The sequence below is a fragment of the Solanum verrucosum genome, unplaced genomic scaffold, assembly GCF_900185275.1.
Source record: "Solanum verrucosum unplaced genomic scaffold, falcon-dt-bn FXZP01000183.1, whole genome shotgun sequence".
NCBI lineage: Eukaryota > Viridiplantae > Streptophyta > Magnoliopsida > Solanales > Solanaceae > Solanum > Solanum verrucosum.
Window position 1 is genome coordinate 5,449,469 of NW_026020430.1, and position 63,233 is coordinate 5,512,701.

At 32.3% G+C, this 63,233-nt stretch overlaps 8 protein-coding genes across 9 annotated transcripts; 5 read left to right on the forward strand and 3 right to left on the reverse strand.

Moving 5' to 3' along the window:
• Positions 1 to 790: 790 nt before the first annotated feature.
• Positions 791 to 1,621, reverse strand: LOC125807809 (FCS-Like Zinc finger 15-like). Its single transcript, XM_049487541.1, has 2 exons — positions 1,365 to 1,621; positions 791 to 896 (listed from the first exon to the last, which is right to left on the reverse strand). The coding sequence occupies exons 1-2, from the start codon at positions 1,619 to 1,621 to the stop codon at positions 791 to 793; spliced, it is 363 nt and encodes a 120-aa protein (XP_049343498.1).
• Positions 1,622 to 5,881: 4,260 nt separating this feature from the next.
• LOC125807881 (uncharacterized) lies at positions 5,882 to 6,973 on the forward strand. The gene is made up of 2 exons (XM_049487625.1): positions 5,882 to 6,033; positions 6,777 to 6,973. The coding sequence occupies exons 1-2, from the start codon at positions 5,985 to 5,987 to the stop codon at positions 6,971 to 6,973; spliced, it is 246 nt and encodes an 81-aa protein (XP_049343582.1). The 5' UTR covers positions 5,882 to 5,984.
• A 1,675-nt stretch (positions 6,974 to 8,648) lies between these two features.
• Positions 8,649 to 9,941, forward strand: LOC125807778 (non-specific lipid transfer protein GPI-anchored 5-like). The gene is made up of 3 exons (XM_049487516.1): positions 8,649 to 9,028; positions 9,426 to 9,524; positions 9,656 to 9,941. Exons 1-3 carry the CDS (start codon positions 8,707 to 8,709, stop codon positions 9,787 to 9,789), a joined length of 555 nt encoding a protein of 184 aa, XP_049343473.1. The 5' UTR covers positions 8,649 to 8,706; the 3' UTR covers positions 9,790 to 9,941.
• A 1,562-nt stretch (positions 9,942 to 11,503) lies between these two features.
• LOC125807779 (non-specific lipid transfer protein GPI-anchored 5-like) lies at positions 11,504 to 12,376 on the forward strand. The gene is made up of 3 exons (XM_049487517.1): positions 11,504 to 11,845; positions 11,932 to 11,967; positions 12,093 to 12,376. The coding sequence occupies exons 1-3, from the start codon at positions 11,530 to 11,532 to the stop codon at positions 12,194 to 12,196; spliced, it is 456 nt and encodes a 151-aa protein (XP_049343474.1). The 5' UTR covers positions 11,504 to 11,529; the 3' UTR covers positions 12,197 to 12,376.
• Positions 12,377 to 13,350: 974 nt separating this feature from the next.
• On the reverse strand, positions 13,351 to 16,170 carry LOC125807969 (uncharacterized). Its single transcript, XM_049487730.1, has 3 exons — positions 15,975 to 16,170; positions 13,728 to 15,714; positions 13,351 to 13,612 (listed from the first exon to the last, which is right to left on the reverse strand). Exon 2 carries the CDS (start codon positions 15,445 to 15,447, stop codon positions 14,797 to 14,799), a length of 651 nt encoding a protein of 216 aa, XP_049343687.1. The 5' UTR covers positions 15,448 to 15,714; positions 15,975 to 16,170; the 3' UTR covers positions 13,351 to 13,612; positions 13,728 to 14,796.
• A 5,198-nt stretch (positions 16,171 to 21,368) lies between these two features.
• LOC125807303 (protein transport protein Sec24-like CEF) lies at positions 21,369 to 39,343 on the forward strand. 2 transcript variants are annotated; one of them, XM_049486997.1, is made up of 26 exons: positions 21,369 to 21,518; positions 21,674 to 21,840; positions 24,647 to 25,471; positions 27,173 to 27,388; positions 27,571 to 27,645; positions 27,813 to 27,911; positions 29,201 to 29,312; positions 29,647 to 29,774; positions 30,089 to 30,208; positions 31,001 to 31,081; positions 31,897 to 31,974; positions 32,086 to 32,178; positions 32,801 to 32,855; positions 33,377 to 33,453; positions 34,332 to 34,403; positions 34,531 to 34,614; positions 34,804 to 34,923; positions 35,022 to 35,090; positions 35,795 to 35,872; positions 36,038 to 36,176; positions 36,941 to 37,105; positions 37,552 to 37,697; positions 37,842 to 38,021; positions 38,503 to 38,591; positions 38,744 to 38,775; positions 38,934 to 39,343. In XM_049486997.1, exons 3-26 carry the CDS (start codon positions 24,674 to 24,676, stop codon positions 39,038 to 39,040), a joined length of 3,213 nt encoding a protein of 1,070 aa, XP_049342954.1. In that variant the 5' UTR covers positions 21,369 to 21,518; positions 21,674 to 21,840; positions 24,647 to 24,673; the 3' UTR covers positions 39,041 to 39,343. The 2 variants fall into 2 exon arrangements, with proteins under 2 accessions (XP_049342954.1, XP_049342955.1); XM_049486998.1 differs by having other exon boundaries at positions 21,674 to 21,730.
• Positions 39,344 to 41,273: 1,930 nt separating this feature from the next.
• Positions 41,274 to 41,991, forward strand: LOC125807838 (uncharacterized). Its single transcript, XM_049487569.1, has one exon. The coding sequence runs from the start codon at positions 41,364 to 41,366 to the stop codon at positions 41,805 to 41,807; it is 444 nt and encodes a 147-aa protein (XP_049343526.1). The 5' UTR covers positions 41,274 to 41,363; the 3' UTR covers positions 41,808 to 41,991.
• Positions 41,992 to 43,934: 1,943 nt separating this feature from the next.
• LOC125807529 (40S ribosomal protein S24-1) lies at positions 43,935 to 46,951 on the reverse strand. The gene is made up of 6 exons (XM_049487253.1): positions 46,828 to 46,951; positions 46,613 to 46,687; positions 46,452 to 46,493; positions 45,433 to 45,603; positions 44,301 to 44,387; positions 43,935 to 44,189 (listed from the first exon to the last, which is right to left on the reverse strand). Exons 2-6 carry the CDS (start codon positions 46,682 to 46,684, stop codon positions 44,160 to 44,162), a joined length of 402 nt encoding a protein of 133 aa, XP_049343210.1. The 5' UTR covers positions 46,685 to 46,687; positions 46,828 to 46,951; the 3' UTR covers positions 43,935 to 44,159.
• Positions 46,952 to 63,233: the final 16,282 nt, after the last annotated feature.

The window sequence follows — 63,233 nt, forward strand, 5'->3', positions numbered from 1 at the left end:
GCATAATATAATAAGTTACAAATATTTTAAATCTACGCATAATATAATAAGTTACAAATATTTTAAATATTTCAAGGTAAGAAATCGATCGTTTCAATAAACAATGCTTAAGACATAGAAATATAATGTTCAAGCAAAATACGGTAAGTAGTACTACTTATTTTCTCTACCGCTAACCATCTTTATGTTAAGGTAAGTAACTATAGAGAAAAAAATTTCAATGAATCTAGACATATTGTGAACCTAAACAAGTTTAATCATATCTTTTCAATTTTCACACTTGGTGTTTGAAATCTACTAATCTAGATCCGCAAGAAAACTTAGACCCTATCATATCAAGTTATCAACTAACCCTTCGACCATAACAGATTGATTATTACTTTCAGTTTATTTTTTAAATTTTTGTATACTTACAACTTAAAAGGAACATGTAAATTTTACCTACTCAATCGATCTTACAATATAGGAGTACGTACTAGTAGTAGTAAAAAAATTAAAAAGCATTGACCAGAAAATTTTCTCAAACAATAAAATAACATAAATTTTCATACCCGATGTTCAAATGTTACAGAGTACAATTGATGACCTACAGTATGATTTTGTAAACAAACGCAACTACTAATTATATTTATAATACTAGACGGACCCATTCATTTCAACTTGCTAGAAAATATAAAATTTTAGATATGATATGATATATAGCCTATCTATAAGCCAATGGTACAAAAGTACAATTAACTTATCACAAAAACCAACAGCCAATATTGCTTCAGCATGAGCTAGTAATTAATTATTTCTCCACCTTTTTCCCTGATTCTTTCAATTGCTTCTCCTCCAATTCTTCATCTAAATCCATCTGAACTTGACGACATTCCTCTGTGCAGTATGGATTTGAACTGTGTTCAATCAAAACATAAAATTTAACAAATATATTAAAATAAAACAAAATAAGAAATAATGACAAGTGAGATATGTAGGAGTTTGACAAAATCTTAGGCTTCGAATGTATTTTTACGTCCATTTCAATTTTTGTGATAATATTTGATGTTATGTTGAACTACTTAAGTTTTTGTGTGTATTCCAAAAGAGTTTTTAAATTATATCTATACAAAATTTATATAACTCATAATCGTTAATGATTTAAAATAGTAGTACCACATAGGGGATAAATGGAACTATGGGTGTACACCACTTAGGGGATAAATGGAACTATGGGTGTACATAGTACTATATGTATGTATATATGTTTGATTAAAATTCTGAATTCACCGCTCTCCATAAAGTATATAGATCCAAGCAAAACGAGTGATGAATCAATCCAATCAAATGTATATAAATGAATTGACAAAAAAAAAAAAACGTACTTATACATGTAGGTGTCATTTTTCAGCTTGAGGATGGACTTGCAAACGAAGCACTCCTTGAGAAACTCACTGATATACTCCGTTGCTCCAACAGAAGAAGAGTCTGTTGCCGCAGCTGCAGCTGCGACAACATTATTAGCAAGACTAGAAGAAGGTGGCTTGGAAAACTTGGTTGGATTATTTGTAGAGGAATTTTTGTTAGGGTGATTGGGTTGGTCGAAACTATCAGCACGGCTAACTCGAGAACGTTTAGACATTATAGTTTTTAAGATTTTACAACTAGTACTGTTGGAAGTGAAGAACAAAGGTTGTACAAATGCCAATATTTATAAGGTAAGTTTGGTCTTCTCATTTTGTTTTTAGTCCACAAAATCTGTTGACTAACTTCAATTTTGGTCAATTGTGAAGTATGTATATCTGATTATATACCCATTCATTATATTTCTAAATTGAAAGAATTATGTAGATTTGATTACTTATTAATTATTCTATAGAAAGAATGTGGGTAAAAACTTAGCATGTGAAGTATAAGATATTTACACCAAACTAGTAGATGTTTTATATGTACTTATTATACATACATTACTTATATTAATTATCTACTCGAAGTTAATTAATACATATTTTCACTACATCAAATTAGTAGCTAGGAATAAAATATAGAAACACAGTTAAACTATATATGGTAAAATTATCAGTTACATACCTAAATTATGTGGGATAGAGTTTCATTTACTTAACATATAGTAAGTTGAATTAATTTGATGTGAATATCTTATGCTAATAAATAAATATTTATCTATAAATGTATGTGTGTTATGGTAAGTTCATTTATATGTTGACTCCATGAATTATTGACTGATTTCAGTTCTAGTCAATTGTATGATGTAAATATCTTATGCCAATAAATATTTATCCATATATGTATGCATGGAAAGTTTTTATATATATTTACTTTATGAATTATTGACTTATTTCAGTTCTGGTCAATTGTAGTATCTGATTACACACAATAACTTTGAATGAATTTTTTCTCCAATTGAAACATTTTCGTAAATTTAATGAATCATTAGTTATTCTACGTATATATTTTATAGTAAATTTATATTTTTAAATTAATTTATTTATTTTTCTTTTTAAAGTGGGTTAGCCCTGGCATAATACACAACTAATTACATAGCGATATCAAAATAATGGACAAATCCAGCGTGAGCCTCAAATTCTAGATCCATATGGGCTGGATGATCCATATTGATAACTCTACCTCACCTTCAAGTATTTCACATGTAAAATTTATCGCCTAACATAATCTAGATCTGCAATGTAGGAAATATGACCCTTCACCGTATCACTTTGTAAACCCTTCGTACTCAACAGATCATATTGTATGATTATCAAGTAATAGTTTTTCCTTAATTTTTGTGTGTTTGAACCTAAACGAAAGATGTTAAATTTACCTACTCAATTGATCTTACAAAAATTATACTGGTAATAAGAATTTAAATGACATTAATAGGAAGAAAAAAAAAAGAAATTTTGCCAAACTGTAAATAACATAGATTTCTCACACCACGATATTCAAATATTGCGATACAATTGATGACTTCTAGTATATATCATCTTGTAAACAGACACAACACTACTAATAATTTTGGACAAACCCATTAATTTAACTATAAAAGATAATTATTTTTTAGATACTATGATATAAAGCCTATAAACCATGGTACATAAAGTACAATTAACTTATAAATATATATTAGTCCTTGTTCATCATAAGCTTCTTATCAATTAATTATCCATCTTTTTCTTTGATGCCTCCAAACGCGTCTTCATTACATTTTCATCAAAAGCAATCTGAACTGCACGACATTCCTCCTGACAGAATGCAAGAGACCTGTGTTCAATCAAACCATGAATACAGAATAGTATTAGATTTCAATTATATTTAACTTCGTTTCAATTTATGTGATAGTGTTCGATAGCGGTGTACAAAATCAATCAAAAATCGAATCAAATTGAAAAAAAAAGCTGACTAATTGTATGGTTTGACTTGGTTTGATATTGAAAAAAAAAAAACCCGACTTATATACTTAGGTTGGTTTGGTTTTAACTAAAAAAAAAGTCAACCCGACATTATATATATATTTTATAAAATTTATTTTATACATAAAACTATTTACTTTGATTAATTTCTAATTATCACTTATACGTTTTCATAATCTTTATACGGCAGGGGCTCCAGTGTCCCAAAAGTATGACGGAGGGTATCTGCATACCATTTACGATAGTTCAGGGGTATATTTATCATTTTCCCTAATTTAAAATATTTGATTCTCTAATTACTAATCATTTATTAGAGGTCACAAAATTAACCCATGAAATCATAACTAGTCAACTCGCCCAAGTTTGATTGATTATTGACTCGTCCATTTCATCTTATTAAAATTATGTGATTGATTAATCAAATATTTTTTAAAAAGACGTTTTTTTAATTTGACGTTATATAAGTAAAATAACAAAACATATTAATTTTACTAATTCACCCTTTAAAAACATTTTGAAAATTTTCAAATAAATATGAACATTTTCAAAAATAATATATTTATTTATTTTTGCACATGTATTTTACATATAGTTATTAATGTATATTTTTCACTATATCAAATTATTGGAATATGACATAAAAATATATCTAAACAATGAAGAAATTATCAATTACAAACATAAGAAATTGAGTGGGTTTAATTTCGTGTAAATATCTTATGGGAACAAATATTTAGTTACGTATGTGTGCGGGTTATGCTAAAAAATATTTTTAAAAGATTTTTTAAATTGAATTGAGATTTTGAAAATAATTATTTAAATATTCTATAAAGTTCATGTTATTCGGAATTGAATTTCTCAATTATTAATAAGCCTGCAATTTTACTTTAATTTTATAATATATAGTTATAACAGTATAACACGCTTCTACTTAAAATTGGCCATAGTGTTTATTTTTTCGTATTTATACATTTGGACAAATGAGATCTACTTCGTGAACAATTTATAGTTGCCCATGGTTTTTTTTTTATAGTGAATATCAGTTATTAATATAATTATTCTATATACAAATAAAAAGGAGTTTATATTTTTACTTTATTAATAAATTTTGATAGTATATTACTCTAAACGTCTATGTACGTATCATGACTCAATTGTGGATAACCCCTGTATATTTCAAAATCAAACACCTTTATATATTTAGATAATGTTAAATCCCAAGTAATTTATGGATCATAGTAACTTAGTAAGTACTAATTTATTTATTTAGAAGTTGGGCTTGTTGTATTTTGTATACAGCGTCAAGCAGTTCTGCTTTCCCCTACCGATGATGTGCCGAGAAGTGCATTGATTCGCAGGGGGCCTCAGGCCCTACTTAGTTGACTGATAATGACAAAGGCTTGCGAAACTAAGTAGGGCCTTTTCCTTTTTGTTTGAATAACCCATTCTCATTATCTTTAATAAGTAAAGTAGGCAAACATATAGGTCCTTAGTAGCGTTGACAAAGAAGAAGGAGCCGATTAAAAAAAAGCGAATCTTTCCATTTTTCTTATAGTTTCTATTATATAATAATAGAAAATTTTGAATGAATGAATTAAAATGCGTTTCTTCTTTTCTGAAAGTTTCATAAAATCAAAATGTAAGATTTTCATTTTGATCATAAATCTCCTTCTTCTTTTTCTCACTTCAATTTGTTTTAATTATAATTACTTAGTTACAAACATATCTCCATGTACTTCATTATTTAATACCTCAACTTATATTCATAAAAAAATGCAGATGAGTAAGTATATGATTTAAAAAAATTTAGCATAGGCAAACACACATATCATAGGGATAAGGCACAACCGCACAAGTACCCCTTGATTATGACTGAAATGTCAGAGACACACCTTAATTAAATTAAGATCTTATTATTCTCCCCCCTCCCCCGACTAAACCAACTTTTTTGGTAATTTTATACACCTTTTTAACCTACGTAGCCTTCAAACATCTCTCACGCGTCTTTTCACTAATAAGAAGAGAATTAGTCCATGTAAAATTATTTGAAATAATTACTTCTAGGAATTACGATAAATAATTTGAGATGGAAGAATACAAAAGAAAAGAATTAGTTTATGACCGACATCGATAAAATATAATAATAAAAAAGTTTGTAGCTGACCAAATAATTTGTGACTAGACTCAAATTTCTGTTGCCACGTTATTACGTGAATGGGGTCAATGTCGCGAAAAAAAAAAAAATCAAACTGCGGCCATTAGTGTTAACACAGCTGTTTATTTGCTAAATGATTAAATAAAATAGAATACGTCGGCATATCAATTAAATCACTGTCACTAGTGGTCAAACAGTTGTTTATTTGCATTATTCGACGAAAAAAACAGTTTGTTGTTGACAATTAATTAGAGGCCACTTTCATGGTAATTAATCGTCATAGCCAAAAAGAGTAATCATCTATTTTCACAACTTATAATAATAATAATGACAAAGAACTCATCCAAATTATATATTTGGTGTGACCAAAAAACATAAACAAGCTCTTAAAACTGTTTTTTGTTTTCAGAAAGAAATATATGGCAAATATTTCTACTTGCTCCCTTCTCGTTGCTGCTGTTTTTCTAGGTAATACTAATTAACTAGACACACATGTTTTTTCATTATATTGTATTGTTGATTTTAATTTGTACTGGCTAGCTACCGCCTACACATATATAAATAGATAATTTCTCGTACGTTTATAATCCATCTTTAATTGTACTAGACGATTAATTAAGTTAGATGAAAGGAGAAGGTCTTCTTCGATCGATCCCTTTTATTCATGTTTAGTCCTTTTGTGTGCAAAACCCTGTTTAATTTTTCTTTCTTTCTTCAGAACTAATTTTTTGGAAAGCTACATCAAAATCTAAGACTCGTAGCTTTCTATTGTTGTCTTGATAGATCCATAATTAATCTTACAGTTCACTCTTTTCTTTTTTTTTTTTTGTCTACTCGGTGTTCGGCCCCGACTAAATTTGTATCGCTAGAGCCCTATCGGGTGTGGCAAGATTTTTTCCATATTCGAGGCTTGAACTCGAAATCTGATCTAGTTAACGGTGAAACAGTCCCACCACTGTACCACAACCCATGTTGGTCTTTACATATGAACTATAGAAAAAGGAATTGATTGTGATTTTGAACTTGTTCTTTCCATGTTGAGCTAATTAATCGAGAGTTTGTTAACCTGATTAGGAAAAAAGATTTTTATTTTTTTTATTCTATTTCAAGTGATGCTTCTTAATTAATTGTTAAAACATTAAACTTAGAGAGAAAAATCAATCAATTAATTAAAAGTGCATGATATTGATTATATATGATTTTAAATGCAGTTGGAATGATGATCCCATCAGAAATATTAGGACAAACATGCTACCAAATACACCCAGAAATATTGTGTGATGAAGGCAAAGTTGAACCGGAATGTTTACCTTTCTGCAATAACAAATTTGGACCCTCTGCTGGTGGCCAATGCATTGAGCAAATTGGCTTTAATGGCCCTTTTTGTGCATGTGAATATCCTTGCTAATCGATCTCTTTACTTTCAAATTTATCAATAAAGTGCAGTTACAATATTACTTATGTAGTTTTTGTTATAAATTAGATGATGTTAAGTTTTTCTTATATAATCTTTCCTTATGTAAAAGTGAAACTCCATATGAAGTTACTATATATGTAGTGATCTTATAATATATATGTAGTGATCTTATGTATAATATAATACTTTTTCTGCACTCTGGTTGTTGGAATAACAGTCATTAATATTTTATAATATTTGCTTGCTTTTCAAAAAATAGATTAAGCAGGTGCAACTCAAATTAAGATTTTATTGAATTTTGTAAATTACAATGAGCAGTGGAAAAGAAATTGATGAAGAGAAATACATTAATTAATTAATCCCACTGCTTTATTCTTCTTATGCTTTTTCTGCTCTTGTAGTCGTCCTCATGCATTAAGCCTTGAATTTAGGGAATTGAGCTGCAATAAAAAACAGAAGATGGTTGTGTAATCAACATTTTATATAAGTATTAAAAATAAGACGTATAAATAAATAATTACCAACGAAATCCTTCTTGGAGCAGTCTGCATCACACTTCATCTCACAAAAGGTATAACCTTGTCCTTGTTTATCTGTGCATTCATCGTGACATGTGTGATAGCAATCCTTGTACTCTTCTTCTGTCGCTTCACACACAACTGTAAATACAACCATGCACATCAGAAACACTGCTACAAGCTTTTCACCTTCCATTTTTTTCTTTTTTTATTTCTTTAACTTGTTTATTTTACAGTGTTTCCTTAATTGTAATGTTCATTCCCTACCCTATTTATACAATAATGTATACCTTAAACTGTGGAATTGTTTTGTGGATTTCCTCTTTCCTAGCACATCCATCTGTTTTTTTTGCTTAAATTAAGGTTGATTCAATGCTTGCTTCTCATGAGACTCGATCGTTACACTCTCTTTGTTAAAATATTCTTCTTCACGACTCAAATAATATTAATATGTGTATTGGTTGGCCAGTCAATTATAATTTATATATATATACATCAATTAGTATTTGTGATTGATTACATGTCAAGATTTATTAGAAGACGTTATATATGGATTCATACTTATCGGTATTTGTTGCAAATTTTGATAATATTATTACACATAAAGTATTGAGTTCAGCGGCATACGTCTTATAAGTATAATTTGTTTCTCTACAAAATTTAAAATTACTTTTTGAAATTTGTAGTTTTAAATTAAGCTTCCACCAACATTTATTTTGACTATGAAAAAAAAAAAAATCATTTTAGAGGTCAAATGAAAGTAATTTTTAACGAGCTTAACTTATTGACGGTGCAATGCAAGAACGTGTTGCAGTAAGTCACCCTTAATGTGCTCGTACACGTAACAATAAACATTTGTTGACAAACTTGTCCGTACAAAGACAGATTTTATTAGAAGAAAATTAAAATCTTTTCAAACAAATAATACTACAAATGGAAGATCACCTAATTAGGTAAACAGTTGTCAATTAGAATAATAGAATATAAGTCCTCATCATAAAGTAGATCTATTACTATTAGCTAACCATTCATTAGTTTAAAAGTTGGCCAACAAAAATACCTATATTTTCTTGTTCTTTTGTGCTAAAAACTTTGGTATATAAACCTCAATACCCTGTTCTTCCTCTTCATTCAAAACAACAACAACAACAACAACATACAATCAACCAATAATTTTCTTTTTCTTTTAGCCTCAAATTAAGAAAAATGGCATCCAAAATCAATGTAATGGCTCTAGTCATGGTTCTAATTGTGGCCATTAATTGGAATGGAGCTTTAGCTCAATCAAGTTGTATGACTACACTTGTAGGATTATCACCTTGTTTGAATTATGTTAGTGGAAATTCATCAACACCATCTTCATCTTGTTGCACATCACTATCTAGTGTTGTCCAATCCAATCCCCAATGCCTTTGTGTGTTGGTTAATGGTGGTGGTTCTAATCTTGGTATTGCTATTAATCAAACTCTTGCTCTAGGATTACCTAGTGCATGCAATTTACAAACTCCTCCTGCCAGCCGGTGCAATGGTAACATAATTTTTCATTCTATTGTCAAACCTCTCTACAACGTTTTTGTTTATCCATATATTTTTTGGCTGATATAATGAAATATTGCAATAATAAACATATAACACGACTCACAATGTAGAAGAAATTTTAATATTATTAGGTCATGTAAAAGATAATTACAAGTAACGTAAGAAATAATAGCTTTAAATATACTAACACTTGACGTTACTATCCTAGAATTTAGAACTCAGATAGTTCAAATCTTAGCTTCGCCTCCACATTGGCATAGTTATAGAAATTCTTTACATCATGAATACTTATAAGTTATAATGATTAAATAAATAACCTCTTACAACATATATTTGCATGTTTAATGAACTAGCTAACTGACTGTTTTGTGCATAAAAAAATATAGCTGCAAATGGACCAACAGGTTCAGCTGAAGTACCAGCAAGTTCTCCTGCAGGTTCAACTACCCCATCTGATTCCTCTAATGAAATCCCAGCAACTCCAGGTACTTCAAATAAAATATTTTATCATCTCTTGTACTATGATCATCTTTTACTTGACCTGATAGTATAAAAATTATTTTAATATTGTCAGTATACATAAGTCAAATTTGCGCAAATGTTTTCATTGATGTAGGTGCTACAGGTTCAAAAACAGTTCCTTCAACACCTGGATCATCATCATCATCTGCAGGAAGCAACTCAAAATTTTCTATCAGTACTTTAGCTGGGTTCCTACTGTTTGTTGCTTTGACCACCAGGGGATTCTGAAGTTTTTTGGAGAAAAAAAGTCATTTTTTATGTCAATGTTGTATTAAAATTACTGTTGTTATTATTCTTTTGGTTCCTCTGTTTTAGTGGGAGTGTCATACTGGTTGTAATTTACCTATATTATTTATTGTGACTTATTTAATTTTGAGTAATTCTCATGAGGGTTCTTTAATTTCTTTATCTTTTATCTTCTTGGCGAAATGTGGCTTCATAAACTATTTAACTGAATATGTTACATAACTACTTTAAAAAATATAGAATTTAGCGACGGACAAATTATATACTTTTGTTTAAGTCTAACGATGAATTTTATTAGCTATGAAGTAAAGTAACAAAAGTTGGTAACTAATTCTAATTTATTTTTTGCAAGTAACAAAATTAAATTTCTTAATAAAGAGTTCAATTTATCTATACCTATAAATAAATACCTAACACATAAAAGTTCAACATTTATACACTGATTAGGTTAGAACTGTTAAGGAGTAGCCTAAACCCTCACCTACAACTTAACTCTCTGAAACTATAAGTTTTGAGCATGTGCATGATATACATAATGTTTTGAGATGATGTAATGAAAGTTCTTGGCCAAATGAGTACTTTACACATATAGAGTAGACAAGAAATTCCATTAATTAATAATTGGCTCATATTCTGATCATATTAATTTAATGGATCATTTTAAGATATCCCAATAACTATAGTCAAATAACCAAGAGTTATGAAGTCTGAATTTTTTTCGAATCCATAGCTCAATCTAGTTATTGAATTTGCATTAATAAATTTTCTACTACAAACAATAAATGGGAAAAAAACTACTAAATTGTCTGAACCCATATGTAATACTATAATTTCGCATCTGAATTTCTAACTATAGATTGAATCTATCCAACTTTTAGGAGAGAAAAAAAACTCGTACTATATTTTATGTTAAGATACAAAATTAAATAGCAACACAAAACAAATCAAAACAAAATTGTTTAGATTTGTGAAAATAGACCTTTGGGTTGATAAAAAGGGGCGGCCACAAGTCATTATTGGTTGGTTCTCCCAGCTACTACTGAAGTTGCCGACCAATCGAGTTTGACTAAACCGGTAGCCTCCTTAATTTTGCTGTAACAATTTATAATATCCTTTATTTATACTTTTCTCCATATGCTTTAAAGAGTTCAATTATATCGATAGTAATTAAAAACCCATTTTTTAAAATTTCTAGTGTTTGAGAACAATTATTTCCTAAATAAATTTAAAAAGAGAGCATCACCAATAATGGTATATATAGGTTAGTTAAATCCTAGGAATACAAAATACAGTAGTCGTATCTTTGCTGGAAGAAAAGATAACCTTTTCATAAATATGACAGCTAACTACTTTTTGAAGCGTGGAGACTATAGAGTGGTGTTTGTCTATGTTAATTTTGAACTATCCAACAAATAAAATATTAAATTAAATACAATACTGAAAAGTAAAATTCAACCGACTAAAAGGGAGTGGGAGTATATAATAAAGTAGAATGTAGGGAGGAAAAACTGATAAATGCTTACACATGGATTTGTTATGAAGGTAGGCAAGGTTGGGTCACCCACACATAATTCCATCTCTCTTTTTTCAACTTATTGCACTATTTTCCCCTTTATAAACACTTGTCTTGTTATTTCCATCCTACTACTGAATACGTCAAATACTCATCGATCACCACCCAAAAGTAAGATATTGAGAAGAAATTAATTAAGTTCCAAGAAAATGAAGATGTTTGCTTGTGCAATTTTTGTGGCTATGGCTATTTTTTCAATACAAGTTAGTGGTCAATCAAATAATTGTCAACAAGTGATTGTTGGATTAGCACCTTGTTTGGATTATATACAAGGGAATGCTACAAAACCATCATCAGGATGTTGCACTCAACTAGCCACTATATTGAAAAATGAGCCACAATGTTTGTGTCAAGTGATTAATGGTGGTGCTTCTTCTTCTTTAGGAATTAATGTCAATCAAACACAGGCTGTGGCTCTTCCCAAAGCTTGTAATGTTCAGACACCCTCTGTTAGTCTCTGTAAAGGTAAGTTAAGTTCATCATCATGCCTATTTAGTACCACGAAAGCCATTTTTTGACTTGTTTTCTCTGTCAATATGTAAATATTTCAGCTACTACTCCATCTGGTTCTCCAGGATCTTCTTCAGGTACGAATCCAAATAAATTATATTTTAAAAAATCGTATAATAATAAGAACAAAACCTCTTCTTTATAATAATTCAAAAAAAATAATAAAACTCTTATTGTACTCTCTTTTTTTTTGTTTGTGCAGTTGGATCTAAGGGTGAACCAAGTGGAAATACAGGATACACCATAAAGCTGCCATACTTTCTCTTGTTTACCCTTGTAGTTGCAGCATCATTCACCACCATCTGAGATCCACTTTTGTTTGCAGTGTGTTTTGGAGTTTGGCACAATTTGGTTACGTTACTGTTTTTTTTTGTTTGTTTGTTTACTTTGTTAATTTGATGTAAACTTTGTAATTCACTACGCTAAGGCAGAGGCTTTGATGTACTTTGTTCAATTTTGAGATGTACTGTATTAAAGAGACTTAATCAAGATTATATTAATTTATAGTCGTGTTGGATGATCAATCCTTTTTTTAAGTACGCCAGGTACATTACAACTACTTATGAGTTACAGATTCGTATAGTCGATCAACTTGAACAATTTATTTTCAGCTCGAGATGTGGAATCTCCAAAACTTGCCAATACTATTATATGCTCAAGCAAATATGTGGTTCAACAGTTATGTGCTTAGAGCCTCTTATATATTACTAATTTAAAAGAAAGATATAGTTGCTCTATTCCAATTGTTACATGATTATGTGCTTAGCGATCACCTGCTTTGATCACAATACAGACTCGACAACCAGGTTGTTGTATTAATCAATTATGCAAGCACATGTGATATATAGTTGTCCTTTCTAAATTACGTGCACAATTAAACAAACTAGTTGGTAGAAAATGCTCCATGCATGACAAAATCAGTTCTATAATGCGTATTGCATGATGGGGTGTGGACCACATTTTGGACTCGAGAAGACTCCGTAACTTTAAATCTTGTAATTTTAAATTAAAGACATTTATAATGCACCAAATGTTTTTTTTAATCTTGTAGTCTTTAGTATGTAATGTGGTCTAAAAAGATTACTAAAAAGTGATAGAAACATTTTTAAAAAAAAATATGAATTAAAACAAATAGTAAGACAAACAAATAAGAAATATTAGCTTTCGTTGTCAGCATCCAGTATATAATAATGTGCTAACATCGAACAAGTGCATACATTCATTATTAGTTAAAGACAGATGAACTGCTCTCATCTTGTGTAAATGTATCATGACTAAAGATTTGAGATAAAAACTAGCAAGGATATCAGTAGATATGACCTACATTTTGTTCCAATATCGAAAATGCTTTCGCATTTACCAAGTACACATAAGCAGGCAGCATATGATACATCCAAAAAATCTGATACCAAAATAGGTACTCCATTAGTAACACCAGACTTTGAGACAAACAACAGAAGCAGAGAAACACAATTGATGTCTTAATCAAAATGCTACCTTAAAAACAACAAGTTCAACAACAAAAGTAAAACTCCAAAACCTAAAACATGACATAACTAGATAATTACTGCAGTAGTAACTACCAGTTTGGTCGAAGGACCTACAGACAACATATATCTTATAAAGACACTGAAATGACACATAACGAGTAGTGCTACCATGGCGAGAGTAGGGAGAACAATTAGCTCAACGATCTTCTTCCAACAGCTCCAACTAAAAGTACTACACAGAAAAGAAAAAAAAAATCAAATATAAGCATAAACTGTAGCACTTGTAGCTAGATACCAAGTTATAGACAACATCAAAATAGATAATTAAAAAAAAACTGAAGTCTTACCTTATCAATAGCTAGGGATCAACAATCTCCATAGGAAAGATGATTTTTTTTTGGCGAAGGATAAACCTCTTAACAAACATAATTGGACTAGCAAGAGGAAAGCTAAAAGGGAAGATACCGAAGACAAGGAACAGAAAAGGATACAAGTAACTATTAATTCCCCTACCCAATTTTCATTCCCAAAAAACAGAAAATTGGTTAAGGGGAAACAACTTCAAGAGGAAGTAGGAGATATATCCTATTCAGAGTTAAGAAGAAAAAATGACAAGAATACATACAAAGGTATGATGATGACCAGCCCATTCAGGCATTCAAGGAATAGCAAGGACTTATATATACCAAATATCCTATTTTCTAGTCATGAATTTGAATCTACCAAGAGATAGAGGAGGTAAGGATGCAAGATTGGATGAAAAGGCTAAGGTCTAGTAACTGAATAAAACAGAAGTCTAAAGGGATGCTATTCTGGTAGGGTCTAAGATATATACAATATCTCCGACTAACAGAATATCTAGAGGAACATGAAGAGGCAATAAGAACGAACGATCCTATGACACTGGAATCAAGAATGAGAATTGATGGTTATAACAAATTGATCTCCAGGGCATTAAAGATAGTTGAGTAACAAGTTATGCAACCTCTACAAAGAACTACAAGCTATCTATTTATTACTGTAATGTAATAGGAGCATCTCACTCATCACCCAGATTCTTCTTCCACTGATCAATGCACAAGCATACTCCATTAATTGAACTCCACTCATCACCCAGATTCTTCTTCCATAGTCTAACCATGTCTGCACATAAATGCACGAACTTTGAGTATACCCAGAGAGAGTTGATCAACCAGCCATTGTTCATATAAAATTCCCCTTAAAATAACCACTCTTGACAGGTGTTGTTGACAGGTGTTGAAACTTCACTACTGATCTACCATGACAAACACTAAGCGAGACGATAACTTCCTAACTAAAAAGTGATTTATTCACCAAATGAACTATCTACTATTACCCAATACGAAAACTACATAATCCCCTATTTAGCTGCTATTCAGACCTCCCACCACACATTCATCCATCATTAATTTCAAGGTTGAGCATGCGACGAAGAGTCTGTGTCACTGAGTCAGTACCATCATATACAATTCCCGGAGAAAGGCTGCGCTCCCTGGTTGGAGATGCTGGTGCAGACTTGGCAATGGGACGTAAATCAATATCAGATACAGAAGTAGGAAATTCAAGAGAGGCATTCCTTTTAGGCCTGAGAAAAAACTTGGGCATGGGCAAAGAACTAGGAGAAGGAGAATTCGAATATGCTGGCCCAGCCCATAGTTCAGAAAATGGTAACACATCATTCAAGAAATCCTCATTCCTAGAATCAACATCCACTTTGAGGTTAAATGGTATCGCAATCGTGCAATTTCTGGCTGTTTTTCCTGATTTCTTTTGATTTTCAGAATGAGACTTGACAGTATTAACAGGCAGTGATGTTAAAGGTGGTCGCGTTTTGGGAGACAAGGAACCCGAGAGGGCCCGTTTGATGACAGGTTTCTTGCAAGACTTGGATTGGGTTTGATATGAACCTGCTCTGGACTCAAAAGCCCGACAATTTACCTCCCTGAACCCACCAAAGGGAGGTGAACCAAATGACCCAAATCGAATAGGGCCTTGTGCCCTACTTCCCCCACAGTTTTGATTCCGATGCCGAGGAACAACAATCATTTTCAACTGAGCCAATAACCGATTCAATCAAATTTCACTATAACTCACTATCTTATCGACAAGCCTGAAAATCTAACCAGAAACAACAGAGTTCAAAGATTCATACTGGCGCTTTGAAATGCTGTAAAATGACTGTAGATCCTAAATTTTCACTCAACCAATAGGTTACCAGGTAATCACTATCACTGAATCCAAACTATTCTTCAACATACACGTTTATGTAAAATCTATCCACAATCACCACTTCACCCTTCAGTTTCTTCAGATCTATAATCCAGTAACAAAAAACAAGCAAAAAGAAAAAGACATCAGTCAAGTAACATGAGATCAAACAAATCAATAACACAAAATGGAAACACCCAAAACAAAAAAGAGCAAAAAAGTCTAGCATCATATAATACAACTACTACATCTCAATTTCAGGGATAAATTCATTCCACTTTATATGTAAAAATCAAAGAATTGTACTAACTTCATACAAATCAAAGTTCTAAATTTAATTTTCCAGTAAAGATTCAGAAAATTACCTGATGTCAGAAAGTATATAGTGAAGCAGAGTACTGAAAAGTGTGATTTATGATGAGATTTTTCTCCTTATCCTAATAAGCAAAGAAACATATATTGGATATGAACAGTAGATATTACTGTACTTGGTTTGTATGGTTGTCAGTTCTCTTTGTATAATCGAGCCACCATAGATTCAGTCCTTAAGCTTTTTCGAAACCTGAATCTCCGGATCTGAAATTAATCCTAAGTCGTATTCAAATTTAGTTTGAAGTCCAGTGACATTGGATAAATAGCCCTTCTTTTATGATGTAATTACGAAAATGACACGGTCTCCGTAGGATGTTTTGTGGATCCATTTGACTTGTGATTTTGGGCTTATTTACGTCGTTTCGGTTTTTACTATTTACAAAATGGTTGTTACTTGTTACCTATTTATCATTAATTTTAAAATTTGCAATAATATATAATAGGGAAAATTTTCAAAACAGCCATATTTTTGCATCTAATAGGACCCCTTGGTGTTACTCTTATTTTCTTTGATCATAGTATTATTTTATAGAGTCCGAAGTCGAAAAGGCAAAAAATTGAAATGTCACCATTTTGGCTTCAAACTTATTTTTGTTGCTCTTTTGGAAATTTCACTCAATTTTTTTTGTCTTTTCGGCTCCATTCTTCCGTGACATCATGAAATGATGAAAATTACATTAATACTAATACATTATGTATCAAGTTGTTACGTTGAAAAGAGAAAATATGGAAAATTCAAATAACAAAACCAACAAATTCAAATTTCTTCATCCTATTCATCGTTCTCCCTGTTCATCGAAGAACCATTCAGATTTGCTGAAAAGTTGATAAGATACATAATGAATAATTGTTGGACAAACAATTTCTTTTGTGAATCTCAAATCTACCATTGTAGGAGATCGATGAGATGAGGAAAAACTTGAAAATCCGATACATAGTGGAAGGAAATCACAGGAAAATGTTATTGACAATGGGCCCAGGCAAATTGTAACAGGCTAGCACAATTCAAAATTCAAAATTCTTCTTTTCATTCTTCCAAAAAACTCTCAATTTTTTAATCGAAATTATCGACAAAATTGTACTGATACAACATGAACCTGACGATTTTGTTAAGACATTCCGAATTTTGGGAAAGTGATGTGAGGTATGGACGATACAAAAGTGATGGAATTGTCGTTGGTCAAAATATTGATTTTGTGAATATCGAATCAGTCATTGCAGTTGAATTAGGGATCGATGAGTTAAGGAAAAATTTAGAGATCCGATACATTGTTGAGGTGAAGAAACAAGAGCTTGAATTTTCAATGTATTTGTTATGCATTAATACAACATACAAAAAGGCTGAAGAGATACATTCATCCCTTTTATAATGTTGAATAATTATTTTTTCGAGATGGATAGATTTACCAATACATTACTATTTTTGTATTTTGTGTAAATTGATAAGTGTTGTATTTTTACTAGATACATTAAATAAGTAATTGTTATTCATAAGATGTTAGGTTTGAGATCGATACATTACTGTGTGGTAATTGTTATGTATCATATACATTTAGTATAAATTCAAATGTACATATCATGCCTAAAAAATTAGTGCAGGATACATGACTATTTATGTATCTTATTTTATTTGAAAAATACTGTATTTTGTTTTTAAAATATATATTATACATGTAATTATTCCAAATAGCAATTTTTTGTGTGATACATAATAGTATTGATTAGTTGATATGTATATGATACATGTAATAAAATTTGAAAACTATTGAATTTGATATATATTATGTATCATTTACATATCAGTTAATTTGATACACAATGTTTTAGTTATAGAACATTAGGGTTTGTGTATCAAGTGTATTTATTGAGTAATGTATACAAACACACAGTCTTCTAGCTAAATAAGTTTGGGTGTATGTATCTGATAGTAAAAGATTGTCACTTATATGTATAATATACCTATTGTTGGATATGATACACAGTGCTCTAGTTATTAACATTATGATTTATGTATCAAGATTGAACATACATTATACAACTTGATACATTAGATAGTGTTTATGTATCAAGTACATTTATATTGATATGATAAACATTAATCGAAGATTCAACAATATTAAAGTTATATATCAATACCTTAAATATGAGCATGATACATTGCATAAAACAAAGGCTATTATAGCAGTGATGTATCGGATCGATGATAACACTAACAAAGACTAATTTAATAATCAAAATAAATGAGATACATTGAAAATCTGTATATTTGGCAGTGATGACCGCGTAATGATAGATCCAAATGTTATTGTTGCGAGAGAAAAAATGGAGACTATGACTCATTTATTTCTAACGACTCTGATAACCCAAAAGCTATGGAAGCATTTTGCTTATTGTGCAGGGATAAACATTGAAGGATTACACCTTCAACAACTCGTAGTAAAGTGGTAGGAACACAAGGCAGCCAACAAATTAAAGCAAGTGATAAAGGTTGTCCCAACGGGATACACTTTCAACAGGATGAGCTATCAATGTCACATGACAATATTCCAGTTGATAAGAGTTAGTCACCGTGGCTTAAGGAAGTTCCACATCAGTGGAAGGACATGGTGGAGATGTTACAAATATACAAACTAACTCTCTATTTTCATATAGTGAGCTAGAAATCACCAGAGGAGAGATGGATGAAGTGCAATACTGATGGTGCGAGCAGAGGAAACCCAAGACAGTACATATGGATACTGTATTAGAAATAGTGAAGGAGATCTAATCTATGCAGAAGCACATAACATAGAAGTGACTACGAACATGAAAGCAACGGCTATGGCTACATGAAGGCATTACAACTTTACTAAGTCAGAGATACAACCTGAAAATAGACTCTTTTTCTTTGAGAAATATGTTGACCCATAATTAAAAAATCCCATGGAAGTTGGTAGAAATGTTAAAAGACATTCATGGGATCATGTCACAAATAAATGTTACAGTTAAACATATTTTTAGGGAAGCTAATCAATTAGCAGATTACATTGCTACTTTAGCTATGGGCAAGGAGGAAAAACAATAATTCCAACTCTGCAATCAATTACCAAGCATGGAAAATAAAATTCTAAATATTGACAAACACCAAATTCATTCGATCAAAGTTAAAACAAGGAAAATCAACATCATCACCTACGACTAACAAGCTTAGTTACAGATTTGAAGCCACAAAGTTCCATAAACAATATGTACAAATTTGATTGATGCGATAGTAAGAGCAAAATGGTTGTGAGTGAACTAACTAATCTAAGCTATGAGAGTCGGCAAAAAAGGGTTACATGCACCAACAAAATATGAGAGTCAATGAACCAAATCTGCTTTGCTCATTGGTATCCTGCTAGGAGCCCAAAAGGATGAAGCGTGGGAGCATGGGTTCACTCCGGTTCGTCTTCAACTACAAAAAAAGATAGCCAGAGCTGGAAAAGTTTATCACAAAAGAGGATGGAAAAATGTTACTTAGAAGAACTTCAAAACTTGTATACATGATTCATACTCTCCTAAGAGTTCTACCAGAACTCATACATCCGAACCGGGTAGCACACCTTCAAGTAAAACTAGGAAGTCAGCTCAGAAATGACAAATGGACAAGGAAGACGAAAATATATATACCTTTGAAAACTGATCTTGAATATCAATAGAGAGAACCACACATGGAGGATATTTATCACCTAAAGAAGGAGGAGGAGACTGCGGTTGGGGGTCACAAGGAGGAACATCTTCGGAGGGTCGGAATGGACAAGACAAAAAGGAGGAAGAAGATTCAGAATAGGAAATCCTATTTTTAGGGGACTTGTTGTTTATACATGAGCTAGTCACTTTTGGGCCGTCAGGTTGAGTTTGTATGAGTGGATCTATTTGGTTCCACCGGATGAGGTTTTGATAAAGGACCATGAGTCCAAAATTGAATTTAAAAAAAATGTTCATCTATAATACATTGTGTGATAGTCTGTCACATATCAGTTTGAGAATACTTGTTTGCAACAAAATTGTTAACTTCAAATGGATATTTCATCTTACTATAATAACTTATGAAAAAAAAATGCATCAGAGCTATAGTCATTGTCTCTCCATATGTGATAACGATGATGGTAATAAGTCCACAAAAATATTTGTTCTTTTAATGGCAACCAATTTCATAGAATATTATGAAATGATCTTAAGAATTAGACTGAACGACTACAAAGACTTCTAAAAGATCAGACAACGTTCAAGTGTATAAAATGATACTAACATGTTATGTTTACTTTGTGTGGTAAGAAAGAAATTACAATTTTTTTTTTGAATAAAAACAAGGAGATTTGATGAGATTAGTAAAGTTATTGTGAGAAAACTTCATTGCCAATGAAGTTGTAATTAAAATAGTTATGACGACAAAGTACTTTTAACTTTTTTCTGTTCAACATGAAAAGTTCATGATTTGATTTACATATCAACCTTAAGCAATAAAATGCTTGTTTTTACAAGAATATCAGGTCACTGAAGTGTATGCAAATTACTGTATATATGTTTGCCCTTTAAAAATAATTTGGTTTTAATTGTTTAGATCATAAATACTACTATTTTATACATTTTCATCGATAAAACATCCACAACAGATCATTATCAATTATCATTATCATCTACAACCATCATTCTATGCCACAACTCTCATGGCTGCAGATCACCACAACATTTGTTACCTTCACCAGCAACTACTTACAATTTTTACCAACGATCATCATAATCACAATAACCATTAATATTGCCGCAATCATTACTAAACATTACTATATATCATCAACCACCATCATAGTTCACCAAATATCGTTAACTATTGCTATCATCCATTACAATTACTAATTATTACTATCAACTACCAACCATCAACCATGTTAACCACTAGCTATAACGGGGTTACGACAATACCATCTCTAATCGACCCATTTCCACTAGTATTAACCATCATCAACTGTCATATAATGTTTTAAGATATTTTATTAATATAATATTAGATTAATTTAATATTTTATTAAAATTGAATATATATTTTAAAAATAAAACTAAATTTTACATACTAAGATATTAAAAAAATTATAATAATTATTTAAATATTAATGCAATTTTTTGATATTTGAACATGTAAAAAAAAATTAAACTTTACTACTCCACACATCTTATTTTTAATCATAATAATAAAAACAAATAGAAATGAAACCAAAACAATGCACCTAAATTTTACAATTACTGTACTAGTGTATATTTTCTTGCGTTGACGTCAATTTCTGGGGTTTGGACCAATCACATTGCGTTATTTTCCAAAACTATCCTACACAATAAAAAGAAGAACCGAACCGAAAGGAAAATCTCAATTTGCACAGGCAAAGAGTAGATATTTACCCTTCTTCTCCATTGAGCAATCGTCCGATCACTGAAATCTTCACAAATTCTGATCTATAAACCCAGCACCGGCCCCCTCTCTTTAGCTTTTCGCACGCCATCTTCATCCCCTAGATCTTAAGGTTTAACATTTCTTCACAAATTCTGATCGATATGAATGATGTTCAATGCTATGTTTATGTAAATGCATTCAATTTTGGAATTTGGTAGATTTCGGAGTTGGAATTTCTTATACGGATCTAATTGTTATTTAATCGAATTGGGTTTTCTGTTTCAGATCGAAGTCATTGAAACCCCTGGTTCGCGAAAAGCACGGTTTTTTTCACTTGTAACGGTAAGGGTTTCGGTGTGCAGGCGAATTCATTCACAGTTTAATTTAAAACGACGCCGTTTCGGTGCTGTCGGCGTCGACGTCCTTCAATTCAATTAACATCTTTTTAGCTGGTTAGTTTTTCCTTCTCTTTTTTTTTTTCATATCATTTACGGCTCTATTTATCTGTTCCATTCTGTGGATATGATTTGGATGATTCTGATACATTTCATTGAGTTGGAATTTGTTTAGGTGAGAAATTTGGTAACAATCAATGGCAGCTTCAGGGCCGAACTAGTTTAGTTTGTATGAACCCTTTCAACTTTTACTTTCACCATAAATCATAGGCAGGTGGATCCTTTTTTGTTAATATAATGTTCAAAGATGCATCTTGGATGGAGCATTTAGTAATAATCAATGTCAGCTCCAGGGCTCAATTAGTTTAGTTTATATGAACCCTTTCAACTTTTACTTTCACCATAAATCATTGGCAGGTTGATCGTTTTACTAATGTAATGTTCAATACATATTGGATGGAGGAGACTTCATCCTATAAATACAACCGGAAATGCAGCAGTATGAGAATAAGAACAATGATATCAAACAATGGAAGATTTCAAGGGGAGGAAAATACTATATATAAAGCTGAGTTTATCAATACCATTAGAAGAGAACTTCAGAAAAAAATCTATCATGTTATAAAAATTCAAAGAAAGAGAGGTTGATAATTTAGTGAGCAAATTGTGTTTCTAGAATTACAAATTAATTAGAATAACATCTCGAAATTGAAGGAGAAGAAGCACATTCATAATATGAAGTTAGATGAAAATTCCATTTTTAAATAAGTTTGAGGGTGAAAATGATTTATACTTTGTTATGTAATCTCACTGTGGCAACTTTAGATCTGGGAAAGATTTTTGTTTTGTCCACAATGAAAGCTAGAAAATGTCCTTTAAATAAGGAACCTTAACTCAATAGGTTAGTCCTTAGAGAAATAATGGAAGTCTAGTTGGCAAAAATATGGTTCAGAGAGTAAATTGTACCATCACTAAAGCATGACTTTCTGTATGTATTTATATATACTGTTCTTCAAAATCGAAAAACGGGATAATGAATTTGACTCTTCTTGTATGTTGTTCTCTGCTTTGATTTGCATTTATGGAGGAATAATTGTCTTCTACCATTTCAGTGGAATAAATGCACAATTGATCTGTCTCCAGCCTTAGGATCTTTATTTGTTTATCTACCCAAACTATTGTCTTAAAAATTTTCGGTCCTTTTTTTTTTTGATAACCACGGTATCTGGGCCAGCTTGCATGCACCTCGACTTATTCCACAGGATACCCGCCACCTCCTACCACCTCCTACCAGCCCTAAGTACTAGGTAACTCTGTCCACCAAGGCTAGAACATATGAGAAGAAATCACCTAGTGTTTTTGTCAAATTGAACCGGAGACCTCATGCCTCATGGTGCTCAATCTACTTCATTAACTACTAGGCCACACCCCTGGGTGCATTGTTTTCAAATTGAGTCTCTCTTAATTTGTTCTTTTCTTCATCTACTTCTAAGATTTGATTCCTGTGTTTGGAGAAATTAGTTCTTCTTCTTTTCCGAGTGATTTTCTATAAATCTATTATGATGCAATTGGCTTCTCCAATGACCTAGCACAACAAAGTATGTGCCCTAGATCTTCCTTAAAATGATACCGGATGCTAGTTTGGGTTCTTCTTCTCTCAATGGCCTTTTGCTGTTCTCTTCCCATGTAGTTTGTGTCTAATATCTAAAGAGGGTATTTATGTCGATGCATATCATATCTGTTTAGCTAGTTTGCATTTTCTTGTGCTTTAGCTCTCTGTACATCCTGTATAAAAAAACTGATAAGGCTGAATCAGTGTTATCAAAGGCGCGCTTTAAGCGCGCTTAAGCCCTAAAGCGAGGCTCAAAACGTGTTGAGCGCTTCGCCTCGCTTTATGTGCGCTTCAGTGTCGTCATCAAAGTTCTAAGACAAACTTTTCCTTGTCAATGAGTCTCTTATGAAGATGTGACACTAAACAATTGATATTTAACTTTATCATATTTTTTTTTCAATTTCTTTTGTCATATATTTGTCATTCATGGTTATAATTATTAGTCTTGGACTAAACAAACACATTTTATGTTTTTCTCCCTTTGCGCCTTTTTTCATTAAAGCCCACGCTTTATTTGCGCTTTGCGCTTAAAGCCCCCATGGACCTTAGAGCTTTTTTGCGCTTTTCGCTTTTAATAACACTGGGCTGAATTAATTCTCAAATTATCCTCACTCTTTAACCAATCCCATTTGTATCCTGTAGTTAGGACTCATTTATATCGCCGAAGAAATTCTTGTTCTTGCCAAAGAGACTCAGTTTTCTCTATGTGAAATTAGCCCCCCTCTGTGTAATCTCTCAGGAAGAACCCTGTCCTGTCCATCTTCTTTGCTTCCAGATCTAGGAGTCCTCTGCCTTCATCTTCATCTCTTTAAATCTGTCAGCTCTATTTTTGTTTCATGAGATGTTCGAGTTCTCTTTGCTAATTTCTATTGTTTTGGAGCTGGTGGTGTTTGATCTTGGTCGGCTTTGTGGATTGGACCTTTCCTCTGATGCTATTTCTGGGTGTCGGTGTGTTATTGTCCATCTTCCAGCTCCTTTGGGTCACATGTGCTGACATGAAGTAGGAAGGGTGGGTGGGAATTAATATCTGATGTTTTTTTTTTATTGTTTAATCAGCATCTGATGTATTATGTGGTTACTTTTCTTTTGTGGTTGATGTTATGGACTTGTTTTCCTTTGAATCAATATGGCTTTAAACATGTGTTTTTTTTACTTGCTGAATGTTTGATATAGTAAAGATTGCTGTTCTTATATTTTTTGTCTATTGATTTTATTTATTTATTGAATTTTTATTTCTTGCTTCTGTTCTAGAGTTTTGGGGAAATTTGGAAATAATCAATGGCAGCTCCAGGAGGACCTAGACCAAGGAATGCACCACCACCCAATTATAACCCTAATGCACTTGCTGATGGCATGCAAAATCTACAAGTAAATAGGCCCAATCAGCCACCTAGTGCTCCTAGGCCTAATACCCCATTTGGGCAGCAGCCACCTTTTTCTGGTGGACCACCTGTTAGTCGCCCAGGACCTCCACCACCTGGTGTGTTCCCGAGAGGTCCTGCACCTCCTAGTGGTCCTCCTCACACCGGATTACCTCCTCCTGTGGCTCAGTCTGTTCCTCCCTTTGCATCTCGACCACCTCCTCCTGGTGTGATGCCTCCTTCTATGGGTGGTGCACCCCCGCCACCTGGTTCTTTGCCTTCTGCATTGGGTCCTCGTCCAGGGCCTCCGGGTCCTTTTTCTTCTTCGCCATTGACTACAGGTCCTGCTGTGCTGCCACCATCAAGTATTTCTAGCTCTGTTAGTAATGGGCCACCAGCAGGTGGTCCAGGAATGATGCAGGGCGGAGGACGTTTTCCTCCTCCAAGCAATACAATGAGGCCACCATTTGGAGCTCCTCCACCAGCCATGGTTTCACCTGGCGCTTCTTCTCAGCCTTCAGGCATGCGGTCACCCTTTGGAAGTTCGTCATCTGTCAGCGCAACACCAGTTACAGCACAACCACCACCACCATTTTCAGGATCATTTCAGAATATGCCACCTCCTTCAGGTTCCTCCCCATTTGCCGCACCTGTTCAACCCATGCCTCCACCCATGGGTGCTCCTTATGGAACACAGTCGTGGCAACCCCATCAGGTGATCTTTATATCCCTATCTTACTGTACTTGTTTTGGAAGGTGAAATCTATATATTTTCCCAATTTTTTATTGCTGTCACGTGCATATGCTATTGAAGGAAAAAAAGAATAGAGTTTGTTTCAGATCCCTGGTATTAATAGTTTTCCCTCAACTCATTAGCAAAGAATAATTTATTTTGTGTAATCTTTGAAGCTGAGATATATATTTAGTTCTTCTCTGTGATAAACTACAAAAGAAGTCATAGGATATAAAAAGAAGGCAGCCTGGTGCAATAAAAGAATTCATAGGATATATATTTTTTAATTTGCACGAACAACTTTTGGATCAACAAGCCACACAAGATGTGTTTCTAATCAAATTCTACGCGTTTATTTATTATTTTTAATAACCATCAAGAAATGTTGACCTGTTGGGTTCTGGCATCAAGGAATCAAAAGGGTTCAAGGGGCCTAGTGTTGGAGAGATGCTTCATGACTTTAGGATAGAAATACCAATAATATTCAGAAACCGGTTACTGTTTGGTGCTGTTGATGAGTAGCTTGAGAATGATATCAAGACTCTTGTCAATTGCCGTTTGGTATTATCAGCAAATTTGATGTGGAAGTAGTAGTGTCTAAAATGAAGAAAAAGATACACTGTGAACGGCTGTCATGAGTTAAAATTTAGATAAGGGTGAATTTTTTTTTATCCCTCCAAATTGGTATAAAATGTCAAATTTCCCCTCAAACTTTATGCAATTGTCACTCATGCAATGTCTACTGTGCCCTTGCATTCTATGTGCCTTCTTTTCTTTTATCTATTTTTGATAGTTTAATTCATTGCACCTTTAGTGTATTACTCCCATAATAATCAATGATGTCATATTTTATTCATTCAAAGTTAAATAGAGAGGATTTTTTGATGAAATGTACTGCTTTTTCAAATAATTTTTTATTTTAGTTATATGTGCATTATAAAATTGTCTTTTTCTTCAACATAAAACTAAGTTTTAATTCTCATTAACGAAGTTACCCACATGATTTTATTTTTAAAATTTAAAACTTTGAATATGTTGTTTGGAATTCTTTCATTATTTGAAGTTTTTAAATATGATATTTGATTACTCCATAAATAAAAATTGTTTTTATTTATAAATTTTTATATTTTGCTAGGTCTTTTTCCATGCTTGAAAGTAATGAAAAGATAATTTTCAGTATCATTTATTTACTTTATCTAAATTAATTTAAACTATAATATAGAATCCTTTTATAAGTTTGTTGTATCTGCCACTTATTTTGAATAGTAATTGTTAGTATATTATATCTCAACTGTATAAGTACTTGTAAAAGAAAAATACTAAGTACAGGTTTCCTTAAGCATGAAAATTTTAAACATTATCAAAGTATATTACACCACCTTTGCAATTTGGCTGGACCATCTGAAAAGGATAACTATCTTTCTCAATTGAAGCGACAACAACCTTCTTATCCTTTCTTAATCAGAAGAGGTATAATGATCTTACATAAAAATTATATTTAATTCAAAAGGACCCTTAAAGTACATGGCACATTTCCAATGTAGTGTTTTTTTCTTCTTTTTTCCTATTGAAATCCTATAATTATGTGGATCACATGTTGGATCAAGTAGATTGGTTTCAGTATGCTTTTACTGTATTTCCACTTTCATGTGAAGTGCATATTCTGAGTTTACTCATTTACAGGGGGCTCCGCCTTCTGCTATCCCTGGTTCGATGCAACCACCAAGTATGTATGGAATGGCACCTCCTCTTCCAAATCAGGCAGTGGCTTCTATAACTTCTTCTATTGGCCATACCAGCCCATCAAAAGTTGATCCCAATCAAATCCCGCGCCCTATTCCAAATACTTCTGTAGTTCTGCATGAAACCCGACAAGGCAACCAAGCCAATCCCCCTCCGGTAAATCATCATTTCATTTAGGAACGTTTGGCTCTAATATCTTGCTTGGTTGTATTGGACTGTTGCATTTGCAACTGAACTATCTTTTCTTCAAATGGTTATGCTTGCCTCCTAAAGGTTCATTAAACTAACTTTTTGGTTCTTACTGCTGTTTCCTGTTTTTCTTTTTTGCCCACTTGAAGCCTGCCACAAGTGACTATATTGTTAGGGATACTGGAAATTGCAGCCCACGGTACATGAGGTGTACTATTAATCAGGTACTAAACTTCTTTGCGTTGTTTTTTGTCTATGTGTTGTTCTTCCCTCTATGGTTTCTGCATTATATCCTTTATCTTTCTATGGAATGAGAAGCTTATTAACCATATTTTTCTTTCCATTAAAGCACTAATTGTTGATGATATGGTCCTTGTTGTTTGTGTAACAGATACCATGTACTGTTGACCTTTTGACAACCTCGGCAATGCAATTGGCTTTATTGGTGCAGCCCTTGGCTCTTCCTCATCCATCTGAAGAGCCCCTCCAAGTAATGCATTTTTTGCATTTATATTCTTATTTTAATAGCCTTTTTGTACCCTTACGTTTCATTAAATGTGAGCCTGTCTGTGTGGCACGGAGTTCAAGTGGAGAGAAAAAGACCTTTAGAACTTATGGCCTTAAATATGCCGTGATATTATGTGGCTATAAAATCATGTCATTAAGGGTAAAATAAGAAGTTTAAAGTGAAATTGTTTCTAAATGTAGAGTAACGTCATTCTTTTTCGAACATGCTAAATATGAAAGAATTAAACCTTCGACGGGAACAGACAAAGTAATAGTGTTCGCATACAATATTGGGTATACCTTGATGAAAGATGATGTAAGGTATATTTTTATCCAAAGAGCATGATGATATAACAAGTTGGAAGGAAGAATACAGAAAGACCTCTTTTGAGAAGGAAAAAAAACAAGACCTTTTGAGCACAAAAAAGATTAAAACTCAAGCACAGATTTTGAGCCAAAGCTATTGGGTTCTGCTAAACCCGTAACTTTTAAGTCTGGCTCTGGTTCCATGTCTACCGTCTTTTCAAGTCTCTTTCAACCCTTGATAGCTAGAGCTCTTCCACCTTTGCACCTTCACCCATGTTGCAGGCCCAAGTAATTCGACGGCAGCTTAGCTACTTACTGCCACATAGCCGCTAATCTTGAATTTTATGTACCTCTCCAACTGAATTATTGTGGACTTCCTTTTTTTTTGTTTAAAGAAGGTAAGTAAGCTTCATATTAAAAGAAACAGGCAGCCTATCACTGAGCATGTGTTAACTGCTAAGGCAGTACGCAGGCTAGGTCGCTAGGATTCCCATGTCGTCCACTACAAAAGCAATATTTTGGACTTCCTAATTTTGACCCCAAACTAGGATATAGCCTCAAATCAAACCAAAACCAGAACTTCCTCATAAGTGATTAACAGAAAATCAAGCTATCATGTGCAAACAAATGATATATTCATTGTCAAGATTTGTACATGTGATTATTGCAATTATGTTTGTTGAGATTTTGTTGAAGTATTACTGTGTGATGTATCTAAGATGTACAATTGATTGCACTGACCCTTGGAGGTCAGAGGAGTGTGCATTTTCTTATTGTTTGGTAAAAGGAACGATCGTGATCCCTAGAGTTGAAAACATTTCAACTAATCATCATGGATCCTATGTTTATGCGTGCTATATATCTGTTATCATCTCTACTTGCTCTATATTCTGAGCATGTAGGGGCACTACAATGATGTAAATTGGTTTAGTAGTTCTTTTACCGTCGTGTTGTTGTCCTTGATAGGTGGTTGATTTTGGGGAAAGTGGTCCTGTTCGGTGCTCCCGTTGCAAAGGCTATATAAATCCTTTCGTGAAGTTCATTGATCAGGGAAGACGTTTCATCTGTAACTTGTGTGGTAAGAATGAAGTTCATTTATTCCCACTGAAGTTATGTGATGTTTGGAGTCCAGAGCGGCTCTAGATATTATTTTAGAGACTCAAGATTGAAATGCAATATAAAATGGTTGTGATGTTTTGTGAAAAAACTAAAGGTTACGAAACAGAAGTATCAAATTTTACATTGTTAATGATATTTTTCTGCTCCAAATAGTCTAACAAAAAACACAAGCACATTCTCAGACGTCAAATATACATTTGTACTGGTCAACTGAGAACGTCCAATGCTTCATTTTGAATGAAAATGTGCTGTTATGTAGTTTTATCTCATGTTTCTTGCTGTCCTTTTTGCAGGACATACTGATGAAACTCCACGTGACTATCAGTGCAACTTAGGTCCAGATGGCAGGCGTAGGGATGCTGATGAAAGGCCTGAACTATGCCGAGGAACCGTTGAGTTTGTCGCTACCAAGGAATATATGGTTGGTACCTTTTGGACACATTGGTTCAGGGATGTGATTGCATGACTTTATAGGAGTAATGCCATATTATGTAGACATTCCGAGCTCTGAACTTTCAGTTTAGCTAGCTTTGGGCTTTCAAATTTACCATCTGAAGTTGTTTTGGTATTTGGGGAAGCTAACCAGAATAGAGTGGAATAAATACATAGGATTCATATTGCAATATCGACTAATTTGTAGATGCACTCCTTTCTTTGGTGTAGGGAATCCCTTAATTTGATTTTGTAACTTATTGGATTTTGCAGTAATAACTTGATATTTGTATTGTATTTCAGGTGCGAGATCCGATGCCCGCTGTGTATTTCTTCCTGATAGACGTTTCCATGAATGCCATACAGACTGGTGCAACTGCAGCTGCTTGCAGTGCGATCAGCCAAGTTATTTCTGATCTCCCTGTAAGTCCTATCGTTTGTTTATGATGATGCAACATGCATTTTTGTACCTTTAGATTAGAGAAAAAAATATTTGGCTCGTCTTCTCATGTGGAATCATCATAAATTAATTACATTCGCCTACTAAATCAGTGAGATTAACTAGAACTTCTGTTGTAGGGAAGCAAGTACCCATGTAATTTGTCCTTTGAGATGATGGGAAAGGTTATTGAGGCATCTGAATTGTGGAAAACCTAGTTTGTCTCCATTCAGAATAGTGCAATGTAGCACGAATGCTGCCTGCTTGGTCACTTTGGTTTATCCAAGAGTTCATTATGGAATATCTGTATTTAGTGGCTGTTGGCCCAGGGGGTGGGTGGGTGGGGGATGGATTAGGCAAAAAAGATGAAGAGATTATGATGCGATAACCTTTCAATTTGTGTTCTTAAAGGCTAAAGCGATGGCTTCTAATAATTCCAGAAGGTAAACGGAAAATGATGGATGTGACAAAAGAATTTAGGTGAACCCTTGAATGTCTTCAATTGAGGGGTTCTTTTTTCGGCATCTGGTGTTATTCTAGTTGCATGAACCATAGATTGATCTGGTAAGCAAATCAATCTATGATCTAATGGAATTGTGAGAGATGGGATCATTCAAGTGGTTAGAATGATGCATTCACTAGGAGGCATAGATTAGGGAATAGATACTATTTGTGATACAGTTCAGCTAAGATGCATTTCTATTCAATTTTAATGCACAATAGGAATTATTGAGAGTTTATGAGCTGTCTTTGACATTGAAAACTTTTTATTGCAGGACGGTCCTCGGACATTGGTCGGAGTTGCTACATTTGACTCAACTATCCACTTCTACAATCTCAAGCGTGCATTGCAGCAGGTTTAACACATTCAAATGAGTTTGATTCTGCTGAATTGAGCTTTATAATCTGAAATTAAAAGATGCTTTGAAATCAGTGTTGTACCTTAATTAGTTATCTTTACCTTTTTCTCTTTGTTGAGCTAATGATGAGCTGACAATCACTTTTAAGGGAAAAATGCAGTACTACAATGATTATTGTTGGATTTCAGAAATGTGTTGCCTAGATGATTGACTAAATGCATTTCTTAAAGAATTTCTGTAAGTGAAATAAAATAAAAATCTTTAACTAAGTGTATGCTGCTTGGACTCTTAAAAAATGTCAATGGGTGTGTGAAGGATTCTCCAAAAATAGTGCATTTTTGGAGGATCCGACATGGGTGTGACAAAATTTTTGGAGAGTCTTGAACAATATTAGATCATGGAAACGGAGTTAGTAGTACTTAATAAAACAAAGTATTTTTCATCTAAAACAAAGTAAAATTATTCTTGTTTCCTTTTTCATTTGTCTTGACTTGTCTGAGATTAAGTCATGGTTTGCAGGAAGAAAATTTTAGCTTTCAAAAATAGTACTCTATAGTCCTCAACTTCTCTGTCTTAATTTGCTGCTCATCCCCTTACTGCCTAATTGCTCCATTTTGCTTAATTATGCAGTTCTTTCATTTTTTCTTCTATGGTATAGTTGGATTCTATTTTACTTGTTCTGTGTTTCTCTGATTTAAATTGCTCATTTTTCTTTAATATGGATGCTTAAATGGGGTTAAGGTTGTGGCAAATGATTTAGGTTGGTGAAGTGCTTGTTTTTTGATAAGTTGATTCTGGATCTACCTTTGCAGCCATTGATGCTTATAGTCCCTGATGTACAAGACGTTTATACCCCCCTTCAAACTGATGTTATTGTGCAGCTCTCGGAGGTTAGTTCTGCAAGATGTTGACCATATTTTAATCATGTTCCCCTTATTAAAAGCAGAATGACTAAGATCATCAGTGAGTCCTATGAGTGGTTACTTGTTTGTTGTTTTCAGTGCCGTCAACACCTAGAGCTTCTGCTAGAAAGCATCCCAACAATGTTCCAGAACAACAGGACTGCTGATTCAGCTTTTGGAGCTGCAGTCAAGGTATCAGTGCTTTACATAAAGTTAGTTTTCCAAGTTGTTATTTCGGTTGTATATCCAAGTTAGTTTCCGAAGTTGTTATTTCAGTTATAAATCCACTTGTTTTATATTGCTTTGTTAAACATAGATGGAGTAGGTATTTTCTGCATTCCTTCTAAAATGTGAGTAGTTAGGTCAACACAGTTGCCTGAGGCTTTGCCATTCTGAGAAAAAGATTGGAAAAATTTAGTGTTATGTCTCTTCAGGCAGATGCAGGGTCGGATCCAATCTTACGGTATTAAATTCATCTAAACCTGATACTTTTGACTCGGAGCATAAATTTATGTGTAAAAATTGACTAAAATTGCAGTAAATGGTAGATATAAGCCATAACTTTATGGGAGGTGACAACTGACAGGTACCCCATGGAATTAGTCGAGGTGTGTGTAAGTTGGCACATAAACCATGGTTATCAAAAAAGAAACTTTGAAAATATTAATGAGCTCAATGCTAAGAACTTAAAGATTGAACCCGTAGAATTTAAATCTGGAATTCGCATCTATGCAGGTGAGTGATTGCAAGTCTAACTTTAACAGTCTATGATGGATTATCATATTGATCGACTCTTCACATTTTGTTACTTCAGGCTGCTTTCTTGGCAATGAAAAGCACAGGAGGCAAACTTCTTGTGTTTCAATCAGGTAAGGTGCTAAGTGCAGTTAGTTTTAAGTATCATGTACAAGTTCAAGCTTGTGTGTCTAAAATCAACTGTATCTTGTCTACAGGCTTGCATTAAAACATCTTTTATCTTTGATCCCTCACTCTCGATGACAATGCACTGCTGATGGACTGTTTTGCTTTTATTCATTTATGCTTAACTTCTGTTTCCAATGCAATCTGCCTAAATAGGATGATACATAACAGGATTGTTTTCTGTGGCACTGTCTGCTTCTTTAAAAATTGAAGATTTCTAGGATAGCTACGTTTTCAGTAAATTCCTGTTATGAAACTTTCCATCAAATGGACCAAATACTTTGTAATAGAGAAGGAAATTGTCTTATAATTCCTCTTTTCTTCTTCACCTGGTGCATCAACAAGTTCATAGGTCCTGTGATATATTTCCTGTAAATGATCTGTTGCATGAGCTGTGCAACCTTGAGTCCTTGACTACACAAATTGTGATTCGATTCTAAGTGTTGGCTATACTTGCTGTGTTTTATAGTCCTGCCATCTACTGGTATTGGAGCCCTTTCTGCTAGAGAGGCTGAAGGAAGAACCAATGTATCAGCTGCAGAAAAGGTAAAATTATTGAGCCAGTTCTTAGTTCTTCAGAATATATCTGTGTGACTTTTAGATTGTTTGTATCCAGTGTCTCCTAGTTTTTGTTCCATCATTTCATATTTTGGATGTCACAAAACATAGTCCATTTATTATGTGGGATCTGTCCGTAAAATTGTCCATATTCACTGTTGAATATGTAGAAGCTTTTAATATTGTCGTTACCATGATTTAAGTGTGAGAGCTGTTGTCTCTTAATTGCCAACCTCTTATGGAAGAGACAATCGGAAACTAAATAGTCTTTTCAATTTATTGACATCAAAATATCTACTTAATTTCACTTCTAGAGTATGCACAATAATGTATCGGCAGATATAGTGGTTCAATAACTTGACTCAAGTTCTTTGAGCTGCTAGTCACTTATTTGAGTCATCGCCTCTGAGAAATGGATGGCAGTTTGCTCATCATTTCTTGAAAATTTTTGGTCTTCATTCCACTATTGAATCATCTTAAATCAAAGAGCGTTGGAATCATTTTTTTGAGGTAAATGAGAGTGCTTTTTGTGGCTATCAATTTTTTTCTTATATCTTCGGTTTAGGTGTATTCCTATTTCCTACTAAGCTTTCACCAGAGGTGTGCCCATCATCTTTCTTGTCGTTGATCAGTTTACTTAGAACAGATGAACGTTTGTATGCCAATGGTGTTAGTCTGGGTACATTGAGGTAAACTTTAGTGTAGTCCGCGTAAGCATTAGATAAATCAACACTGGACTCTATCTGAGTTTTGTAATGTGCATGTCCAGCACCAATGTGGCGATGAATAATTTTTTTTTGGTTATACGGAAAAAAAGAAACCATGTCATTGCTTACTCCAAAGAGTTGTATGTTTTCCAATTTCAGGAGGCCAACAAGTTGCTCCAGCCGGCTGACAAAACTCTGAAGACAATGGCAATTGAGTTTGCGGAGTATCAGGTGAGTTTATCTGAAAAGCCTGTGGAAGTATGATTTATTAAAGCACAAACAGGATGTTAAGAACCCCTTTTGGTCTTCTTATATTTATAATCGTTCACTTCAATTAATTAGATCTCAATTGCTTCAGGTCTGTGTTGACGTGTTTCTCACAACACAATCTTATGTAGACATTGCCTCCATCTCGGTCATTCCTAGAACAACTGGTGGGCAGGTAACTGTGACGCTTGCTCCTATTTTAGCTTGTCTTCTTCCCTAGGGCCTCGGTTATGATGCACTTACTGTTCATGGAATTTATGAACAATCTTATTATGCAACTTACTGTATATGATAGCCACTTCACGTTCCCTTTTGATATTTTTACATCTAGGCTTGAGCCTTAAAGATGTTTTACTTGTCTCAGGTGTACTACTATTTCCCTTTCTCTGCTATTGCTGATTCTGCCAAGCTATACAATGATCTTCGATGGAATATCACTAGGCCCCAAGGGTTTGAGGCAGTAATGCGTGTAAGAAGTAGTCAGGTATGCTCCCCAGTTTTCGGGTCTCCTGTGCTTTTCTTATAGGTGCCATACCGGAAAGTTGAAACTGAGCACTCATGCTGACCGTGTTCCATTTGCAGGGCCTTCAAGTTCAAGAGTATTCTGGAAATTACTGTAAAAGAATTCCAACAGATGTTGATCTACCTGCGGTTCGTCCCTCTTACCCCCCCCCCCCCCCCCTGACACACACACAGAATTATGCAGAAACTGCACATCTGTATTAAGTTAGCGTCTGCAGCACATTTCTTTGGCTAATACCAAATGTGGTCCTGTTCTTTTGGTGAGTTTTGGGGGGTGGAGATGATGCAACAGAATCATGTTGTGACATGTTGGTTCGTTACTTGTTTATCACATATGTTTTTACCCAGCCTTTTTTCATATCAAGATGAAGCTTTTAAGTATCTTTTCAGATTGTCCATGGTCAAAATACCCAAATGAATGTTACATGGGCCATCAGTGTGAAAGTTCACAAGTCCAAAAGTACCCAAAGGTGCATATCTTGTAAGTTAAATATTTTGGGAGAACCTTATGAGTTGAAATTTGCTTCCTAAAGGGCTTACGTTAATCTAAAAACCACACGTGTCGGTAAGGGATTTTAGTTCATGTTTTGAATGGAGTTACTAACATGGGCTTTTCTGTATGCATGTTTACACTGTTAATTCACCTTTTCCAGTGTGAATATTTACACTCAAAAGTTTTTACACTGTTGATTCCCTGTTGAATGTGCTGGTTTGACCGAGTGTGTTCATTTCTCAGTGAACTTTGTGCAGATTGACTGACAAAACAATTATGGTTACATTGAAACATAATGAATAAGGTGTGTTCATTTCTAAGTGAGCTTTCCCTTGTGCAGATTGACTGTGACAAAACAATTATGGTTTCATTGAAACATGATGACAAATTGCAGGATGGTTCAGAATGTTCTTTTCAGGTACAAATTTATTTTGAGTCTTCAGCAATGAGTTTTTGGTCAATCGTATTTGCCGTGTTTCTGTATGTCTATTTTTCCCTGCCACTGTTCTCTCCTTTTTTACTTTTTTCTTCCCTGGTGCAATATGCTGGCCCCATTTACAAGAGATTGTTTCTGTGTTTCCAGTCGGCTGTTCTTTACACTACCATTGATGGCCAAAGAAGAATCCGAGTGTCAACTTTGGCTCTGCCTTGCACAACTATGTTGAGTAATCTGTTTCGATCAGCTGACTTGGACACCCAGTTTGCTTGCATCTTAAAGCAAGGTAGAGGATACTATGTAATAATACACTGTGTCACATTCGGGCCTGTTTGGATTGGCTTTTGGCTTATTTTTGTTATTTTAGCTTTAAAATAAGTGCTTATAAGCACTTTTTAACTTTACCCAAACACTTCAAAACTGCTTAAAAGTTATTTTGGCTTAAAAGCACCTAAAATAAGTCAATCCAAACGGGCACTTATAAGGTTGACAGTTGTAGCCAAATCATATATAAGATTGTGTGTGGACACCTACATGTCCATGGGTACAACATTGAATCTGATTGTTTCTGCAATGGTGCTCCTTTATAGTTCCCGTAACTCTTGTTCTGCATATTTGGAATTGAATCTGGATTTTAGGCAGGACTAACTTTGTGCTCATATTCTTTGCCGATGAAGAAGCTATATTTATCTCCCCTATCTCCTAAGAATCAGCAGCACAAGATCCTGCATTGAGGGCCTTCACATCCTGCTTCTCTTTCAGAAGCAAATACTTTTGTTTTTTCAATATTCCATCACACACACACACATTTAAAAGAAAAAAAGATCCTCCTGGCCAGAAGCAAATAATTTGAAGATAGCTCTTTACAGCTTATTAATCGTGTTGTTGTGGTCGACATAATTACTATGACGAGTTGCCAAGTGGCCTGCTTGCTTTTGATGTTTAATGTTATCTCATGCACTGTTGCTATTTCATTCTATTGTTCCCTTTTTGTCCTTGTTTATTATCTTAAAAGAGTAATCGTACTTATGGTATTTTTCTTGCATGCAGCTGCCAGTGAAGTACCAACTGCTCCTCTCTCACGGATAAGAGAACAAGTGACAAACCTTTGCATCAATATTCTGCACTCTTACCGTAAATTCTGTGCTACAGTGTCATCCTCAGGGCAACTTATCCTTCCTGAGGCACTTAAACTTCTTCCTCTTTACACACTGGGTATATCTTGCCTTCCTTTTTACAAGCCTTTCATTTCCAAATGTTTTGACAGTGTTAGTTTATACATGCAGTGCAATTTTAAAACAATTTTCTTGCATTATTTCCTCTTCTTTTTGATTTTATATATTTAAGTTGACATATTGATCAAAATGCCTATAACACTTTCTTCCTCTATGCTCCACCTTGGTTTCCTTTTGTTGCTATTCTAAGATTGTTAATTCGGTGTATTTTATGAGTTGGTTTCCTTTTCCTTTTGTTGCTATTCTAAACGAATGATCACCCATTCTTAGTATGTGCATTTTAGCTTCCGAATGCTTCCTACTTATAGTGCATATTGAATGACTGTCTCTAATTTTCTTTGTCACTACAAAAGTACTTCTTGTGCCAATTCTTGTGCAATCAATTATGTAAAAGCTATATTCTTATAAGTTTTCTTAATATTTCAGCTTTGGTTAAAAGCACTGGACTTAGAGCAGATGGACAGATCGATAGTAGGTCCTTCTGGATAAATTATGTTTCCCCTCTCTCTACTCCATTGGCAATTCCTCTGGTCTACCCTAGATTGATAGCAATTCACGAATTCGATACTAAGGTATGTACTTGTATTTATGGATTTTGTTTCCCTTTTTTCTTTTGCCTTTGTAAGTCAAGTTGGTAGTTCTATTCATTTTCTTGATTCCCTTTAAACATTATTTTCGGATTACATTTCTTACATTTCATTCTGTTGAATTTGTAGGAGAATGACGATTCTCTTATTCCCCCTTCTATTCCGCTTTCCAGTGAACACATTACTGACAATGGTATCTATCTTCTCGAGAACGGCGAGGACTGTTTGATATATGTTGGGAACTCTGCAGATCCTAATGTTATCCATCAGCTGCTAGGCATTTCATCTGTTGAGGAAATTCCTGCTCAGGTAATTTGATATGTCTTCTGCTGCTGATTGTTAATATTTTTCCAAATGTATAAGTAGGTAAAAGAGAGGGAAACACATTCTCAGCACCCTTCTTCCTAGGATTCTCATTTGATACATGTGGTTGAAAAAGTGCATTTAATTTGTATTGATTATTTTTGAATGGCTTTGGTCAAACTGTATAAATCCATGGTGGTCAGATGTGTCAGGCAGGTACTTTTGTCGCAAGCCAAAGTATGAGGCTTGCATTCAGACCACCTATCCTATTTGATGGTTTGTGCAATTTTATTCAACAGTCATATCTTAAAAGTAAACCTGTTTTTTTCGTAGTACCTTATTCTCCAACTTATTAGGCTCTTGGGTTCGTTAGGTTCTTGATTGACAAAACAGTCAAATGTTTCTTTTTTCCCATTGGTGAAGCAAAGAAATTACTTATTGTAATTTAGCTCCTCTTGCATAGATTCTGAATTTCCCTTTCTCTCAGTTTGTTCTGCAGCAGTATGACAATCCACTCTCTAAGAAGCTCAATGACATCATTAATGATATTAGACGCCAAAGGTGCAACTATCTCCGGTATGATTCTTCTTTTTCTGTGTATTTGCTCCTACCTTTTAGGAGACTGTTCATCAATTACATTTCATTACTTAATGAATACAATGTGATAGGCATATCTGTAACACATAATATGTCTAATTTCTGATATATTATCAATTTGATCTTGGCAGCTTAAAATTATGCAAAAAGGGAGATTCATCAGGTTTGTATCCATTAACATATTTTTGCACTTCTATCCCCAAGCTTAACATACATAGATTATTAGTCATTTTAAATCAATTTAACATTCTCCCTACTCTTAGCTGCTTAGTGTTAACTCTTGATATGATATCTTGCAATGACCATGAATCTCTTTGTCAGGCATGTTATTTCTCTCGCACATGGTAGAAGACAAGACACAAAATGGACTTTCATATGTCGAGTTTCTAGTACATATCCATCGACATATTCAAAATAAAATGGCTTGAGAAAATATCCAGTTTTGTTCATGAATTTTGATTATAGAGAAGGGGGGTACATATGTTTTCAGTATGAAGAGATGCAGATGAGCTATCCAGGTGTGGCCCCCATCCATGGCTTCAGAGCTATCTTAGTTTTTTTGAGGTGCAGCGCATACTCAAAATGAACGGACAAAAAGTAAAAAATTTATGTATTTTCACAGTGATAGTGTTATTTATTCTGATTATTCTTCTTGACGTGAAAATGTAGAATTAAAATGGAATCAGTTTTGTTGACTATATTGGGTATGGTGTTAAAAATGTGTTTTTTTTGTCCGCGTTTGCTCTCTTGATCTCAGAGCATCATGAACTGAACTTTGTGTTGTAACTTGTAAGCATCATTTCGATTTACTTAAGAGATTGAGTGAATATGTAAAGTGCCTCTGCTTGAACGTTGGGTTTCAATCTACAGATAAGGAGCTGCTTATATGAAACAATAAAGAGAAGGTAGTTTTAGTATCAGAAGAAGATACTGTGGTTCCAAGACAAAACCAACTGGGACTTCATTATTAAAATCGTTTTAATGTTCACGTTAGCTTTAAACTGAATTAGATGGAAGTAACAATTAAGAATTCCATCAGAAAGACCTGATGGACTGACATAGGGGAAAACAATACGCAAGCATACAAATAATTTTCTAAACATCGTTCATAAGTTATACTGTATTATAACCAACTTTAAACTTAATAAAATTATCCCTCCATTATAACTATATTTTCCTTATTGGTAATACTTATAGAAATAGAATGTCTAAGATTTTGACCAGAATGTTATATGAATTTAAATTTCCTCTATTCATTTGGTAGACCTTCCTCAAGAAGATATGATTGGCAGTGGTCTTGTTAACTTCAATATTTAGAGTTTTCTTGTATAATAATAACTCTTAATAGCAAGTAGGCAGTATGTTTTCATTTTGAACTCTTTTGTCAGTTTAGTCCTTACTTGATATTCCAGAATTCTACAAGGAGGTGCAGTACAATTATGTAATTGAAAAGAAGAGAGCCAAAAACTGTGTGGTCTGTTCCATGGCACAATGCAAACTTTGTGACGTGAGAAACTATTTGATGTTGACACACAAATGGCTTTTGGAAGCATCCCCGCAACTTCCTATTCTTTTGTCCCTCTCGCACAATTCACCAACACATTATTCTAAACATGTTTAATTAAGATTTGTACTTAGAGTAGCACGCATTGAATATAAAAAGGGATGATTTGGACAAAGTAGGCCTAAAATCACAAAAGTTCCGTTACATGTATTATTGCTTTGTGACAATGACTCTCAACTTCTTTTTAAATGTAATTTTACTTTATCATATAAGTATATGATGATTCAATTGTTAAACTGTGTTTATAGTTCAAGTCGAAATAGTGAGTGAGATTAGATTGCTTCTTCTAATCAAATACGTCTTTCCATGGTATTATTATGACTTCAACATTAACAAAGTGTACAGGTCAGTTTTGGTACGCAGAGAAAAGTGATCAAGAAATCAGTTTCATAATTATATACCAAATTCAAATTCAAATCAAATAGAGTTGCCGTACAATTATTATATTCATAATAACATGTGTTCTAGTACTGGAGAGAAGTTAGGAGTTTTCTTCTTCTTTTTTTATAAAAAGAAAATAATAGATTGATTCTCTTTGGGTGGAATTAATGTAATAGTATTATTACGTAACTACTACAACTGGATGATCTTAACTGCTGTTTAAGTCAACGTATAGATATCAGTGATTAATCATAACTATGAGATTCCATCACTATTCATTTTCTTATATTTGATCAGATCTCATTTATTAAAATTGTAATATTAACTTCCACTCTTCCTCACATATTCATAATTGATGATGAAGACAAATTGTCTATATAATTCCCAATTATGATCATATGAAGAAAAAAAAAAGATCTAAATCTTCAAAAGTATCTATTACCATGTATTAATTTTATACTAATAAAGAAGGACTTATCGAAAATAGTTTTTCTAGTTGTATTATATTTAAGTATATTATTGTTGTTGTATTTAAGGACCTGTACAGTACATATTTATTTTATTTTATATTTTACACTAAGTGAGTATTTATCTCCTTTTTTCTTTTATATTTATTATAATTTAGTGATAACATAAAATAATAGAGTAGTATATAAATAAAAAACAGATCAACCTGCCCATTTTTTACTAAAGCCAGGATTTCCACTACAGTTTACTCCTATAACTCTACACACAAATCTGTTTGGGTTTTTCTGCACCAATTTACTTATTTTAACAAGGGTTTAATTCTTTCAAGCTTATAAACCATGAAGGTTCATCCAGTAACAAGTAACGTTTTGTCTCCGGCGAACGGCTCAGTTTGCCGGAAAAAGAAGCTCCGGAGACTACCTCATATTTTTGCCAAGGTTCTAGAACTTCCCTTTCATTCCGATTCTGATGTTTCAATCCACGAAACGCCCGATTCGTTGCGATTCGTCATCCCAACTGATGATATCGGCGATAATATTAGGGCTCACATAGTTGAGATCTATCCGGGTGTTACTAAGATTGTTATCCGAGCTGATAACGTTTTTGATTCGTCTTTGTCTGGATTGGACCTCGACTTGTGGCGGTTTCGGCTTCCCGCGGCAACTGTGCCGGAACTGGCTAGTGCCCGTTTTAGTGACGGTGAGTTGGTGGTCACGGTGCCCAAAGGGGCGGATGACGACGGTGATATCGTCGGAGCAGGTCGTTTTGTTCTTGTACTATAATCCTCTTTTGTCTCACTCGATTGTTTTTCAAGTTTTAATTTTTTTTATTTGCTTTAGTTAATTGTGGCTCGTCCTGTCAATGGGATATAATTTGAACTATCTAATGTTTGAATTGAATGTTCGTATCGCATAAGCTTCTCTTTAGATGTATGTATATATGATCATAGTTTTTGGGGGGTTTCAATTTATTAGTAGGCTTTTTGGCCATAGATTCCAAATATTTCACTTTATTTGGAATTTATGAATTTGAAGTTGCTTTTGGTTAAATTTTTCATTTTCATTTTTTGCAAAGGAGAGCACTTTATTTTGACTTGATGAAGATGCAATTGGAAAGCAGGTTTGATACACTCTTCCATGAAAATTTTACAACCAACAACAAATTATTATTCTGGAAAAAGTGAATAATTCTCGTGGCAAAATGACTCCTTAGTATGACTCTAACTAACTAGTAGGCCACCCCAGAAAGGAAAAGAAGAAGCTTTTTGTTAAATGTTGTCTTATAATTTTGGTATTCGAGTTTGAAGTTTGTCATTATCACGGAATGGTTGATTGTTTTCCTATGGTAGTTGGTTTCATCTTTACTTTCTGGTACTGCAGTTGCTCGAATTCCTTCTCCTTTGTTGGGTTTATGGTTCCCCATTCTTAGTCGCTTTAGGCTGTACTACCTGTGCCTATGAGGGACAATATCTGGATTGTGTTTTCCGTTTATACATCATTCGAAGAGAATGAAAAAGGATAACTTAATGAATTATTTCATTTCCTTTTGGAAAGAACTAACTTTAACATGATCATTATCCTTTAAGGATGGGGCACCCAGCAGCATATTTTACCAATTCACTCTTTTGCTTGCTGTCTTAAACCAATTAGTAGGCCTGTAGATATCAACGTGCTGCTTCAAAATACCTGGTTATTTTTTTTTTTGTCAAACTAATACATTCATTCCTCTCTATAACAATGTTGTTTTTCTGGATATTTTTTGGATTCTATAGCGAAATGTTGTTATAGAGAAAATGTAATATGATATAAGAAGAAAATCGGTTCCAAAGAAGGTATGGGAATGAGAAAAGGAGTTTTAGCTGTGGTAAAAGTGTTCTTAGTCTGGCAGGCTTATAGCCAATACAGATCCATCACTCAATTCGACAAGAGCCCCTAAGGACGACGGGCAATATATAGTTAAAAACTTTTCATTTTCAAACTCAAATCCGTTTTGGTTTAGCTTATAGCCAATACAGACAATCGTTCGGCAGCACCCCTGGGCTGAATGAGTGACAGGGAGGCGTCTCAGCAAATTTTTTCCATTTGAGCCCCCATGTTTATGTTATCCACATTTCAGTTGGCAATTTGTACGTGGCGTTGTTGCAGGTTAGATTCCCACATTAGTCAGGGAACATAGTGGTCTCCTCATATGGACTTGGCAATCTTACTTAGGGATAGAAAACGACGTGGTCTCCTCATATGAGCTTGGGAATCTCTGAACTTTTTGGGATGAATTAAGACAAGTGTCACATCTTTATCACAATCATGCCCCATATTAGTGTTCTGGAGTGTGTTAAAGTGCAAATTGGTTGGGAAAGAACTAGTGATCTCCCTGTATGGGCCTTGGACAATCATCTAGCTTTAGAGTTGAGTCATATCTTTACTACCACAAAGCAATATCAAGATTGCACAGGGTAATTATCGTCAAAATGCCTATGGATATTATCCTACACTGATTTAAGGTGCCTTTGGCTATTAATGTTCGTTTGGTATGTCCTTCCAACCTTATACTATTTCTCTCTCACCTTTTTACTTTCTTATCAATGAACCAACCTCTTTCCTTTTAGCGCTTATCAATTTAAGGTGCCTTTGGCTATTAATGTTCGTTTGGTATGTCCTTCCAACCTAATACTATTTCTCTCTCACCTTTTTACTTTCTTATCAATGAACCAACCTCTTTCCTTTTAGCGCTTATCACTTCAGCGATTTTTCAGAAGTGAAGACTACCAACTACAGCTGTACCATAAATGTGTTTGATTGCACAAAAAATAATAAATAAAAAAATAATATATATATATTACTTTCCACTTTATAAGTTTTAATTGGGCAGTAAGAACTCAATGAAGGTTGCTAGTCAAGATGTTTTTTTCAAATCCTTGTAGCAACACTTGAAATGGTGATTATAAAATAAAGAACATGTTGAGAAAAACGCTACACTCCCAAATTCACTAAGTTTAGAAGTACTAGCACATAAACATGCAAATATAATTTGAGTGACAACCAAAATTGAAAAGATTCTGCATAAATGTCCAGAGAAACATAAATAATATGGAAAACGTTTTCAGCATTTGGCTTAAAGGAACTATCACTGGCAGATCATTTCTTCTTGGCATCTCCTGCCTTAGTCTGCAAAAATCAAGCAACCAATATCAGCACAAGAATAAAATAAAACGATCCAAAATCAAAAGAACCTCTCTCAATGTTTGTAGCTGTAAAGGCAAAAATAAAAACCATTACCTTCTTGACACCGCGTACTTTCTTGGCTCTATTCTTCCGCTCCTTCATCTGCTTCCTAGATTTCTCAACCTTTGTGTCTAATCCATTCTGCAAGTGTTGTTCAGTAGTAAGACATTATTTTAGCCACAAAACAAAAATTACAGCCAAATACAATCATTAAGCCCACAAATTTAACACTGAAGACAGTGAAGGTGCATTCAACATAATAGAGCAACAAACTCAAGCAAATACTTTACTTAAAGAAGAGTGCTTGAATTAGCACAGCTAGAATACTAAAAACAGATCACCGAGACAAACATACATAAGAGAAAGCAACAGCAACAAATGCAACACAAAACCAGAATCAACTGAATGAGCAAGGGAAGGACAGGAGGAAGAGATGTTTCTTGGTAAGACAGGAGGAAGAGATTAGGTATAGAATCACACGTCTTTATGGTCTAATAGCCTTCAACACAACATAACTCAAACTAATAGTCTTTTCGACAGAAACAATCAAAGTAATGCAGACCTACAGCTTGCAATTACTTTTCGATATCAAAAGAACAAAAGGATAATATTAGTGTAGTTGTGTAAGACACTCAACTTCTGAAATGATGAAACTGCACATGCGAGTCTTGTTATGCCATCTAATCTTTTCTTGTAAGCACATTTTACTGAACTTTATCTAGAATAATAAAGATTCTTGAATTGACAAATACCATGCAATGATTCTTTACTACAAATTCATCTAAAATATGGTTAGTGCACAAAAAAACAAAAAAGGAGCAAAGAGATGAACTAGATGTGAGGCGTTTGCACCCATCTCAACTCTTAGCACAAATAAATCCTCAGAAACAAGAAAAATTGTTTCTATAGTTTCCTTACTTATACTCGCTTAAAGAACGAAGTCGAAACAAAGTGAAATTCGAAAACCATGTCACAACATTTTTCACGCTAAGGCCCCATAGGGATGTAAAGATAAGATACTAAAACTACAAAAACCATTCAAAGATGATAAACCATGAAGCAAATATTAGTTCCTTACCATCTACAAAACTTATAAACCATGAGTTTATTAAGGAGTTTTGGTTTCACATGACTTTCTTGACTTAATGACTTCTATGCAAAAATAAAACACTGAAATGATTCTTACCCTGATCAGCCTGTACTTTGGCTCATATTTCTTTGCGTTCTCGACAGAATCATAGATCAAGCCAAAACCAGTAGATTTGCCTCCTCCAAAATGGGTCCTGAACTTAAACACAAAGATTGCATTGGGATCTTTCACCTCGTACATCCTTGACAATTTCTCTTTCAACTCGGCCTGCAAGGAAATGTTAAGCAGGTAAGAAATTAAAACCAAAGGTATATAACAATCAAATGAGCAATAAGTGCTTAGCACACTCTCTCTCTCTAATTTTTTGGGAATCGTGAAGACCAGATCAAGCTTGTGCGCGCACCTCAACTAATTCCACGAGGTACGTGCTAGCTCCAACATACATAGGTATGAGTAACTCTATCACCAATTTGTTCTTCCCCACAAGCACATGTACCGGTATATATCTATATCCAACAAGGCTTGGAGCCTTGGACAGAAATTTTGAACCATGGTTCTCAACCTCTCTCTCCCCAATATCAATTACTCCCTCTGTCCCAATTTAAGTGAAACTCTGTCCTTTTTAGTCCATCATAAAAGGGATGACACATTTCTATATTTAATAATAATTCAACCTTAAACCTTTCATTTTACTCTTAATGAGATGATTTAAGGTCACACAAATATCCAAGGCTTCCTAAAGACCACAAGTTTCAAAAGTTTCTTTTTATTATTAAACTAGGTGACCAGTTAAACACCTTCCCATAAATTAGGACAGAGGGAGTAATAATCATAAACTAGTTGGATTCTGCACTATATCCCTTATTAAGTTAGACTATTTTCAAGCTTCTTCTTCCTCTAGAGGAGAGAGGAGCTTGGAAGAAGATATATTTTGCATCAAATAAGCACATTTGCTTCTCAGACTAAGTTGACTGCCTATATGACTACTCAATAGCCACTTTGATCTAAACTCATTTCATTCTAATAACCAATAATTGTATTAACGACCACTAATTAGCTGAACTTGCAAGGCAATCAGAAAAATAAAGCAATATGAGTTTGTTTGTTTGTCAAACCTTTGAAACGTTGGCCCTTCCAGGATGCAAAACGTCGATAATCTGTAAAAAATGGCATGCCATTAGAACAGATAAAAACAGATCAACAAGTATGAAGTTTAAGATATGCACTGCAGCACAGCAACTGTTGTTAGTATTAGATAATGCGTCTTAAGACTTACGAATTGTTTCCTTGCAAGTAGACGATTGGTCATGAACTTCCTTGTTCTAATGGTAACTGCCTTGTCCGCCATTTTCTGTTAACAGAATTCATCATCAAATTCAACTAAAATTTACTTGCATTATTTAATAGAAAATGTCTAAACGTATAGCTATGTAATCTACAAATACAGAATTTATGATTTACTAATAGAAAATAAAGGGATTGAAATTATACTTCTGTGCCCCTGCAAAATACTCCGGCGCCTCCGCTCTGAATACTGTTCTTCAGAGACCTTGCTCTTTTCTTTGCAAAAATGGAGGCTTTGTTCTAGGGTTTTTGAGCTTTTAGAAGCTGTATATGAACTTTTGGGCCATTCAACGACTGTCAGGCCCATTTTTAATGGATAGTTAATGGGCCTAAAATAAAATATGAAACTTTTCACGGATAAACTTCACAAATAGCCACTTTTACTACATTTTTAATTGAAAAATAGACATAAGTTTTATTTAGATTCTATAGTGACTTGTTTGAAAAAGTTGTTTGTTATGAAAACAAACATTCGGTTATTATTTACTCCCCGATGATTTTGATGTGAACTCATAAACAAAAAGCATAATACAAGAAATTTGTAATCGCACATGAGAAAGGCTTTTACCATGTTGCTTTTATTTTTGTGTAAAATATCAAACGAAATAATATGCTAATGGAGTGAATTTGAACTCTGTAAGTTGAAACACTGTTCAAATGAGTTGGTGTGTACACAACATGTGTTTCTTTTGCTTTTTTGATTGTCCATTGGAAGTTAAATTTTGATGACACAAAAATATTAATCTCACGATTGTTTATCCATGAAATGATGCTTGTAAACTATCAAGCTTTCGCCTATATATCATGGATAGAAAGTTCACATGGAGCAATATTCATCAAGTCAATTGAACTAGAGATGGTAAATAGACAGAGAGAACTAATTATACTTTTTGGTTGAGTGTGTTCTAGGTTGACTTGAGCTACCTACCTAGAATTACTCCAAGTTTCATGCATCTATGAGTATATACTTTTAGTGTCCAACAGGATTAATTGGTGAAGAAAGTAGAGCAACTTTCACATATAGCAAACACAAAAATCATCTTTGTATGTTATAGTTATAGTTTGCATAATTGTGCTTCATAGCAAACATAAATATGTATATTTCGCTATATATATACAAAAGAAAGCAGTTGTATAATTTCGATATACATATACAAAATAAAGCAGTTGTATAATTTGTGTTTATATAAAGCGAGAAAGAGAGAAAAACAAAAGAAAACTGGGCAGGGAAAAATCGTATTTGTATAATCATAAGTGTATAGGACGAAAATATATGCATTTGTATTTGTATATACAATTTTCTCTCGCTTTATACAAACACAAACACAATGTATATATTTGTGTTTTTATAAAGTGAGAGAGGCAAGTGAGCGAGCGAGATCTAGGAGAGGGGAGAGAGGGGAACGAAAATATATGTATATATACAATTTTCTCTCGCTTTATACAAACACAAACACATTTTATACATTTGCATTTTTTGTATAAAGTGAGAGAGGCGAGTGAGCGAGCGAGATCTGAGAAAGTGGCGAGCGAGATCTGGGAGAGGGGAGAGAGGGGAACGAAAATATATGTATATATACAATTTTCTCTCGCTTTATACAAACACAAACACATTTTATACATTTGCGTTTGTATAAAAAGCGAGAGGGGCGAGGGAGAGAACGAGAGTGGCGAGCGAGATTGACCAGGAGAGAGGCAAAATAGCAATAGTTTGCTATGGGGTACAATTAAATCAAATTATATTTATAGCATTTAATTTAAATTAATAATTTGCTATTATATACAATTTTTTCAAGAAAGTATGAAATTCGTGATTTGATTATGGGGACAGAATATGCCGACGTGGAATGAGAATCACATGCACTGAACTACCAATTAGGCCCAAATTCACATTGCGAGAAAAGTAGCAAACGTTATAGCTTGAGACATATTACTCTTATTTAGAAATGAGACTTAGAGGACTAACACTTCATTAAATTAGTTGTACAACATGCATAGAATTTTGTACATTAACTTTTGACTGTATTAAATTAGTTGTACAACGTGCAAAAAGAGTTGTACATTAACTTTTATAAATGACAATTACAAGGACTAACATTGCAATTATTATTATTACTCATTACTTACAAGGACTAACATTGCAATTATTATTATTACTCATTACTCCTTATTAGAATTATTATTACTCATTTTACTCCTTATTAGAGTTGACACTTTAAAGGACGAACACGGCACTACCAAGTTGTACACAAAACATTTCAAATTGTACTATAAAATTAATTGTGCCTCATTAATTGTACACGTGTCTTTCTACATATACAACAACCCACATGAAGAATTACTTTTCTGAGTTTTTTCCTCAGTTTCTCTCTATATATTCGTTTTTTTTTTGTTTTTTTCGACTTTCCATTCTCCCCTTTTACTCTCTCTTTAGTTAATCTTTGATATTACATTTTTTATAGATCTTTAAAATATTTTGAATTATTAATTATTGTGACTTATAATACTTTGATATTTACGTAGTTTACAAATATATAAATTCCATTTTTTTAAAATTGAAGATACCATGCGCAAATTTTCGGTCAAACTTAAACTATTTGATTCTCGAAAAATAAAAAGTGTCACATAAAATAGAACAGACGGAGGATAACTCACAATTAAATTTATTTCAGTTTTTATTTTCCATTTTTAACATAATTTTTCAAGTTGGATTTCTAAGAATTGTATTGTAGACCCATTTAGATTTTACCCTTTTGTTTTAAATTCAAAACAACCCTGAAAAACAAATGGTGATTATAGACAACAAAATTTCAATAATAAAGAAATTTGAACGATAAATTCTTCACTATCAGATGACAAAATTTGAAAACCATTAAAAAGAAAAAATGTATAACCATACAGAGATTTAAATAAAAATTTAGAAAGCAATGGAAGAAATCAGTGGTAGGCAAATCAAGAAAATAAAATTTGCCTAAATAGTAGACGTGGTTTGATGAGAAAGAACTATAGTATAGGTATTTATACAAAAGTGAAAGATATTGAATAGCCAATCAGATTGAATAGACGCGTGGGGACTTAACACAATTTTTTAATTGGTTCACGGTAGCGAAGATCTCTGTTTGTGATAGTGAACAACAACAATAATAAATATATTTAGTGTAGTCTTATAAAGTAGAATCTGAAGATGGTAAAAGTGCAAAGAGATCTCATCTCTTCTACTTTAGAGATAATAATACTATTTCTCATTAACCCTATTTATCTTTACGATAAAACATTAAAAAATACTACTATATTACTCCTTATTAGAAGTGACACTTTAGAGGACGAACACGGCACTACCAAGTTGTACACAAAGCATTTCAATAAAAATAAGTTTACATATTTAACTGATGAAAAATAATAATCTTAATTAGTTAGTTTCCATATCTTAATATATTATTATATTTATGTTCAGATATGCAGTTACTTTTTGGGACAACTTATATTGGGAAAACAAAAGAATATAAGAAAATAAATTCAAAAATAAACATAAAACAGAACAAAAAAGAGAATTAACTACGCAAAAAAGATTCAAAAAAATTACACATACAAATTCCTATTTCTTTTAATTTTGCTTGGCTTAAACACAAAAATATTAAAAAGTATATTTCACGTTTTAAATAAATATTACATTCAATATAATAAATTTTGTAACATAATAGGAATTATATTTGTACATTCTTACACTAATAAAGAAATTAATTATAGAAAATGAAGACAATAAAAATAGAGTTATTCAGACAAATATTCTATTATAAGTAAATAGAAAGCAAAGAAACTAACTGTATTTTCAAAATTATAAATTAACGCAATTTTGAAATAACTTGAAAACTCCTGGAAAACAACAAAAATGAAAAATATAAAGACTGCAACTTCACTTATTAATAAACAACTTGAAATCTCCTCAAAAACAACAAAAATGAAAATTTTAAAGACTGAAATTTTACACATTAATAAATAATTTATTTTTAATAAAACCAATTGTATTTTCAAAATTATAAATTAACTTTTCATTTTGTTAGTAAAAATTGCTCCACCAAACTATGAAAGTATATGCACGTATTTCTTTAAGTAGCATATCAATATCCATCGACTCATTTCATGCTTTTATGTTTTAAAATATTATAGCCCACAAATACAATAAACTACTATTATCAACAAAAAAGTGAGATATGAATTTACATTAAGAAATAAATTTTTTGAAGAGTGTTATCAATATAATATAATCAAATTATCTAAGAATTACATAGAGGTCTAAAGAGAATAATTTAAAGGGAAAAGGGCCTGATATACCCCTCAGCTTTATCAATTAGAGCTGATATACCCCTCATTATGGTAAACTTTATTATAGATGTCCCAATTTTTTTTCAATACAAAAACTAAATAACAATATAGTGAAAAAAAATTGTGTTAAATTATAATATAGCCACAAAAAAAATTGGTTTTAAAATTTTCTCTTTACACTAACGAACGAAAGAAAAAATTAAAATAAGAATAAGAAACTCAAAAAATGATAATCAAAGACTTCAAAAAAAAATTTATGTATAAAAAAGATTAAAATATACCTTGAAATTCGCTAGAAGGATCATATATACCCCTACATGATTTTTTTAAAATTTAAAAGTCAAAAATATAAATTTAAAACTATTTTTTTCACTTCCGTTAAATTAAGGGTATATGTGAGCTTATTTTGTAACGGTAGGGGTATATGTGAGCCGTTTGTATAACGGTAAGGGTATATATGAGCCACTATCATAACGAGGGGCATATCAGCTCCAACTGACAAAGTTGAGGGTTATATCAGACTCTTCTCCCTAAATTAAATAATTTTAAAAAAAAAACTCAAGATTTATATCTTCACAAACATAAACAAATAATACAAATAATATTAAATGTATGATTTCAACAAAGAAAGAGTTGTAATTATATTAGACATATCAAATTATTTTACCTTGTAAAATCAAATTATGTAAGAATGTCTAACCATCTTCATTATAGATATATCTCCTATAATTTGCAAAATATAATCAAATAACTAAAAAAATTATCTAGCAAAAGAAGAAAAAGATAAAGAATAAGGAGAAAATTACATTTAATCATAAGTCCTCCTACACATATAATCATTTTTGACAAAACATAAATAATCCAAAAGGAAATAATATAATAGAAACATTACTTCTTAAGCACCTAAAAAAATAAAGAATAATCAATCTATATAGCTAAAAATCCATTAATCTCCTTCTTTGGATGATTTCATTTCATCCTATATACAAGAGTCAAGAAAAATAATAACAAATTATTACTCCTAAAATGAATCTCCATTTTTATGGTTATAAAGAGAATCATAAAAATAACAAACCAAAATAATTTATCCAAAAGAAACAAAAATATGCTTTGACATATTAGCCTTACTTGCTAATTAAAAGTAATATATGAAATCATATTTCCAAAAGATAATGCACCTTAAAGCTTAAAAATATTGTAACATGTCTACCACTAATTCTCTAATTGAAGATCACTACAATATAACACACAATTTTAGGGTGATTTTATAGTGTTAATATAACCTTCTACATTAAATAATTAGAGGTTACAAATATGAGAGGCTTGAGAGGTTATGAATATGAAAGGTTTGGGAGTTATGAATATTATTAATTCTAATTTAACAATAGAATTTATATAATTGAAGAGGTATAAGTTAAGAAGATGATTTTGCAAGAAAAAAAAAACAGTCAAGAAATAGAGAGGTGCCACATCACCTTCTCTATTGGCTTCTCAATTATAATCTATTCACTCCCACCTCCTCTACACCTGAACCAGTGTGGCCGTCCTTTCACCTTATATGTGAACCAATCATTGTCTAAATCATTTCCTCCTTTTAAGCCTTATTCTGTAGCCTTATTTTGTACATATATAATTATTGTTGAACATAGATATACAAGTTGGAAGATTGCTATTAAAATCAAGTTTGAGCTACATGATGAACATTTCAAGACCAAACATAAGGATATAATATATTAATTTTAAATTGGAAAACTTATATTTATGACAGTGCCATGATGTTTTGAATTGGAAACTGAAATTTAGGATAATAATGTTCTAAATTTTGAACTGAAAAATCCAAACTTAAAATTGCAAAATTGACAATGTTAAGTTTTGATTAATATTTAATACTTTATACTTATAAGTTGCATTTAGAAGTTTTGAAGTCAAAATACATAATTTAGGGATACAATTTCTTGAAATTTGAACTGAAAAATTCAACTCATCTGAAATATTAAACTAAGAAAATGAACATGAGGATATAGAATTATGAATTATGAAATTATCTCACAATACCAAAACTGCCCTTATTTGTCTCATCACATTTTCAGCACAAGGTACAATTATTTTAAGTTGTGTTAGTCCTTTAGAAGTGCCACTTCTAAATAAGGGTAATAAATATATAATATAGGAGTAAAATAATAAGAGAAAAGAAAATTGTTGGGTAAAATGTTCTTTAAAATTTGTATAAAATAGAGAAATCTCATATTGTGCTAATTACATCCTATTCCGGAAGTCTTCTTAATTACAATAATTTTGAAATTTTCATTGCTCTCAGATACATTACTCAATTGTTCGATACATTGTTAATGATACATTACTTAAGATTCAGTTGCGTCGGATATATTCCTCTACTGTCGAATACATTGGTCTCTACTCCGTTGTTTGTGTCATACATTCCTCTATTGTCGGATACATTGATCTCTACTGATTCTGTTGTGTGAGATACATTCCTCTATTGTTGGATACATTTGTTTCTACTATGTTGTTGTGTTAGATCCATTTCTGTATTGTGGGATACATAACTATATATGAACATGGTTTATAATGGGAGGGATGTATTGATGTGAGGCTAAAAATACATATTTTTAATCATTATTTCCTCACATTTATTATTTATATTTATCCTTTTTGAGTGTGAATTATATGAATTGTGCTAAATTGTGTATTTTATTTATAGAATTAAATTGGTGGAAAAATAAAGATGTTTGGAGCTAAAATGAATTGAAGATTGAAGGTTGAAGAAGAAAATCAAGCAGACAGCTTAATGGAAGGATTGTAATATAATATTAATATTTATGCATATGGAATAAATTGGAGGCAGAACAGCGAATTGCACCTGACACGTGTCACAAAGACCATGCATCAGCGGCAGCAACAAAAAAATAAGGCGGTTTAGTGTTTACGCGTACCGTGTGAAATCCAATTCTTTTGGGTTTTCTTTTCCTAATTTGTCTTGAACTTAATTATTTTATTTAGGGTTTCTATATCTATAAATAGGGTTTGAAAAATTATTCTTTAGGAAAAAAGGAAGCCAAGAACCAATATACAAGACAAAATATAAATTTTCTTCTAGCTTAGGAACTTTGGAAGAGCCGCCGTGGAGGCCGGAGAATTGTGGTTTATTCTTTCTTCTCCTTTATTATTTATTTGTATTCGTGATTAATAAAAGATAATTTAGCTATTGTTCTTAACTTTTTATGATTAACACAAACATATTTATTTTAATAAATTTTGATTGTGTTTTTGAGATAACGAGTAGCTAACTTTCATAACTAGGGTTGTGGGAACCATGAGCGATTAACAAAGTATGAATAGTAAATAAGCAATTCTTGACTAGTATTTTGCATGCATTGATAATTCTTTCGTTTAGAAGTCTTTTTAACGGTGGCCAACGTTAGAACTCGCCTTGTTACTACTTGCCGGACCAAGGAGGTAATTAACAAGAAAAGAATTATCAACATAGATTTAGTGTGATACTATCTAATAGGCTAGTGTCGATTGGTGCGAAGTAATAACTAAGCCAAACATCGATTATGATGTCTAATATGAGGTAAAGGTAAGGGTTAGTAAATTATACACACGTAGCCGGACCAAAATGCGGGGTGAAATTCTCTAGATGCCGGACCAAGGATTTAGAGATACCTAACTTATCACTTTGCATATAATACACTAGAAAAGGATTACTATTATTAGGATTACTGCGTTATGAGCTTATGGGGAACACATTCCTAGCTACTTTTAATAATCTGAATATAAATAAATACTTAGTTCAAAGCTATCTTTTTATTGTTTTTATTTTATTTTATTTCAATTTAAATCCCCCATTTTTATAACGACTATCGAGTTAAATATTTACTATTGACAATATTCCTCCATATTCTCTGTGGGATCGATCCCGACTCATAGTTGGGTAAATATATTGCATACGATCGTTTATATTTCTTTTCAAGAAGTATATTTGAACGTTATCATGTATCCAAGAGGAGATTTTTGTAATTTTTATAAATGATAGAAAATTTTACATACATACTACTTGGCTGGAATATTAAAACTTTTATTCAATGACTAAAATATCCCATCACATAGTACAATTTTTGTGGCTGTGTTCAGGAGTGCACGTGGTTTGCTTACAAACTAAATAACAATACACGTGTCAACAGGGAAAAGATGAAGGCTCATCCCAAACAATTAACTTTGAATCTTGAATTAGAGTTGCTAATGAACTCTGTTTACTAATATTGCAAGTGAAATTCTCATCAATGTCAATAGGAATTTTGAAACGTGAATAAGCTATTCGTCCTCCTGGAAGTACTATTTGACTCCTCACTCGCTTAAACAATTATGTTGCTGAGTGAGGCAAGTGACCGAGAAAAACAGTCAACTTCTAGAAACAGACCTGCTTTGAAAAATGATTGATTTCAGATTCTCTAATTTTCAAGCCTTCAAGTACAATTTCACACCCTTTTCAAGCTTTTAAGATTTGTAGGGAACCATAGTGTTCTATTTTGGATGATGTTGTATTAGTATTTAGTAGTTATTCTTAGATAGAAGTTATGCTTTTAGTATCATCTAAATTTCTTCTGTTATTTTTGTATTGTTTGAATTGCAACTTCTGATTTATTAGCAGACTGACAGATGATACCAAAACACCATACTTTATCATATTCATAATTACAATTGTGGAATTGAGAGAATGATCATACAATAGGAGACTAATGATGTTTGGAAATGATTTAGGTAATATTCATTTCCTTAATGAGTTATTATCTGTATTTTTGACACACATAATATTTTATGAACAAATTTTCACATTTTATGTCATTATGCATGTAGGATAGGTTTTGCTTTAAAAATTTCTTGTTCAACTTTTCCTTTAAATAAGTGAAATTCAAGATATATAGTTTAAGAGGAAATGACAATAGAGTTGCGGACCGTCTCAACTTCATTTGAAAGTGTCACGCCCCAAAATCTTCAAGCACACAAGAAGAGAGATGATACATGCAAAGAGTGAAGAAGAGAGAGAAGCACCAGAAAAATTTGTGAATACAAAATGGGCCTACCCAAAAGAAGATGAAAAGAAATGAGGAACTAAAGAGCAAACACGTGTTAAATAGTCACATATGGATCCAAGTATAAACTATAAAGTAGACATTTCTTAGCTTGTTGCACAATTTGTATCCTCTACATATGATAAACAATGACATGCTAATCTTATATATCAAAACTGAAACATCTGCTATATCACTCTTCTAAGTAAGGGTCATTATTTTGGTTGTATTACATTAGTTAGTATTTGCAGATCGTTCAAGTTGGCATCATACTGATGTTTGTTGTACATATTCTAAATATTTCTAATAGTATATAATATATGATATTATTCATCTTCTGCAAAAGGTATCACCCTTGATTCATTAGTATTAATATTTTTACAAGCATAATATTTTGACTATTGGGCCCGTGCTTGCCACGGGCCTCCCCCATCTAGTATATATATATAGATCGCCCAATATTTAGGCCCAACACCGTTTGAATTTGAGCTTCTTCTTTTTCTTTTTCATGATAATTTTAGGAAGAAAAAAAATTGTTCTTGTATTTGTTTTTGATACATAAATTTGGAGGACATCTGCATAAAGGCTACAGTAAAGTGTTTGTAGTTTTGTAAGCATATGTTGGTTTAATTTACCAAGTAGATTTTGAGTGGGATGTGATATAATTCAATTCATTTTAATCATCTAAATTAAATCAATCCTCCCATTTAACACTTGCTAGTGAATTTGGCCGCGCTACGCAGTTTTTAAATATTTCAAATTTTATTAAAATTTTTCTAACAGAATTTCACTTTATTTGATAATATTAACTATAAAAATTGTATTTTGTTTCTACAAATTTACAAAACATTATTTTCTTTAGTTCTACTTTTACGTACTCTTTGTAACTCTTATTTTATCTTTTAAATATTTGATTACATTATTATTTCTCACACACTTATTATTTGACTTTATCCCTATAAAAGTTTTCGAGTATTCACATACATAATTCTTTGTCATATTTTTTTGTGTTTTCTCCTATTTTAGAAGATCATGAATATTGTACCCTGAAACATAAAAAAGGTGAATGTCACGCCTTGCAAAAAAAGTACATTTTTTAAGTTTTACAATATAAATAGAAAGAACAAATGGGCATTTTATCTTTAATTGTACCAAATAGATTTCAAATTTATTTAATTTTTATATGTTTGCTCGTTTAACGGTTCATTTTTTCAGATTTATACACTTTTAATATGCTACTTGCTTCACTAAAACAATCTAAAATAACTTCTACTACAGCAATCTATTTGAAGCTAATGGTTCATTTTTCATAATTATAAAAAACATAGTTACATAGAGTAATTTTTAATAATGTAAAATGAGTTATGGCAAAATATACTTTTAGATTCTTTTTATTGTTTTGATATACAAATAAATATAAGGAAATAAGAATTTTTGCAAATGTTTTCGCAAGCAATTTCAAAATAGAATTCTCACAAGTCCATTACGATTTTCCTCCATCTCTCGTATTATTTTTTTCACTATTTATGTCATATAAAAAAAGAAGATAAACATGAAATCACTTACTGATTTGCAAAAGGAGAATCCTACATGAATGAAGCTAATCTTTATAATAAATAATAATTTACAATGAACCGATAATATGAATACAATCAATAATGAAAAGTCAATAAATTTGTGTTCTTGATAACATCACATATCCATGCATGCGATCTGCAGTAAGAAATTTAAAAGACAATTACAATTTTTATTTATTTATTCATGAAGAACTAATAATTCATAAACATTATCAAGAATCAACGATGAAAAGTCACTATATAATTTTTAGAATTTTTTGTGATGAAGAATTAAATAGTGAATTTGTTAGGTAAAATTTGAAGACCAACCAAAAGCATGGTAAGAGAAATACTTGCACTTTTTCATGTTTCAACTCCTTTGAATAATCATTAAAGAGATGATTTGTTGTAAAACCTGCAAACAATTAACATATAATTAGAATATTATTTTCATAACATATATAAATCAAAATTCATTGCTTGAGGTAAATAAAAAATGAAGATAAAAATAAGATGTTGCAATGCTAAATAAAAAGAGATATAAAATGACCAAATTGAAGTAAAGATTAAAAATTGTGGTAGAATTCTGAAATGATTACATTATATAGTAAAATTCTGAAATGTTGAATTATCTTTTTCATTAAAGTTATCATTAAATGAGTATTGTTTTTAATAAAATTATGTAACCACGTTTTCCGTAATTAACCACATTAATTATGGAAAAATAATTGTTAATTTAGGGAGTAGCCTTTTGAAATTCTATATTTTAGGAATGTATAACTGATCATTAATAATTAATAATTAATAGTAGTTAATAATTTAAAAATAGAGAAAAATGTCTAAAATTTTAAAAAATAAATAAATAATTTTTCTGATCATTGAGGCATGCCACATCAACAGGATGAAGATCCTCCTTTATATATAGAGAGATATTCTCCAACTTCTTTCCTTCAATTTAATGGGTAGGTGAATTTATTTATGTTAAAGCTATTGGTTAATAGCATCATGTTTCAACTAATTAATGTGAATAACATATGTCTCAAAAATTAACAACTCAATATAGGAAAAATCACCCTACATATACATTTAAGAGATAATATTACGAGTTTTAAAGCTATTTCTAAAATATTCTTGCTTATAACAATTTAATTACGGGTTATAACATATAACATTTTATTTAAAAATCAATTAAAATTTTACTTTATTAAATAAATAATATTTTATGATTTTATATTTATAAATGCTATAAATAAATAATCTACCATAATTTTCTCTTACACATTTATAGGAAATTTACCTTGATTCTTGTTCCTTTTTTTACTTTTACACGTCAAAATCACACCCCTAATTTCACCATGCCTCTCCTAGTCAGTAACCCACCACCCCCACATACAAAAAGTAAAATTTTTCGTTGTAACAATTACCCATTCCTCTTTCACCTTATCAATCATCTTCCATTCAAACTGCTTCTACATCTCAATATCACCTCCTAATCAGAAAATATTCAGTCTACAATCAGAAAGAAAGGGCGATTTCACAATACTAAGAATCAAGTTTTCAAGATTTTCGTTTAAACATGTCGAAGAAATCAGAGCATACTTCTAGAAAGAGTCCCAGATTAGTAGAAGCGAGTTCTACGGTTGGAATAAAGCCTCTGACGTTTAACATATTGACTCAAACGCCACCGCATAACAAGAATGCAACTCCAGCGAAAAGGGTTGGTACTTCTCAAAATAAGAAGCAGATTACAGGAAAGAAGAAGAAAACTCAGTTTATTTACGAATGAGGCTTCGAAAATTCCAATATCAAAAAAGGGCAAAAAAGTGATTAGGGTAAATATTTTATTTAATTTATTTTCCAATTATTAAATTTAGTAGAAATTTTGTTATAACTGTTTATTTATGCATATTATTTGTGGCATGAATTTTGTTTTAATGTTTGACATGAAATTGCCGTGACATAAGCATACATATGTATAGTTACTATCATGGAATTGATATTAATTTGATTATTATTTTTATCAAAAAGGTATGAAGCATGTTTAAGATTGGTATGAATTTGACTTAATCTTGGTTTATGAATGTGGTATGTAATATGTTTAACATTTGTATGAAACTTATTTAATTTTGGTATGAACTTGGTATACCTTTTAGCAGGAAAGTTATCATTCAAAATCTCTCATTATGTCTATGAATGTGGAATGAAACATGAATAATATTGGTGTGAAAATGTCTTAATATTGGTTTAGGAATGTGTTATGCGGTGTGTTTTAACATTGGTATGAAACTGATTTAATTTTGGTATGAAGTTGATACACCTTTTAGCAGGGAAGTTATTATTTAAAATCTCTCATATGTATATATGAATGTGGTATGAAAAAAGAATAATATTAGTATGAAACTGTCTTAATATTTGTATGAAGTTTGTCATCTAACTAATATTTGTATATGAATGTGGTATGAAATAGGAATAATATTGGTATGAAACTGTCTTAATATTTGAAGTCATGCATCTGACAAATGTGTCTCAACAAGAGTCAAGTTCAGAGTATGTATTTCTATATTTCATCATAAAAATTAATTCACTTTATTTCTTAAAATTATTTTTCTTTCATTTTGTTTCAGTGATTGTGGTATGTACACATATTTATTTGTTGAATGCATCAGCAATGGAGTTTTTAATATGGGTTCCATTGATATCGATGCAAAGTATCTTCGTCAAAGGTACGCCACAATCATATGGCAGTACGAAAAAACAAAGAACGATGATGGTGCGATTAGTGAGAGTGAAGTAATTGGAACTGTTGCTAGCAAATTTGGTGGACCCGCATAGCAAAAGAACATTCCCCCGGATACCAGCAATTATCCTACACCAAGACCACAAAAATCTAATTTGAGATAGTTGATTGGTAGTAGAAGTTTTTTAAAGTTTTGGATGATATATATTTGTTTTTTCCTACTGTTTTAAGTTTTGGATGATATATAATATTCACTGTTTTCTTCCAATTATATATAATATGCACTGTTTTCTCAAGTTGGATACTAACAATACACAATTTGGACATCAACATTTTTATTGGACTTTAGTTTGAAAGAAACCTCATAAACATAGTACCAAATAATTCATATCCATTGTTAAACTTAACTTGTGGGTTACAGATTGTCTATTATAATTCCGGGATACCAGTTATATAAAAACTGCATACCAATTGGGTTCAACATTAAACAGTTTTAATTTTGGATATTAATTGGAAACCAAATAAACAACACTTAAGATTACATGAAATAAGAGTGCCATAGAATTGGTTTTCAATTTGTATAAAATTGGTATCCAATTCATATATGATTGTTTTTTTTTACTTCATAATCTAAGATAAAAACTAAAAAAATAAAAAATGTATGAAGTTGGTATCCAACCTGTATAAATATTCGAAGAAACGAATCTGACAATGTAAAACAAAAGAAGAAAATTTGGTTTTTGAAATACAAAAAAAAAATCGAGGAGAGAGAAAAATTTGAACAAAAATAATAATATGATTTTTGAAATACTTTTAACAGATTAGAGTAAAAACAGGAAAACAAATATTCCTATTTTGTTTTGAATCTCCTAAATTTATGGCAATTATGAAATATCATTAATGTATTCAAATTAATTACTACAACTAATTTCGTTTTTTACTTTTTCTTAATTTTTAAAAATCATTTTTTATTATTATTTTAAAACTTTTTTTAATAAACTGTTATAACCTGAAATTTTTTATTGTTACAACTTGAAAGTTTTATTATACTGTCATAACTTGAAATTATTAGTCTCATGTATGTCATTTATAAAATTTTCACTTCAATATATTTTAAGGAAAAATTGCCAAGATACACATCTTATTTTACTATAATTTCAAAAATTCCCTCTCGGGTACATCATTTCTCTCTCGCTGATACATCCATATCCCCCTTTCGGATACATCCCTCCCCTATGTATCCGGATGTTCTATCCCCTCTATCATGCATCCCTCCCCTATGTATCCAGATGTTCTATCCCCTTTATGATACATCCTCCCTTCTCGCATACATCCCTCCCCTATGTATCTGAATGTCTGCTAATGTATTCAGAAGTCCAATGATTTATTCGAACTCCATAAATTTTAAGGGATTTTTGTAATTTAAAAAAAGAATAGAAAAATAATGTAATTAGTCTTAAAAGTGTGAATTTATGTAAATTAGACATTTTAAATACATATGAAAAATTACCGTTAAAAGAATATTTATGTGACTCTCAAAAATCAACACACACAAATCGGAACGGAGTGAGTAACAAGGGTAGATTATGTTGCAAAAGAAGGTCAAAGTAGGTGGAAAGGAATTTGAGATGTGTCTTGTCTATTTGTCCGAAATAGGAAACAATTTTACGATTTTCTAGATCTACCATATCTCCACTCTCATCTTATTGTCGATGCACTGTCTTTAAAGCACACTTTGCCTGCCATATATTATCCAACATCCAGGTAGCAGTATATATTATATAGTGATCTAGAAATATAGGCAAGAGAAACAAGCTCTTTTACCATCCACCACATAAGACGTTGGCAAAAGATCAAGCCAAACATAATGTGTGCGTTTCATACGGTGGAAATCTTTTTTATAATTTTTTTTGAGGTTCTATTGGTTAAAATATTTTTAGGAATTAAATTTCTTAAAGACTAGAAAAATGACTTTTGTGTGAATATAGCTAGAGAAAACAAATTCTAGCACTCAAGGACATGGTCACCTAGAACTAGTGGTCATTAATTTATTTTTGAAGAAACATTTTTCTCTCTACCAAAAACACCCATAACATGCTAGCTACATATATGCATAACTGCTCTTTGAAATATACCCACCAGTAAAATCTTTTGGCTATACGACAACATCATGTGGTTGTTAATTAATATGACCAGGCAATGCCATATATATCTCTTTGGACTATGTCATGAAAAGAAAAGAAATGGCTTACTATAAGAATGTATATATATCAAGATTCATGCTAATAAATATATTGTGTTAATTTAAGATACTTTTATAAGATCCTTTCTCACGACCACTCTGATTAGATATATCATCTTGTTAGGTGTTACTGCTATAGCTTTTTTATTAAAAAATAATAATAAATTGTTTCATTATAAAGAAATCTAATATTTAATTTACTAAAATTGAACTGCTTAGGTTGTAGGAAGAATCTTTTAAGATACTTTTATAAGATCCTTTCTCACGACCACTCTGATTTGATGTTTCATCTTGTTAGGTGTTACTGCTATAGCTTTTTTATTAAAAAATAATAATAAATTGTTTCATTATAAAGAAATCTAATATTTAATTTACTAAAATTGAACTGCTTAGGTTGTAGGAAGAATCTAGTAAGTAGTACTTAGTACTTAATTTACAAAACTATTCAATTTCTTAGTTATAGTAAGACTACTATTTTATTTTAGTTGTGAATAAAGACAATCAGCTTGTTGTGTTTGCTGCCAAAATAACATGTGTGTCATAGTCCACCAGAGCTGCGGTTTAATTTGACCCAACAAGCCATCCGCTCTTTCGACCATAAATAT

Bases quoted from the DNA above. Each gene is read 5' to 3' on its own strand.
- LOC125807303 (XM_049486997.1), top strand. From the start codon at position 24,674: ATGGCAGCTCCAGGAGGACCTAGACCAAGGAATGCACCACCACCCAAT. The intron at 35,873-36,037 runs GTACAAATTTAT...CTGTGTTTCCAG, and splicing joins GTTCAGAATGTTCTTTTCAG to TCGGCTGTTCTTTACACTAC. The intron at 38,592-38,743 runs GTATGATTCTTC...TGATCTTGGCAG, and splicing joins CAAAGGTGCAACTATCTCCG to CTTAAAATTATGCAAAAAGG.
- LOC125807778 (XM_049487516.1), top strand. From the start codon at position 8,707: ATGGCATCCAAAATCAATGTAATGGCTCTAGTCATGGTTCTAATTGTG. The intron at 9,029-9,425 runs GTAACATAATTT...AAAAAAATATAG, and splicing joins TCCTGCCAGCCGGTGCAATG to CTGCAAATGGACCAACAGGT. The intron at 9,525-9,655 runs GTACTTCAAATA...TCATTGATGTAG, and splicing joins TGAAATCCCAGCAACTCCAG to GTGCTACAGGTTCAAAAACA.
- LOC125807529 (XM_049487253.1), bottom strand. From the start codon at position 46,684: ATGGCGGACAAGGCAGTTACCATTAGAACAAGGAAGTTCATGACCAAT. The intron at 44,388-45,432 runs GTAAGAATCATT...CAACACTTGCAG, and splicing joins CAAAGTACAGGCTGATCAGG to AATGGATTAGACACAAAGGT. The intron at 44,190-44,300 runs GTAATGGTTTTT...TGATTTTTGCAG, and splicing joins AAGTACGCGGTGTCAAGAAG to ACTAAGGCAGGAGATGCCAA.
- LOC125807838 (XM_049487569.1), top strand. From the start codon at position 41,364: ATGAAGGTTCATCCAGTAACAAGTAACGTTTTGTCTCCGGCGAACGGC.
- LOC125807881 (XM_049487625.1), top strand. From the start codon at position 5,985: ATGGCAAATATTTCTACTTGCTCCCTTCTCGTTGCTGCTGTTTTTCTA. The intron at 6,034-6,776 runs GTAATACTAATT...TTTTAAATGCAG, and splicing joins CGTTGCTGCTGTTTTTCTAG to TTGGAATGATGATCCCATCA.
- LOC125807779 (XM_049487517.1), top strand. From the start codon at position 11,530: ATGAAGATGTTTGCTTGTGCAATTTTTGTGGCTATGGCTATTTTTTCA. The intron at 11,846-11,931 runs GTAAGTTAAGTT...TAAATATTTCAG, and splicing joins CTCTGTTAGTCTCTGTAAAG to CTACTACTCCATCTGGTTCT. The intron at 11,968-12,092 runs GTACGAATCCAA...TTGTTTGTGCAG, and splicing joins TTCTCCAGGATCTTCTTCAG to TTGGATCTAAGGGTGAACCA.
- LOC125807809 (XM_049487541.1), bottom strand. From the start codon at position 1,621: ATGTCTAAACGTTCTCGAGTTAGCCGTGCTGATAGTTTCGACCAACCC. The intron at 897-1,364 runs GTACGTTTTTTT...GATTGAACACAG, and splicing joins AATGACACCTACATGTATAA to TTCAAATCCATACTGCACAG.
- LOC125807969 (XM_049487730.1), bottom strand. From the start codon at position 15,447: ATGATTGTTGTTCCTCGGCATCGGAATCAAAACTGTGGGGGAAGTAGG.